Here is a 72,089-nt window from a genome sequence, read left to right on the forward strand (position 1 = left end):
GCGCACTGAATAATCACATTGAAACAGCTTAAGAAGAGTATTTTTAATGGCTGAGAAATGTTATTTGTTGTGGATGACAGCTGGAAAGTTGCACAATGTAATTTTAAAGGAAGTCTAATTTGTAGCAGGACTGGAGATACTTGATTTCAATCACAGTCCTCACTGTGTTTTTTTCCAGATAGACTGGATAGCTTTTTATAAATGGAAAGTAATCTACTGGCAAGAGTGTCAGAGTAAAGTGGAACAGTATTTCTGTTGGTTAAATGCACTCCAATAATTGTTTGAGGTAAATTATTTTAGAGGAAATAACTTCTCTTACAAACTTCAGCATCTGTTTTAAGCTTGGAAAGTGCCTCAGCAACCTCTGACTACCCCATGCATCTTTCTTCCCATTTTTCCTCCCAGTCTGAACTCTTTTTTTTCCATATGATTTGTCTATGAATATGTGAGATTTATTCTTCCCTACACTGTATGAATTTGCAAAGCTTTTGGTGATATCTGCTGGTAAAACAGAAGCCCTTGATGTAAGACTCCGTAAATGCAATAATTCCAGCCCTAATATCTCTGTTCTGTCCTCTAGTTTGCTAGGGAAGTCTTGCTCATGATCTGGATTCTGATTCTTGCCTGGATTATTTTATTATAATCTAGGGAGATTACTAGCACAAATAAGTTTAATGGAATTTTGCTGGTTTCACAGTGGGAATCCTCTAAATCCCTGAGTTCTTCAGTATACTGGTCTAAATACTACTCACTGTATTAAATATTGGTAGGACACATGCAGCACTTGTGTGCTGAGTCTTAATGAGGAGATACGTTATTGTCTGTCTTTTCATGCCTTGGATTGTCTAATCCGTTAAATGGTTGCCTTTCTTCACATTTCCATAGAAGTTAAGACTTCCAGTGACATTTTGAATTAAATAGTTACTGAACACATTCTTGGAAGAACTTGGTGTTGTAGGGGGAGCACAGCGTAAAGCCCAAGGTACATTAAAGCTCTGTCAGTCACAGTTTGTAGGGCTAGTACAGGTGGTGAGCATGAGCAGAGTGTATGTGTGAAAATCTAATAGGCCTAGATCAACAAAAGATTTCTACACCTAGTTGTCATGCATACATGCATAAATCAGCATTGAAACTCATGCTCATCTGTACCTAATACTGAATGCACCTGTGCTCATGCTTGTAACACTTCTGGTTTGCTCGGTGATCTTGGAAGTTCCTAGGTCTTGAGGCTGCTGAGTGGCTCAATGCTTCATTGCATATAAATCATAAATTCAACAATCTCAGGGTTCTGCATGCAGCAAGGCTTGATCTGGTATTTTAGGGATACCATTAATGCCTGGACCTCTATGCTGCACAGAAGAGCACCTACACTGGAGACTTAGTGTGCAGTAGGTTTTTGTTACAAATTTACCTCATGACTCTGCTTGGAGTCAGGTGGCGCACACAAGCATAGCGCTGGTGCTTCCTGACACTCTCACTGGTAGTGAAATCAAGACTGAAGTTGCACCCTGGGGTGCATCCAGAGCACCCCATTGACAGTGTGGATGCAAGGTCACCCAGCAGTTAGGGCTCTAGCCATACACAGTGTGCGCTTTTTTTTTAAGGGGGAAAAAAAAACCATCAGAAAACAAAACCACTACCCCTGACTTCTGGCTTAGACATCCAATTCCAGGAGAATTCAGAACCTTCAATGTAGAGCTGTGACAAGTGCTTCTCTGTAGCACAGCTTAAGGTACTTTATTTAAAATAAGCCCTTGTCTCCTATGTTTTCCTAGCCAGCAGCTAGGAACAGATATAGATATTTCTCCTGCATTTTACTGATAGCATGGATAAAGTCTACAAGTGCCTTAAAAGTAAGACCTCACAGCTTTCCAGCCATTTTATGAGCTTAGGCCCAAGAACTTAGCTCATTCAAGTCAGCCCCAACTTGTACACCCTCATGCATGCAATAATAATCATAGTGCTCTAAGGGTGTGTTGCAATGACATTATTGTTTGTCAGCAGGATACTACTGGCTGTTCTCATGGAAAATTTATATTGGCAACATTAAGTGGGATGTTTACTGGTTTCTTAGTGAACTGCAACAAACAATGCCACGGTACCTTGTACACTGTTTAATAGAGAACATAATGTTAGTAGAGAGTTGCGTCATATCTGAATGGAGTATCACCGTGAAACAAAACCCTCAGTGTATCTCTTGCCAGTTTCAGTCACTCATTGATGTTATAGGTGCGTGCATTTACATTAGCTAAGGTTCCAACAAAATAAAATTTTATAACTGAATCCTATTTTGAAATGTGTTATGCACATTGGTGTTAACTTTATCACCATCTTTCTGAAGGCAACAAAAAATTGTGTTTAGATATGTGACAGATGCCTCATTTAGCTGTTGAGGAGTGTGAGCTGTGACCCAGATTTAGTTGCTCAGACCTATCAAGAAGTGGGTGCTTCAGGCTGAGTCACTGGGCCTTAAAGAAGCTGTGTCATCCTTTACTTAAAGGAAATAGACTTTCCAAGGTAAGGGCCCACTCTTATTAAAATCAGTGTGAGACTCCAGCAGACTGGAATGTAAACTGGGTAGGGTCATAGAAAGAGCCGATGGTGTCTGAGAACACAGTTTCCAAAGGAAAAAGAGACACTTTTTCACATTCAAACTTGCAAATGTTGCTACGGAGAAGGTTTTGAATACCTTATTTTTGAGATAAGGTGATGAGAATGGCCTTGAAGAAAGATGAAAATGTGAATGGAAGGCAAGGGAGAGGGGGATGCAAAACTGTACACAGAGGGGCTATAAATCTAGTCCTGAGAAATCAAAATCAGTCTATATACAGGGACCCATGTGAAACTGGGGAGTGGGGTGGTGTCTATATAGTTCTTATAGCCTCGGTTGATTAGGTGTAGAAAAGGGGGGAGGTCGGTGTTAAGTCACTGGGATGCATAGTGGCACATACATGTATAAAGTCTGGCTGACAGATGCATTTACTCCATGAGAAACTAAGGAGGAATGGATGAAACTGAAAGTCATTCAGAAGTGAGGAAAACGCCAGGCAGATCTGTTTGAGTGAATCCCAAATCTCCATGAATCCCGTCTTTGAAGGTGGGTTGTAAATTTGGAAACCAGTAAAGAGGGAAAACAATGAGGTGGTTAAATTTAGGCTGCAAGGGCACTGTGCCTCCGTGCCAGGCAATTGTGAAATGGATGCTGAGTTCACCCCTGTGTTTAGGGCCAGAGGAGCTGTAACATGCTCCTTGCTGATCTGCAAAGAGCAAACTATTTCGTGCTCTGAGAGAGTCCGTCAGACAGAGATCAGTATCCCTACTGCAAGGAACAGATGCTGAAATTGAGGCAAACCTGGAATTGTCACGATATCCTATCAAAATCTATGAAATCTTGGGGTCAAGTTGAAAAAGACAGAGGACCACTCTAAGAATGAAAATAACTGCTAAAAGGTCTAAAACTGGGCAAACTGAAATCAAATACAGATATTGTAATAATAACAACAGCAAAGGGGAGAGTTATAGCACTGCATATACCTTGGAAAGGAAGATGACTATTAGAATACTGTGAACTGTAATACCAGTAAGTATCGGGAAGAAAGTCTGTTACCCAATTTTCTTTTTGTAAATTGGGGAGTAATCAGTTATAACTTATTGTCTTGGTGTTGTGGACTACCTAAGATTTATAAAGCATCAGGCACTGATTTGTTATTTTAAAATAGAGCTTTAGTATTGCCATTCATGGTTAATAACACTTTTGTATTTGTTGTGATTATGTGCTAGAATTTCTTTTTGACAAAAAAGTTCAAGAGATGCAATTATACCGAAGTCATTTAAAATAATATACAAGAGGAAGGAAATCCTAAAGAAGGGGTATAATATTTCATTAAAACAAATGTGAGACAAAGCCATTGACGTGTTCTGAGGGGCTAACAATAAAGATGGTTCTTAAATTTCGTGTCAATGGCAAAGACTGTGGAATCTTACTGGGGGGGGGTGTTTTTTTTTTTTTAACCTCAGGTGATCAAAACCCACTGTTTACCTGTTTAGATCCCTAACTTATAAATTTGCCTTAAAACATAATGAGATTTTAAATAAAACAATAAATGTTTATTGCCTTTTATTTCCCTTCTAGTTTTTCATCCTTTAGGTACAACTAGATGTTGAGGTAAATTTATTTAAAAAAAAAAAAAAAAAGCTAGAAAATAATCTCACTTAGGCTTATGGATTCGGGAACAAGAGAAGTGGCCACATGGCTTAAAACCTGTCATTATTTAACATAATCTTATGATCTGCTGAAATCAATCCCTTGCTTAAATTTTCTAAAGTCCCAATGTATTTTGGAGAGCTATGTTTCTTAGCTTTGATTTGTGATTTTGTGATTTTTTTGTGATAATTTGCATTGTATATATTTTCATAGAGAAAGTTTGTTTAATGCTTTCTCAGAATTGTGCTCCTTTAAGAGGTCTCTTAGTGGTCATTCAAAAAACTAAGCTAGCCAGAAACACTAGTCTCTTAAAAATAGTCTGTTTTAGTTAGAGATGAGACCTGGTTTTGAATATTGCTCTCTATCCGAAGCTCCAGTTGTGATATGAAGTGATTCTGCGAGCTGTTGTATCATCTCATTGCTCCATGGAGTTTGTAGTGAGGTAACTTCAGTGAAAGATTCTACTTATAGCCCCTTTTTCCAATGAAATCAAGAATTATTGTCTGTTACGAAGAGTCCCTTTCAAAGTTTGCTGAACTCCTTTTGGACAGGACAAGAGATGTTCCCTCAGGTCAAGACAAGTTGCCCAGTTGACTCATTCCTTTACTGTTTGTGTCCTTGTTAATTTTCATTCTGTTTGGAGAAATCTGCAGACTAGTTGGTGGCATAGTAGAAAGCATTGGTTGCACTAGTCAGCTAAAGCATCAAGTGAAAGAGACCCGATGTTGTCTGAGTCCAAAAGAAAATATCTGTAAAGCTTTAAGCAGTGTTTTAAAGGATAAAACTGTTAAATGTGCCAATTTATGAAAGTGAAGTGATTCTTGGGTACCATGCCTTAGTGTCTGCTGCTTGTTTGGTAGTGTTTAGGCTGTGCTGTCACTAATTATAAGGCAAACAAGCAGTGACGTGTAGCTGGGGAGATGTTTGAAGACATGCTGCTTATCACGGGTTATGTTCTGTCTCAAGGAATGCCAGATCAGCTTGGGGTTCATTTATTCGTTTGAAAATCTAATCTTCTGTAAGTTTTGCTTCTTCAAGGAGGATGCTTTGGGGTTAGTAAATATTTATCAGTGTCAACATCTTTTTAAAACTGCCTCTTTGTCTTTATTGTTTAAAGATAATATATTTACTTGGCTGGGAGAGAGGGATGTGGGGAACTGATTGTATTCTCTTATTTCTCCCAAGACTCGAGCAGAGTTTGTTTATAATGTATTTCTAGCACTCCCTGGTAGTAAGAGAACTTTTGGCCTCTTAAAAATTATATTTGAATGTGCAGTTGAATCTGGTGTAGCTACACTGCCCTCCCAAAGTTCGTCGGATAATCCTTCAGCATGCTGATGCACGTTATATAATATAGCCATTAAACATGGATTGTCTTTTGAAGGAGAGGCAAAGATTAATGATTCAAACTAAAATGATGAATGAGATACGTGTGATGAGGTGCAGTCTCACAACAGTGTAGGAAATAGGACCAGAGAAAGCAGAAATATTAAAATGAGATTAATAGAGCCACATGCTTAACTACAGAATAGGTACCTACAATTTTTTGTGGGGGGAGAGGGGAAGAAGTGCTTGTCTTGCACATATTAAATAGGCATATAATGACTTTTTAGAATAGTGTGTCTGGTAATCACATTCTTATTTATTCTACAGTAAGCCTGCCTGCAACTTTGACAAAACAAAGTCTTGCTGCGAAGAGAAGAGAATCTGCAAAAATTTTTCTGTAGAGCATTCCTGAGAATCCTTGGAAGTGATTGTAGGTAGAAATAGTTTTTCTTGGTAAAGCTTATCTATACAGAGGTAAATCAGTTGCCGGATGAGACGTGTGGAAGAAATTTTTCCCCAGTCAGGTTGGTAATGATTTGTTGGCTTTTGTTTTGCCTCCCTTTATAGAATATGTTCAGTCAGCTCCCTAGGATCATCTGGGCGTTTTGCTCAACAGATTTCTGTCCTTGTGGGTAGTGTAGATAAGGTGGTCCCACCTCTGTGGCTGCAGGAGCTGGACCCTGCCTGGGGGCTCTGCCCGGCAGCCCTGTTGCTTTAAGAGTAGTAGCAGCTGCCCCCTGCCCTGTCATGTCAGGGTGATACGATATTTCAGGATGAGGCGGAGCACCAGCTCCATCACAGAGGTAACGTCTTGGGTTTCAGACATCAGGTGAGAGGTGCTGGGAGACGCTTTGCTTTTGTGCTGTCTCCGCTGCCCGAGCAGCCGTGTGAAGAAGAGGCAGTCTGTCCCCGGACCGCTAGTTGGTGTGCTGGCTGAAACGTTGGCCGTGCGTTATGCGAAGTGACATCTCTTTGAGAAGTGGTTAGTATCTGACGCACACACAAACTTCTAGGAATTTAGACTCTTGTATTGGCCTTCATATGGAAGTTAACTTCCTCTGAAGGTCTGTGCTATTTTTCCCTCGCTGTGAGTGATGTGCTAGTACTAGTCCTCTTTATATCCTACCGCTGCAGAAGATGCTCTAAGTGTGATGTATACAGTTTTCTGATTCTGTGCTCACATGGAAGACTTTTTTTTTTAAAGAGTTACAGGAAAGTAAAACAGTTTTTATCTGTAAGTGATCTTTCTAGTAGGCCTGTTTTGAAGGGAAAAAGCATCATTTCTAAACTGGTTGAAAACTAGACTAATGTAGTACATATTCCTAGCATAGATAAAAAATTCAGCTGCTTTAATCCTTGGATAAATCAGGCTGTAGATAGGGGTTTTGTGCTTCTCTGTGCCATTGGAAGAGGTTACCATGATCAGAGCTACTTGTCACCGCCCTTCTACAGGCACTTGCTAAAAGAGCTGCTCACATGAATACGCTCTAAAATTCCCTTTAAATGAGTTAGTTTAAACAATTGAAACTGCTGGTCTGATTTAGCTCATTAGTTTCTTAATTGAATTAGGTGAATTGGGGAGCGTTTGCACATGCAGTTTCTGCCAGCAGATTAGTCCAAGAGTGTCCTCTCTACTGGAAAACACTGCCAAGCAGATGAATATTACTATGTCTTCCACTGAACTAGCAATATATGGAAGAGGATATCTGTCTGTAACCTCTATTTCACTCATGTTGGGAATTTTGACATTTAAAAAATATATTTCTTCTTTTTGTCAAAATGGAAGGCATGTGAATGAACAATTCCTTAAGCTGCTTTGAGCTCTGTTGCCTACAGTGGACCCAGTTCGGAGATGGTGCGTAACGGGCGTGTTATGACTGGAATGATTCTGAGCAAGTGCAGAAAGGTGACTTTAACTAAGTCTGTAGTTGATGTCGAGATAACCAGTAGGTACAAATAAAAAGAATTTAAGTTTTTCTACTCTTGTTTTACTTCTAAGGCAAGATTATCAAGCCAATAGGACATCAGGCCAAACAACTTCACCCTTCCCTATTAAATATGCAGTTTTCTGACTGCAGATTGAATATGTCTGATTGGAGAACAGTCTGTATACTACAGAGTGATTCAGTGACTAATTACTACTCGTTCCTTTCTTGCTAATTGTTCCATGCTCATTTTCTAAATGTATTCCTAGAATCAAAGTAATTGACTTCCAGTATATATCATTCAGTTTAGTTCCTTTTTCATTGTGGGTAGCAGGTACATCATGAGAAAAGCTGGATTAGATGGCTCACAGCCTAGCATCTCTCAGGCTTACTGTAGACTTAAAATGGCATTGAAGTGCATTCCATGCTCGTGTTTTAATGGCTGTTCACGTTTAAATGACACAGAGCCGAAGACTTTCTTTCAAAGGTGGGAGAATACTGTTCTTCCCTACTGCTCCCTGCGTCTGTGAGGCAGCAAGTCTGAACGACTTTGGAAATACTGTAGCTGTCTGCCCTGCTAAGTATCCTTCCCTCCCCCTCACCTGGGTGACCTGTACTTCTGTTAGCCCAAAGCAGTTTGCTTATTCTGACTGCTCCAGAGGAAAAACCTTCCCTGCCTTTCCACTCCCTGTTCCACCCACCTACATGCACACACAGAGCATTACTCAAATATGTACTGATATCTGAAGTAAAAAAGTTTTTCATGCTGCTGGACCACATTTAAAGGGAAAAATCTAAACAATATCTGGAATTAATCATGTTTTGCTATTGTCAATGCATTTTCTGCATGACTTAAACAGCAAAATCAAGGTTTGAATATTTCAGATGCTGAGCCTACTGTGCCAGGTTAGAGGCAATATAGACACCTGGTGATGCTATTTTGTCAAAAACAGTTTATTTGAAGCACTCTGTGTTAAAATTAATACATATTATATTGTCTATTACAATTTATCTATTATCTATTCTATTATTAGAATATTATCTATTACAATTTTGGAGACTTCAGAAAGTTTGTATTTGCATTTAAGTATGTATAGGATATTATAGTATCAGGGACATCTGTGAGGTTTTGCTACATGGGTACCAATTATTTGACCTGCTTGGGTCTCTTGTTTCTCTCTCTCCCGCGTGTGCACTCTTTCCCTCTCTTTTTTATTTTATTAATGAGTTTAGATTAGTCTTATTGATTCTAGAACTGAGCATCTGTATTGTTTAGGGCTTATCTCAACTGCAGTTTGAGTAGAGATTAATTTTCCCTTTGTTATTGAAGTGAAGCTTTCAGATAGTGGGTTTTTTCTTTTTTGTCAAAAGCAGTGAAGTTCAAATACTGAGCTGATTGTGGTCAGGAATTGTTTTGTATAACAATACTTAACACTTTCAAAACATATTCTAAATAATTTGGAAGTGCACGTGAAGATTATAAAACAGTTAATATAGGAAAATAGCAAATTAAATGTGCATCCAAGTAGTCTGAAAATAATTAAGGCCCTAGTTCAGCAATTTATTTTAGCAAATGGTTAATACTAAACATAGGACTAGTCCTGTTGACTTCTTAAATACTTGGGGTGGGTTTTTTTTTGTTTTGTTTTGTTTAGTTTGTTTTAATTTGGCTGTGAAAAGTATGCTTACTTTATAAAGTTATTGGAACACAACTTTTGAAGTCTTCAAACAAATCTGTTTTTTGGTGCCTATTTAATGTAAGTTAAAATAAAACATTAGGAGGAATAAAGAAATATCTGTTATTTAAAATAGTAGCTAATTGTGAGTTAACTGCCTCAGTTGCACATGGATTTTTTTTTTCTTACGTTGACTTCTTTTAAGGAAATATCAGATTGTGTTAGAAGCCTGGCAAAAGTATGCTGAAGACGAACAAAACTAACTGCAAATAGACCAATACCCACAATCTGCAGCCAGAAAGTGGCCCAAAAGTCTAGGTGGTTTATCTTTTTCTGAAACGCATGGAGTAGATATTGCTATAATACAAGGGACATGGAAATGACAATAACGCTGTGAAGACTGGACCTCAGTGTGGGCCTGTGCCTCAAAGGCCGTAGGCTCTGTCGGCTCAAATGCTTCCTCCTTGCACTACCTCCATGTCTGATGTATAGTGGTTGTATTATATATTTTTAGAGCCCAGTATATATAAAAGCTGCTGTGATAGTAAAGGTAAGCCTCCAAATATTTTTATTTAACTTGTTGGCACAGTGGTAAGTGGTGTAGGATAGAACTGTGTTGGGATGTTTGGAGACTGCATTGTTTACTAAATCCGTAGGTTTTTTCAGCTGAGGATTGAGACCTATTTTAGGGTTGTGAAAAGATCAGCAGTTCAGTTCCATTAAGGTGTGGGAGTGAGTAAGCACTTGGAGACAGTAATTACAGCCTGGTTTTCTCCTCCTGCTGCGGAGAAATGGTGGTGCTGATGCCAGAGGAGGGCTGCAGGGGATGGAAGGGTGGCAGGAAGACAAATGAGGCAAAAAGGGTTGCTTTTTTAAAAACGTTTGAGAAACATTGTCATAACTGGTTAGACAAAGTTTAATGTTAGCTTGCGTTAGAAGAAAAACAGCATGGAAGAGTTCAGTGATTGACTCAGGATTCAGTTGGGGGGAAAAAAAATCATCTTTAAATAAACTGGGTAGCGCTCAGGTTGCTCTGATACCGAACTACGTCACATACAAAGGAAGTTGTGAAAGCTGTGCAGAGTTCTGATTTGGGATGCGGCTGCCCTGAAAACTTGGTCACTGCCAGCAGTTTGTTTTGTGGCCAGAGCTGACTGGTCCAAATCATCGAGTTCATATAGTCTCATTCCAGAACTTTATATGAAGCCAGAAGGGTGCTTAACTTTTCTGTTTGAGAGTAATGCACTGGCCATCTGCACACTCTGCTCCTGCAGATTGAATACAGCTTTTGCCTAATGGTTTCCTCTCTGGAAGAACTCAATAAAATCTGCAGTAGATGAAACAGCCACTCACAGTTGCACAGTTTAGCACATACTGCGCTTATCTCACAAGCAATAGGATGTCTTGGTCTGTTGTAGGATTTGGCTCAATATGACTGCCATCCATTATTTTTAATACAGAGCTCCTGTTGCCTACAGTGGGATTTCTCCTTATAGGATGATGGCAGAACATGTATAATGCTCTGAAACATCCTTAAAAATACTTACATGCCAAGTGCATTGTTTTTTATTAAGTGCTCAGCTCTGAAAAGTATGGAGGGCACTGGACCTTCTCCAGAAAAGCACTCAGGTATGAACTTAATTTTAGCCACATAAATAGCCTCTGTTTATGCAGTATAGCTTGGCACAAATCTGAAAAATTAAGTACCTGCCCACAGAGTGATGAGGTTGAAACTACTGAAGGCTACTGAAGTCAATAGGAATGTATTAGTCTGCTTAATGGTAAACATATGGGTAAGTGCTGGCTTGGCCCACAGTGGTTGGCATCTTCAGAACAGATTCTCCTGTTACTCACTAAACCCTCTCCCCTTTCCTCCATGAGAACGGCTCACTATCATCTGTGTGGAGGTCTTTACACTGCTGTTGCTTTGAGAGCTGGAAAGACAGACTCAACTGCAGCAGCAGTGCTTTTCTAATAATCTGTTACAACTACTGTTTTTTTTCCCCCCTATTTTAGCACTTGACTTCAACCTTCTTAATGGAGAGATGCCTATAATACAAATATTTGCATATTTGATCTGGGCATATTCTGATGTCCAGTGAATAAAGATGGAGGCTGAGAAATCTGAGTTTTGTTATTGGCTTTGCTTCTGTTCTTTGATATATGAACTTAAGATGGTTCAACTCTTTAATGGATCAGTGTTACGTGGAGTAAAAAGAGGATTATGAAACATACCTTTGAGTCGTGTAGTCCTAATCACATATCTGTCCTTACTGGTAAGCTCTAATACCTTTGTTGGACAGTGATGTCAAACACAGCTGTTTTATGGGTGGGACTGGAATGGTTTTATAAGATTTTATGTATTTGAAGCAGAATGTTATAAAATACAGAGAAACACAAAGTCTCCATGCTTTTTGGCAGAAAATAGGGAAGGGAAGGGATTTTACCAGGAGTATGTGAACTCTGAAGATTCTGGATGACTTAGATTTTGTTAAGCATAAACACAAACTGCTCTAAGTGCCTCTGCATGCAGTCAGAAGAAAATCTCTGTAGCAACAGGTAGAGATGTGAAATCAGTATGGAAAGTGCTTTGAATACAGATCTTTTTTCCATAGATAATGATTCTAAATTAAATTTGGTATCTTAATCTATTATTTTGTGGTGGTGGTGGTCTGTGCTGTACAGACAAGTTCTGAGTTATGCTGTGTTACACAGAGCATAAAAGGAAATGCCAGTGTAAGAGGATTACAAATTAAGTAGAAAAGGTAGACCAAAGGATGGGGAAAAAGAAACTATCTACATCTTATAGGTGAAGTTAAAATTACATAGGCTTGTTTAGAATTACACAGAAGCCCAATGGTCCTACTAAGAACTGAACCAAGCCTGAGATCCAGCTGTCTTTTAGGATCTTACAGGTTGTGGAACCAGGTCATGATATATTTCCAGGTCCCTTCAGAAAGCTACACTGAAGTCTTCTGCTACAGGATGTAGTTTCTTTTTCATCTGAGGTGGTGGTGATATTAAAGCTCATTAGAATTCATCAACAGTTTAACCTGCTTCACCACTTAATCCCAGAGAGTGTCACCTCCAGGGTGCATGCTTTCTAAATCTGTTTCTCTCATGTTTTCCTGCTGTGACTTTCAGAGTTCCCCTCAGGGTTTATTGTCAGAAAGGCTAAATGATTCCTGCGGTGCATCAAATCAAATGTGCGACACTACTAAACTTTGTGTGAGTGCTCTTTCCAGAACCTCTCAGCACAATCTCTATGCGGGTGTTCCAGCTTCAGGAACGTGCAACTGAGAAGAGGCAAATGCCATCTCTGTTTTGTGACGTGCATAGCTCTGAGGGAAGGGGGAATCCTTTAAGGAGGGGATTGATTTGTAAGCTTTGGCATAACTGAAAAATGCAAAGGCCTTTTGCAAAGTCTCAGTGTTTGAGATGTTCTCAACTCTGCTGAATTCTGCCGTAGGAAGTGCCTGACTCAGGCCTTGTGGTGGAGCTGGCTGTCAACAGCCTCTCCAAGAAGAGGAGTTTATTCTTCCTGCATATTTCACTTTTTTTTTTTTAACTTCAAATCACAGGGTAAGAGGTCTAAATAGTTGCTGCAACACAAATGCTGACCCATATCACATGAATATTTGCGTGCAATTCCAACAGAAGCAGAATTAGACACAGGACTGAAATAGTCTGGAACTGGTCTGACACTTTTGACCTGTTTATATGGGCCCTCACAGGGTTGGTTTCTAGTGTGTGGCTACTAACACAAATAATAGCTAAACTAATTCTTGGAGAGATAAAATAATCTGGAAGTTGTAGCATATGTCTCAACAGGGATCAGTTTTCCATGGACATTGCTTATTAGTCCCACAGTTCATTATGTTCCATATACTCTCTCCCTTCGTTTACATCAGAAACAGATCACAGAAATAGTCAATGGATAATGAAAGAGATTCCCACAGCAGCTGCATTTTTTTCATGAACAGTTTATTAGTGTATACCTCTTTTTAAGTCAACCTGGCACCTGCCATGTTTTGACCAGAGTGCAACTGTAAGTCTGTGACATTACATGAACTTGCTTTTATGCTGGCTATCTTGTCTGTGCTGATCTTAAGGTAGAGCTGAGGTTAGCTGGATGTCCACTGACACATTTTACTTTAAAGCTGATTTTTATTAAGAAAATAATTATTTTTAAAAAAGTTTAAATCTAGTATTTCTGGAGTATCAAAAGGGCATCTTTTTGTGATTCTGTGATTCAGTGTTAATTAGAGGTCAGATTTGATTTGAGATACCCATTTGCCCTGTGCCAGAAGGTCCCATAATCTCAGTTATTGTCAGTAAAATGTGTTGCTACTTCATCAAGAAGTCTAGTAAGTGATTCTATACATTTTTAAGATTGGAATAATTAATGGATCTGTTTTATGCAGTAGGGTGACTGCCTGTTTGCATGCTCTTACTATGTAGTAAATGTAGGTAGTTTACCTCTTACTGATGGTAGGTAAACTAACTTGTAAGTGGATATTCTCATTTGGACTAGTTTAAATCTGACTTAAGCTTCCAGGATCTAGGAGTGTAACTGCCTCTAGAGTTTAAATGCTTTAACAATTTAACTGTTTTTTCCAAGACCACGTCTGTTGGGCCAAAGTTGGATCTCTAGGTATATTTCCTATTTCAGTCTGAATAACAACATTCTTTATAAGCAATTTCTAACTAGTGGGATAATTTCACTTTGTCATGTGTTATATTTTGTATTTCGGCACAGGAAATGCAAAATTGTGGACCTTATTGCTTTGCTTATGTAGAATATTAATTTTTTTGTGTAAAGGGGCAATATATGAACTGAAAAACAACTGAACAGGAGTTGTTTTCACAGCTGCAGGAAGCAGAAATGAGATCAATCTCTTGCTGCCCATTTTCTCTTCCAAGTGTCATCTTTTTTAATGGATTCAAGCAGTAAAATATATAATCTAACTGCATAATGAACAACCCACTTATGCTGCTGTATATAAATATCTCTGCAGTTTTTCTTACAATGGCTAAAGTTCCCAAGAGCAACAACATGCATTATAAGCAAGCACGTTTATTAAAAAGTGAACCATAGTACTGGTTAGTTCTTCAAGGTTTCTGTTGTGTACTTGCATCCCTCTGTAAAATCCTAAAGCTGTGGCAAAGCCCTGAGAGATGTTGCAAGTGTTCTGAGCACTCAGCACACTACTCAGATAAAGCAGTTGTATGCAGTATATATTCACCTTAAGTTTAATCAGTTAGACTTTACACTTTGGCCCTTGACGTACTTGTATCTCTGCTTTACTATATACAGAAACTATGTGAGCTTCCTTAAATTTTTCTACCCTCTTAATGGTTGAATGCATTCTCATATCTTCATGAGAGCACCAGTCCAGAAAAGCACTTAAACTGGTTTATAACTTCAAGCGATGGGATAGTCCAGTGAGGTTGCTCATGCACCTAATTTTGTGTATAATTAAGATGGATTGGGGCTCTAGATTGAGTTCCTTGAAAGTGTCCTATAAAGAGAACTATAACCTGTCTGAGCTAATGGCAAAATAATAAATAATATTGTTGTGGATGACGATAATTCAGCAGTGTAACCTCATAGAATAGCTGTGAGGCATCATGGAATGATGCGTCTTGTGTCTGGTGTGTTAGGAGCAGGAGACAAATGGTCGCAATCTCTCACTGAGGATGGGACAAAAATTAAAGAAAAACCTTCAGATTTTTCAATGTTTCCACTGTTTGGGAGTAGGAGAAACTGGGAGACGGGGGGGGGGGGGTCATTTGGGAGGCATTCAGCTTTGTTTTGTCTTTGCACAGTGACAGGAGTGAGAAGGCATAGATAGTGCTTCTACACACCACCTGAAATCTCAAATTACAAAATGACTTTTTTCTCCTATCTTGTAATAACAAAATCTAACAATGTATTTCATTCATAAAGGCAGAAGAGAATAGCCAAAGGGCAGTGAACTCAAGCTGGCTGTCAATAATTATTACTGTAAGTAAATAAATAAAGCAGTTCACTTTGGACAAGAATAACTACTGAATATTTACAACTGCTATCCAGAACTAGTTGGAGCTGTGGGTCTCTGCCTTTCTGAACCAGAAATAAGAACCATATCTGCTCTGAACAAAGTTATTAACAAATCTCTCATTCACCTCTATTGTATAGGATGCAAACATAAAATGACAAGTAGCCATGACTCTGTGTGGATATTGCAGACTGAGAGGCAAATGAAGAATGAGGTTGAATTGAAATAAAGCAGTTAAAGAGGTCTTAGTTGTCCTTCCCAAATACCTTTAGATTCTTTGTGCAAAAGACAACAAAAATAACATTGTACAGCTGAGGATTTTATCTGTTGAATATCTCTTCTTTCTCCCCTGGTTCTGCAAAGCACATAAAAATCCAGTGTTTGTCTATGAAGTGTTTAGTGTGTTGGTTCTGACTCACCTAATAAGGGTTTTCTCTTCATGCTTTACAAAGAGGAAATGAATTATCCTGGTGAGTGTGGTGAGTGTGGTGTGTGTGGTGTGTGTGGTGTGTGTGGTGTGTGTGGTGTGTGTGGTGTGTGTGGTGTGTGTGGTGTGTGTGGTGTGTGTGGTGTGTGTGGTGTGTGTGGTGTGTGTGGTGTGTGTGGTGTGTGTGGTGTGTGTGGTGTGTGTGGTGTGTGTGGTTGGGGTGTATTTTAGTGCTTTTAAAGAGGAATGTTTTTCTGTTTTTCCAGCATGTTGTATCCGCTCAGAGATAGAACTGTATTACCAAGGAGGTGAGGGAAAGGAATTTGTAAAGGGATCTGCTCTTGCCATTTTGGATTTGGTCAATTTATTGTTTCATTATGAAGCCTGAAAGAGACTGGCTGCCAGAGAAATCAGAGAAAAGGCTATGAATTCCAAAACAACTATGAGGGGAAAAAAGAATAGTCTTTGCATTTATAATTTGCCTAGGCTGCTTTCCCCCCCTCCCCCTCCATTAATTTTCAGCACCAACCAGTAACAGTCTTCCACTTAAGAAAAAAATATTAATAAAATCAATGATCTCCTCAATTAAGTTGTCAGATTACTTGGAATAAGTATCTCAGAGTAAAAGAGAAGATGCTAATTAATACAATAAATTGTTTTAGCTTCTGTCTCTTAAATAGATCACCACATTTTTACCATTATGACTAAGATTTCAATAATTGGAAAACTATTGTTTGGAACATGTAAAGTATGCTTAATGAGCTCACTGAGAGACTTAAATCTTCAGTTATGGGCTTAATATTATATTGTGCATTGTAGGGATGAATGGTTTTCAGAGGGAGTGCAGGAAGCTCAGCCTCTTTCTGCAGTGCCTCTTACTGGCTATTTTCAGTGGTTTTAACCTGGCATCTAATTTGCACGTGCAGATGCTATATTTGCATGTATCTGTACGTACAAATAAACCAAGGTCTGCAGTTTTAAGTATTGCTTGCACTGACGGAATCACAGAATGGTTGAGGCTGGAAGGGACCTCTGGAGATCTAGTCTGGCTCCCCTGCTCAGGCAGGGTCACCTAGAGCATGTTTCCCAGGATTGTGTACAGACAGCTTTTGAATATTTTCAGGGAAGGAGACTCTACAACCTATGTGGGCAACCTGTTCCAGTGCTCAGTCACTCTCACAGTGAAGTTTTTCCTATATTCAGATGGAACTTCCTGTGTTTCAGTTTGTGCCCGTTGCCTCTTGTCCTGTCGCTGGGCACCACTGAAAAGAGTCTGGTCCCATCCTCTTGACACCCTCCCTTCAGATACTTGAACACATTGATAAAATCCCCCCTCAGTTTTCTGCAGGCTGAAGAGTCCCATCTCTCAGCCTTTCCTTGTACAAGAGATACTACAGTCCCTTCATCATCTTAGTAGCCCTTCGCTGGACTCACTCCAGCAGTGCCACATCCCTCTTGTACTGGGGAGCCCAGAACTGGACGCAGTACTCCAGATGTGGCCTCACCAGGGCTGAGTAGAGGGGGAGGATCACCTCCCTCGACCTGCTGGCAACACTCTTCCTGATGCACCCCAGGATACCATTGGCCTTCTTGGCCACAAGGGCACATTGCTGGCTCATGCTTAACTTGGTGTCCACCAGCACTCCCAGGTCCTTCTCGGCAGAGCTGCTTTCCAGCAGGTCAACCCCCAACCTGTACTGGTGCCGGGGGTTATTCCTCCCGAGGTGCAGGACCCTGCACTTGCCTTTGTTGAATTTCATGAGGTTCCTCTCTGCCCACCTCTCCAGCCTGTCCAGGTCTCTCTGAATGGCAGCACAGCCCTCTGGTGTATCCGCCACTCCTCCCAGTTTTGTATCGTCACCAAACTTGCTGAGGGTGCACTCTGTCCCTTCATCCAGGTCATGGATGAAGAAGTTGAACAATACTGGACCCAGAAAGAAGTTTATGTGTACACATTTTTGTCTGTGCTGAACTAGAAACCACCTTTTTCTCCTTCCCTCCCTCCCCTGATTTTCTTGCCCAGTTTGACAAACTTTCCTCAGCCAGCCAAAATCTCTAATAGATACGGACATCCTGGATACTGCATGTAACAGATTTTTGCCTTTGGGGCATATAACATTAACCTTCCTCTGCCATTCAGATAGGTTAACACACAGCCCTGCTTTAATTGGGCCAGATGTTTCAAAGTAGCAACAGAGATTCTGCCTAAACAGCATGATTTAGATGACAAAGCAGTCCTAGCTTCTGCACTGCCAAGTCCATTAAGAAGATGCTACTCTACTATCATATCATGCTGTAGTCTCAGACGAGTAAAAGAATGACCACTGCTAGGAAAGATAAATGTTTGTGGGTTTTGGGCTTGGGGTTTTCCTTTGAGGAGAAAGGTCTGGGAGGTTGTTTGTAATAAGCCAGAAACATGCCCTGTTCTTCCAGATTTCGCGGGAAGAGCCTCACTTTCGATAATTGCCATACATCCAGTTTGGGCTTATATCAACTGAAGAACTGGTTTTTTTGGTGTTTTTTTTTTTTGGTCCTCCCCACCCCCCCTCCAAAAGAAAGGCTAAAGAAAGTAAACTGGTGCTATCACATATCCAACATCAAAATCTCTTTAACAGTATGGTGCTAAGATATTTTGGTCCAAATATTACTTGAAATATTTTATCTATTTCAGATCTTGTAAATCAGGAAAAGGTCATTTATGTTAGTCATGTGCAATTAAAGAACATTCTTAAATTCATGTACAACTTCTGTTGATTTTTAGCAGGGTAACGTTCATTCTTGAAATGTTCATGATAAATATACTTGTTTCTGAGTAAGATCTCTGCTTTGTTTAGACAGTATCTGTACTTTCTGGGCAGAATTTTGTTCAGTTCCTACTCATCCATATTTATCTAAGATGCTGGAAGAGGAGTAATGAACTTCATTATCCAGGCTTGATGAAAGAAATGTGTAAGTGAATATTTTCTAGAGTCTGAGGACAACATGATGATGAATTTCTCCTAATGTCTTGATGGAGGTTTGGTGGTCTGCCTTGTTTTTTGGAGGGGATTGTTTGTTTAGGGATACAAGTTTACCCAGAAGTTTGAAAAGGTGTGAATGTTTCTTTCTCTTTATTTTTGAAGTTCTCTAAAGAAACAATAAAGATACTTGCATGTTTATACAGTCATTGCATAACTACAGTATAAAAATAAGTTAAGCCCTCTGTGTGTGGTGGTGTGTTTTTAAACTAGCTGGGAAGGAACATCAGCCCAGGTTTAGGCACAGATGTAGATTTTCCATGTGCAAGGTGGATTTGCAGAATTGCTCTGGGGTAAGTGACGTGGAAGGTGCAGCACATAGCTACCCCATCAGAGCTGCTTTTAGATTTTATCATGAGATTTCTTCACATCCTTTTCCTTATGTTTTTGTGCTATGATAATATGAATTTAAAATGGAATTGACTAAGCCAAGCTAAAATGCTGTCTTAGCTTCAGTTGTCTTGGGGGAAAGAGAACAGAGCTTATCCTGGTGTATCTTCTGATGAAAGTTTCTACTTTTCTATAGGGATTACCAAATTGCTGCTTGGCAATGATATAGCAACTGCGTTATCTATTTTACCTACAGATGGTACTCTAAGGTAGGATTGCAGTAGAGTCTGACCTACAGCGACTTTGTTCTATTTATTCTCTGGTGGTGGAGAAAAAGAAATGCACCTGTGGAAGCACCAGTTGGAAATGGCAGCAAGAAAGATGTATACAATGCATGCTTTACATAAAATCAGAAAGTCACAATTTTATAATCTTATGGCATATTGCTACATCCTGTCTTTCTAAAGTAATTAGCTGAATGTGTTAATTACTGGAGGGAACCTGAGAATCACTTTAGACACTCCATCATGCTACAGCTATGTGTCAGTGATAAAACATAAACTTGTCATACATTCCAGTTTTGTGTTTGCCTGACTGATGGAATTGTGGGCATGATTCCATGGCACCTATTATGGGTAATTTCATCATATGCTTATTTTCACAGCTTCTCATTCAAAATTTGCAGCACAACAGCAGACTTTCAGTCATGCTGCGTTCACTGCAAGATGAACAACAAATATAACGTTAACTGACTAAGCACAGGTACGTGTTTGATTCATACCACTTATCTAGGTTGTATCACACATGTTGCATCACTGAAGTGCTAGTGGATGGTCATTCTGATTCCCCTGAATTTGCCACTTAATGGCTTCAGGCTTACATTTTCAGTTTTTCTAGATCGCACAGCTGGCTGATAAAACAGACAACCCTAAGGCTACATGACTGAAGAAAGAGGCAGAATAATTCTTGGGCATCACTAGTCAGGTATTTGAGAAAAGGCCAGCAGATGGAGAGTTTTGTGGACCTGCCACGAGCTAGAACCTCTCTTACAAATGCTATTAAACTGCTATGCTATAGCAGCAATAATTTCATTAATGATTTCAGTAGGGCATCACATGTTATAATCAGCTTATAACTATTGGCTGCCTGAAATGGAATATTAGAAACAAAAGTAAACTGTTTAGAAAGCTAAATCCTGGAAACAGCCTGCTTTCCTTTTGAAATTAAAAGGACTTCAGGGTGTTCAGTACATATTTACTGCCTTAACTTTTTGAATGATATCATCATGACAGTAAGGTGACACAGAGACAGACAGAATCTTAACTGGCCAAATATACTGTTATTTTATATATATTTTTAAAAGTTTGTATAAACTTTAGCTATTACTTTAATTTTTGGTAGTGTTTCATCCTGAATTTCCCCTGAGATAAATCATTGCTTTAAGTGGAAGATGAGAAAATCAGTCTCTATTTACTTCAGGATGGTGTTTTCATGCTGCTCCTCAGCCCAAAGCAAGGCATATTTTCTTTCCTGGGTACAAAACCTAATTCTTTTTTTAACATAGGTTTCAATAAGAGTAAGTGCAATATTCATTAGCAAAGACTTTTTTTAAGAGCCAATTAAAAACCAAAAGCAATGAATGCTTTGGTCTTCTAAATTATGCTAACAGTCCTCAGCATCTAACTTAAGGTGCAAAGGTAATCTGAAGCCTGTATGTGTTTGGAGCTTATCTGGTCTTTTCCTTTTTGTCTGTAATTCACGGATGCTAAGCACACCAGTCTTCCGTGGACGGACATCCTTCGTCACCAAAGATTGTGTCATTTTGAACAGTCCTTTTTGATACCCTCAATATTCCTCATGATAGACTGATATTGTCAGAAAAATAACATTTTCAGTTCTATTTTTGTCTACTAAATCCAGCTTTATGCATTCAGACCCTTAATTCAGTATGGAATTAGGACATCCAGGAGTGCTTGCTTAGCAATATAAATGCTCGGTTGGAAAGGCCCTTTACCTGCCTGTTGTTACTGACTACTGATATACTGAATTTTCAGTTGCGTGGTCTAAACTCGAGTCTGCTTTAGAAAGTTCCACAACAATCATTCAGCAATGTCTGTGATTTACAGCGTAAGAGTGTGGGGAAAAGTGTATTTTCAGCTACTCAGAAAATTTGGGCACTTTCTTGTGCTTACATAAGTCTAAAATCCTCTCTTTTAAAGCATCAAGCTCAGCATGAGACGTAAGTGTGAGTACTCTGTGCTTTGCCTTGTTTGAAACAGTTGGTTTTGAAATAGCAAAGCTATGTAAACTTGAAAATCTGTGGGGAGGCTGGCAATACGTTCATTTCTTTAACATTGGAGAGATGAACCAAGCATGGAGATGCTGTGAGCTTTTCTAAAGTGCTGGAATTATGATGAGGAGCAAAGTCTTTTTCTTTATGGGATTTATTGACCATTATAAGTTATACAAACTCCTCTTCAGCACTGTGTGCTTGCAGCAATCTGATCACTGATAGAAAATTTAATCTTTTAAGTAGATGATTATGATATGGCATGTCCCCAGGCACTAACTGAAGGATACACAGGTTCTGTATCACTTGTTCTGGAGCATCCTTCAGGATTCCTTACGGACATTGTTGTCAGTTCTTTAGTATATAGTGACTCTGTTTCCCATCACAGATTTTGCTATGTATGTTTAGAAGTTAGACTAACCCACTTAATTTTCCTCTTCCAAAGTTTTGCTAAAATACCAATTATTTGATTGGACAAGAATTCTTTAATATAAGTCAAAGTTTTTCCCACCTGTATATTAGGCCATTTTCCTAATAAGCCGTAAATTTAAGTAAGGAATAAGCTGCTGCGGGGTGAGGGATGAGATGATGATATAACAAGTAGTACAAGCAATGAATTTCTCAGCATGAGTTTGAGACCACTTTGCAAGTGTGTGTGCTGAATGCCTGTTGATGCTGTGTGTCTTTAGGCACGGAAATTCATGTTGTTTTTTTAATAGAAAACTGCTGTGAATTCAGTAAAGCAAGGCTTATAAAGAGAGGTAATATCTTTCATGGCTGTTCTGTAAGAGGTGAGCAAGTCCGTCAGAGTGTTATTAGGAATAACATGGAATGTTATTAGGAATGTTATTGGGAGAGAAGAACATAAAAATGGGTGTCTGGGTACTCTAAACTGTCTCTTGTCATGTACAACTGCCTGTATTCATAACATGCTGAGAATCTCTGAAAAATCAGCTGGGCTGATGTATGAGCTGTAGGATAAACCTAAAAGACCTGCATGCTGTTGTGGGCATGTAGATATTTCTTCTTTACTGGGCCACATTGTGTCATAAAATAATTCCAGTAAATTTGGCTTGATGCTTTTTGCATCCATCATTATGGAAGGAATTTCCTTCTAATTGCTAGGTCTCTAAAAGATCAAGTGATCATTAAGCAGTACCTACAAAAATTCATTTTTTATCTTATACAAACAGATTTTTGTTTCTGTTTATTTTGACTGAAATGTTGCTGGCCAGATCTCTCAGGCAGGGTGAACTTGCAGATTTTGAAGTTGTGATGAAGCACTGGCTGAGGATCCTTACATATGGTTTTATATATTATCATCAGTTTATCAGTGAAAGATAAGTTGGAGGAGAAGCCCCTCCTAGTTTCCATGAGAGCTGATTTGTTATTAAATTTTCTTTCTGATTCCCAAAATCTCTGAATACAGGGAAATCTGGGCTTTTACTATAGAGACAGTTTAAAAAAAAAAAATTGTCTTGGTTAAACATACCACCAAATACACTCTATTCTTTTTCAATCAATGGCCAGAAACAAATCTGTTAAAGGTAATGGAGATAGTCTTGCAGGCAACCTGCCCCAACATGCTATTTCCTTTGCTGTAATATCCTGAGATTGACTTCTGCTTTGAAATAAGTACATGTGATAGCATGAGCTAATTTCATCTGGAAACATAGGAAGAAATGCATGGAAAGCACTGCTGAGAAAGACTGGAATTTGTGACACAGTTCCGGAGATTCAGCCCTCATTGCTGCAATAAAAGAGCTAAGCATCCTCTCCCTGTCGTTACTACTTCCTGTGCTATGCTTTCAACGCGGTCCACAGAAATTAAATTGGGACATAACATCTCAAGTAACAGCATGAGTGCATTGTGAACAATTGCCTATCTAGGCAAATCTGACTGCAAGGGAAGATGGATGATGCCTGGTAAAATGGGAAACTCAGTAACTCAAAAACTAACACAGTCAGAATGACTAAAAAGCAGAAAACCCTAAGGCAAAGCAAAAACATAAAAGATGATCAACAAAGATGTTTAGAGTAGAAGTCATGAAAAGTATGGCTGTTCTTTCGATGATTCATCACCAGACTTTAATTCTGTAGATAATTTTTTTAATGCATACTGTACTTGGTGTGGATGGAAGCCAACGGGGAAGAAAATACCGTGTGAGAATAAGTCCAAAGCATACTTTCAAGGTAATCTGAAGCCTCATAGCAAAACCAACAAGTCCCACAGGTGTAGCATGCAGTGTAACTAGGTCAAAAGGTGAAACTTTTTTAGTGCGAAGTAAAGTGTAACTACTGTTAAACGTATTATGTTCCCTACTATTGATTTCAAATATGTTTACAGATTGCAGTATTGTATGGGACACGTCTCCTCTGTTTGCAATAAATAGAATTATCTTCTACAAATAATGATTATCTAATTTGCATTTTGCAATGGTTTGTGCAGCAATTGTGCTAAAATGGTGAAATGTTCTTTAATTTCCATGGAAATTACATTACTATCTTCACATACCACCATTCTTACACTGTAAACAAATCATGAGGAAATGCTATAAAGAAAATGACTACAATTTTTTATTTTTGGAGGCTATATTTAGGCCTCCAAAAATAAATATATTAGGCTGCCTTATAGCTGACAATATATTATCATTTGTATAGCATAAAAATTTTACTGCATGAGATTCAGTGGCTGTTAAGGAGAAATGACTTCCTTTTTCACATGATGATCTTATATATTCCACTTGAATGCAGTTTATTAAATGAAACAATGGTCTTACTGTATTACAGTTCAGCTCCAGAGATTTATGAAGTGTAACACTTTTTTTTAATAGAGTATTAAATATGTTTATTTCAGTGATATCTTAATATGTTTATTTCAGTGATATCTTAAAAAGGAAAAAATGGCTGTCCTTTATGCCCACGCTTCCTCTAAAAGTATACATTCAGGACAAAAAATATACCCAAGTAGGACATATCCAGTTTCGAGTTTGATTTGCTGCATCTGCATCTGAAGTCCTTGAAGAATTCTAAAGTAGATTCTTAATAGAACTGGTGTGATTGGCACTGGCATGAGTTTTGTTCTCTTTCCTACATTTATAAGGAGCAAAGATAAGCCTTTTCTGAACCTTTTAAAAGTTGAATCTTAGATACTGTAAAAAAGAACGGTGTTACCCCACTTAAAACTTCAGGAAAACAATGGCACTCCCAACACCAATTTATGCATAAATCGAGGGCTCTGCCTTTGTGTTTTCTCACACAATGTTATGTGTCATTATAGGCTTCTTAATATTAATAATTGCTAGGAGGGTTAGCACGCAGGCCCGGTGTGCCCACATCAGTATGCAACAAGTATCTGACAATAAACGCTCTTCCAGGAGTCTGAATTGCTGAAGAAGTGGAACAAAGCTGGAAACCTGAATATTGATTGAGGGATTTCTTGCTGCCTGTTGCTTGCAAGAAGTTGAAAGCCAGACTGATAAAAGCCTTTCGTAGTATAAAGCAGGGCTAGCTGAAACTTGAGCATTTGAGGCTTTTGATTCTAAAGCCTTGCATTCCCGCAGCACCTACTGTTTATGGCACAAAGTGCTGTCATTCCTGCCGGACCAAATGTGTGTGTGCAGTCCTGTGGCATTGTGCCTCCTGTGCTTCCTTCCCGCTTTATTCTTGAAAGTTTTGACTGTCCTGTTACCCCTTCCTTGAAGTTGTTTGCTGGGATAGTAGCCATTCAAATTTCATTCTTAACACGTCTCAAGTAGAATTCAAGTAACTTTCTATAAAAATTCTCCAAGAAAAAAAGACCAAAGGGTTTGTCTCAGTATTTGTCAATCCCAATTAAAAAACAGAGAAGACCTTATTTCACATCTGGTATTCTTTTTATGCTTATTTTTGAAGGCATTTCATTTCTCAGGATTTAAAAAATAGACTAAATCTCTAAATTTTCTACAATCTCTGTGCTATTTGTTTTACCAATACTTTAAAATTATTTTATCAGTTACTGAAATCATGTGTAATTCATGAGCATGCTTAGTGTGTAACTCAAATGTAGTTAACAGTTCTCATGTCTTTCTGGTCCTGTCACTCAGTTGTTTTACAGACAAAAAAATGGTGTCATATGTGAACAGGTGTTCCTGAAGAGCAAATGACTTAAGAGTTAAATGTATTAATTTCCTGTAGTCAGATTAGCTAAGGTATAATTGAATTTCAAGTATAAGTTGAGACATCATTAGGAAAGCTTCCTGAAAGGCTATTCATACAGGTAATGCAAAATTAATGCCTTTTATAATATGATCTTTCCCCCCGCCCCATGTTTCTGTTGTATATTTAGCTGTTCCTTGACTGTGGACATACACAGTACATGTTAAAAATTAACTTATTTTCCTGGCACAAGATCCCAAATGTCTAACAACTGTTAATTTGACTGAACTGGCCAAGCCATCCCCTGGTGTGTTTAAAAGGAGTTTTCCTTTTTCCTCTTAGAGGTATCTATGAATTTAATATATTCTTTTATGGAGAAGAAGTATGAATTTGATGTGAAAGGAGGCAATCACAAAGGTTGCAAATCTTTTGCAGAGGTTTGAATGAAGAGAAGTTAACGATGCAGGTTGGATTTCTTGGAAAAAAAGGGGCAGAATAGGTGACTTGTCTGCTCTCATCAAGAAACTGGAGAGAGGAGAGGGAGATGTAAGCCTTGCTATGCAGGAATATGACGTTTCCACTTCAGATTGTGTTGTGACACTCTGATTTATGTAGAAAAGTGCTGAGACCTCACAGTGTCTTATACTGATCTCGTAGCCTACTTCCAAACTTCCCCTGCCCCAAGGTTCACTAAATAAGACTATTGACTGATGAGCTTATGTATTGGCCCGTAGGACTCACTGATGATAGTCTCCTTAGATCCATTACCCTGACTTTTTGATGATACGTGCTTTGGGCTTTGCTGTGGTGTAGGGTGTATGTTTTCCCCTCCCATTGAGCTAGGTGAACAGCAGAAGGACCTCCGATTGCCCCGTACTCCCTTCCCCACTGATAAGCCACTATAACAGGTAAGTAAAGGGGACCAATAATGATCCAGGTCATCCTGAAGCATGGAGGCTGAATTCAGGATCGTACCGTACTGTGACTGGGGCGTTATGGTTTATATTCTGCTTCTAGGATGTTGTAACTGTATCTTTGAAATGGACTGGCTTATAAAACAGGGGTAAAACTTGTGTCTTCATCTACCATTTTGCTTGTGGCAAAGATGTTAGGGTCTTCCGTTTTAGTAGAAATGATGTAGATCAAAATGAATGCTTGGCACTGTATGTATTTTCATGGAAGTAGCAGACAATCCTGCATACGTTATGGATGCTGTGGGTTTCTTCCTATAGATTGTTATAATTCAGTACTTTGAATTTTAACGTACGCTTAGCAAAACATTTGCAAAATTGCACAAAAGCAATTTATCCCAAAGCCCAGGGTAAATAAGGTTATTAATAAAATGTTCATGAGACGGCTAAGATGTATGGTGTGACTTTAATGCAGGAAAGTAGCTACTACATGCTACTGTCAGTGAGAATAACATACAAAAGGGATATTTAATCAGCCCTGAAACTACTCAGATTAGCTGGTAGAGGTTCAGCGTTTATAGTTTTTCTGATTGGTGCTGAATGCTTGAAATAAATCCCCATTCTCTATTGTGGAGGTTTTCTTTTTTGTTTTTTTTTCCCCTCCACTGAACAATAGAGGGGACGTGTATTGTGTATCTCTTTCCTACGTGCTCCTTTTGCTTTCCTGAATATGCATATGTGTTTTGCTTTCTATTTCATCTTCTCCCACAAATGTTGTTCTTTATTAGAGAATAAAAATGAAGTACCTTCCTCTCTCATCTCTTATTTTGTTTAGTCATTAGGATCTTTTTTGTTGAAATACTATGGATGTATGTGAATGTAACACACACATTTTTGGATGGGTAAGAAGCATCTGTAAATATGCAATAACACTGCTGTTCACCTGTGCTCAAAACTTTTACCATGGTAATTAATTGAAAAATATTAAGAGGAGGACCTGGTAGGAGTTGTTCCATTTGCTTGAATGGACTTTCAATTAGGAACTGTTTACCCGTATAGTTAGCATTAAAATAGGCAAGAGTATTTCTCGTAAATGTAAGCCCATTACGCAAATGAGAAATATTATGAAGCAATGAATTTATAGTACCAAAAGACAAAGGATACTTATGGATGTGCACTGAGAAAAAAATATCAGGACTTACTAAACAATTGAAAACAGTTGTTTTCTCCCTAAGTGCAAGAATGCTGTTTTCTTATCTTTCTTTTTCTTTTTCTTTTTTTTTTCCATGATACTACAAGGAATATTAATGATACTGGAATTAAGACTAAATATGTTCCTAAATATTTTAAGCAGTGACAATTCTAGAAATAGATACAAAAGGTCCAGTTTTAACATTAAACTTTATCCATCCTGTTTGATCTTTGCTTTTTCATTTTTCCCCTGATATTTGTCCATGACTCTTCCTTTATCCTCTGATCCCCTTCATGCTTTCACCTTGGCCCCAGCCTTCCTATCGATTTGTTACACTTCTGTGTCTTTGCCTTCTATTTTGCTTCTTGCTCAAAGGACCTTAGTTTTAAACTAGAAAGGAGGGAGGAGAATGGGGAGAGGTTTCCTATCAGTTTTTAAAACTTACCTGTAGGAGATCTGAGAACTTCAAAGAAGCCTTTTTTTTACTGTTCTTTGCAGCTGATTTTCTTCTGATCTGACAGAATTGATCTCTCTTCCCTCCCTCTTTTTTCCTCTGTGTATGTCTATCAAATGGATGAAGAATCTGTTTTACTCCTTATATACTGTGACTCTGTTTTCCTAAAAACTCTTCGTTTTTGGTTTTGAGGAGTGCATCATCTTGATGCTGTGTATGGTTTAACTACAAACACCCAAGAGCAAGAACTTTTGTATATGAGACCCTCTACTTTGTGTCGTGGAAAGTTTCCCAAAGGACTGGTAGAAGGAATAAGAATTGTCTCTGTGCCCTCCTTTTCACTGTGAAATCCCAGTTTTTCCTCCCTCCAGCCTGTCTTTGTGGAGCAAAACTCTTTCCGTTCTGCAGGGCACTTTGCAGCCTGAGGGAGGCAGGTTCACACAGCGCCTGGACCATTAACAGAAAGATATGAGCTAAGGGCAGCGGAACAAATTTTGGGTTACCTTTCTTTTTCTTTCCTTTTCCTCCCTTACCTTGCTATCATGTTTGGATTTAGTTCAAGAGAAAGGGGAAGAGTGCTGGTTACAGTACATCTGTGTATGTAAATATATATATGTTTATGCATGTATGGGAAAATATGGAGATTAAACTTAGAGGGTAAAGCGGCCATCAATAAACTTAAATGTAGCCACTTGTAGGTTCCTAATCTTCAGGAATTTGGAAGTCACAAGTGATAGGGACATGCAGTACTGTAAGTCTCAATTTGACAAGAGACCATTTGTGGTTTAGTAAATAACTGAATAAGCAGGTAACTCTTGGTATTACTGCAGTATTTTTTAAACACAATACTGGAGAGAGAAAAAAAACAGATTTTTTTTACTTGCTGCTGCTTTTTCCCTTTAAAAATAAGTGCAAGCTAATTACCAGAAAGGGTTAACTTTTTCCATAGGTTATCCTTATAATTTGCCAGTGCTCAGCTCCCTGGCAGTGGCGCCGTCTCGGACAGCACCCGGCAGCTCAGGAGCCTGAGCTAGCATGTGCCAGCGCTGCACCTAGACCTGCAAGGTCAGCGCGGTGGAAAGGAGAGGACTGGACTCTTCCTGTACAGGAATGTTTTCGGAATGAATATTTTTTCCTTGGGAACACTTATCTTCACTAGATTTAAGGGTTATTATGGAGAGATTAATACAGACTTCTAAGTTCACAGCATTGGAAAATAAAATCTTGAACTCTGCTTAAGAAGGAAATTGATTTTTATTCATTTTCCTCTAATATGTTTGTGTAAATTGCTGTTTTGTTTCTTGGTAATTGTATAATTTGGATTTGATTTCATTACTTCAGAGGGGAAAAATAAACTGTAAAAACTCAAAAAACACACTAGAAGAGCAAAGGTTGAAGGAAAGGATAAATAAAATGTTTATAGGTATAGACCAGAAGAGAAGGAAATGGTAAAGATTGGCCTAAACAGAAAGAGAGCAAAAGGAGGTGTGATAAAGGTGCATGGGATAACTGTGTAGAAGAATTGATATAAAAGCTCTTCTAACATATTTTCACGTTTTGAAAAAAGACTTAGTCTAAATTTTTTTTTTTTCTTTCAAGGAAGCTGGGTGACATCACTTTAAAATGGATCTGTAAACTTGTCTTACCATTGAATCTTTTTAGCAGAGTGGGAGAATGAGAGGAGATTTCCTTCATATGTTTTCTTTTGTTTAAGTAGTTTCGGTACTTTTGAAAAAGAAATAAATGGATTTCTTCCTGTTAAGATTTTGCAGGCTTCCAGACACCCAGTTTGTTGAAAGGAAATATAATCTAAATTCAGATTCTGATGCAAAATACATGAATGTTAAAACCTTCAGCAGACAGTTTTGTATAATGATTGTTTGATTTTTGTGTCTACAAATTATGACTGTTCTCACAGAGTCAAAAACATTAACCAAGTTCCTTTTATTCCATGTTCATTAACAGATAAATCCTAGAATATTGGGGTGGCTGTCCATTCTACTTCCACTGGCATTAATTCAGACTCTCTAGGACTATTTTGATCATGTGGTTGCACTTACCTGCTGTTCCTGTCAAACTGGGCCAGGTGATTTAATTTTACAGTTAATGATATGTCATTCAGCCTTTGGCTTTATGGAGAATGGTATTGTACTGTTTCAGTATTAAGGATATTTCTTTGTAGATGGACCCAGGTGTTATGATCCTACCAGTGAATTTGTCATAAAAACCCAGGCTAGCCATTAATTACACTCCTCTCTGTATTTAAGTAACACGTGGATATTTTGTGTAATTTATTACTTAAAAAAAATAAAGTTTCATTTCCCTGGAGAACAAGCACCAAGATAATTGGAACTTAATATATTGGTGGTGTAAGTAGAGGAGCTGTTATCTGCAGAGATAAAGCTTCTATTTTCAAACTCCAAAATATTTTTATTCTTTCTACTTGCATTATAGCTTTATACTTTGCTGACATAACATGCTATCCAGCAGATGTGCCTAACTAGAGACATAAGACAGCTGGTATAGCTAGCTTTTTCCTGCTTTTTTTTTTTTAATAATGAAATAGTCTCCAATGGAAAATCGCTCCAAAATAATGTTATGAAGCATGTAGCTATTTTTCTGAAACATCCGGTAGCAAAAGTCTTAACTTTTTCATTCGCATTTGTTTTCAATTAGATTTAACAGATTTGTTGCATGCGCTGTGTGTATTGCTCTGTTTTTACTAAGTGAGGCTAGGAGGGAGCTGTTCTAAAACAGAAAAAATTACTAACTTACTATGTGATAAGCCAGCCCCAGAATTGCTTGCCATAGACTGCTGTGGGTGAGAAAAGTCTTCATAGGCTCTTGGAGAAAGTGCAGAAGTGTTTGGATTGAAATTCCTTAATGGCTACTAAAGCCGTGGAGACAACTTCAGGTCAGGCAGCCTCTGCGCAGCAAGCAGAGATTGGAGAATACTTGGAGAAAGTAGCACGTATGCTTGTAGCAGTCTTGCATGCCTCTTTCTTGTCTACTTTGGTGCTGTCAAAGACAGTGGACTGGACTAAATTAGAGGGATCTCTGTTTTGACCTGGTGTGGTCATTCCTGTGTTCAAAATAACTTGTTTTGTTCTATTGAAATAAATATTTCTGAAGTGAAACTTTTCAGGGTTTTTTTTGTTCGTTTGTTTTTTTGCTATAACTTTAGAAGGAAAACACACTGTAATAGATAGATAGGAGATCTAGTGTCTGGTCATGAAACAACTCATTTACAAGGGTTTGATTATCTTCCAGAGAGGTGGTATAACCTGGCTAGACCACAGAAAGTGTTGCAGATATTTTAAAGCATAAGCTATTCATAGATTCAGTAGTGCTTGAGCAGTGGCGTCTGGACAGACTGATGCTTACGCAAGAGTGAGCTCAGACTTTTTATATGACTCTCCCAGCTGGACCAAATTTCACCTGATTCCTCTTTTAGAGTAAAAAAATAAAATGCTACAAGACAGTAAGGCTATTCTTATTACAAAGTGTCTGAAATCTTTTTCTAAACACCATCTGTCTTGCACATATAAGACCTTTAATAGTATTAAAGTAAGGCTTACCTACCCCAGAAAGATTACTTCATTGCATGTTAGGAAATGGAAAACAAGAATTGCTATGTCTTGTTGTCTGTCTTGCCATACTGTGCTGACTACCAGGGCCAGTGTTTTAAAAAACTGATGGCACAAAATGCTGTGCTGCTGGTACTTTCAGTAGCTTAGTTCCTACTTAGGATCCAAATATTTGAGTGTCTGAATTTATTCCTGAATTTATTTCTAGACAAATAAGCCCTCTAATTTGAGAACATATATCTAGAATATAAGATTAAGTGTCATGATCTTATTGTTACTTCTGAAAATAAACATCCCAGTATCAGGAAATTTAAAGTTAATGATTAAATTCAAAGAACTTGTTTTATATGTAAAAAGGTAAATAGTAAACTGAATATGGAAGACTTTAAATCTTCACATTATTTTCCTGTACAATGAAGAACATATTATAGTCAGTCCTCTCATATTAATTTAGACACAGCTATTCCATGGAAGTATTAAGAAATTGCTTCTGTAAACCCTGTTTCACAGTCCTCCTGCCTCTTCTGTCTTTCTCAACATTATGCACTACATATCGTTTTCCTAATCAGAAATTGACTAGTAAAGCGGTATTAGTCCATTTATATGATTTGGGAATTATATCCATAGAAATTTTAATGTATTTCTCTCTACTTAGAAAATTGATCTTATTAGTTTCTGTAGACTCTTATGGCACAATGGTATTCCTATGGCCTATCTAACCCCACTGATTTTGGTCATTCAGCTGCATCTTTTACATCAAAGACTTCTCTTATTCTAGGTATTGTATTTTTGCTTTTTAAGCATCACACGCAAGTATGCTGACTTTTATTTTTAGCATTGTGCCTTTTTGCTCAACTCTCCTTAAGCTGATACCCTGTAACAATAATTTACCTAGGTAATGATCTTGGCCATTTCTTGCCCTAGTTCAGCTGTATTTTCTACCTTTTTATTTTACAGAACACATTAACATTGTTTTTGTTTCAGCATTTTCAATAGATTTGTCCACTCTGAGAGTTTCTCAGCTTTTCATTCTTCTTATAGCTAGTAAAAAAAAATATTTTCTTTACCTAATTTTTGAGGGGAGATTGTTTAAGGTAGACCCATCATCTTCCACAAAAGATAGTTTCCAGCATATAACAAAAGCAGCCATATTACACTATATATTCCTTTATGGTTTCACCCTGTTACAGATACAGAAAGAGACATGTTTAATAAAAACTGCCATAGTAACTTGCGTTATTTTCTTATTGGTTAAGAGCTTTAAGTTTAGCTTCCAATATCGAGAATTTTGCTCTTGTTCTCTCCTCTTCTAACGTTGTTATCAACGTAAGTGTTCCCCCAAATGCATTTGGTCTAGATGCCTTGTGAAATCAATCATAGCACAGGATAAGTGGGTTTGCAAGTGGTCCTCCTGGTACCTCTTTCTTTGGACATTGCTATTTTTCTCTTATTTCTGTATTTATGGGGTGCAGGGATATATGCTCCTCCTGGAATAGTTTTGTTTTTGTGTAAGGAATTATTTTTATACTGGAGATGAATAGTTTGATTCTGATGTCACCTTAATAATGTAAATAAGCTTGGACTTGGACTTTGCAGTAGAAAGGCTTCCTGATCTTGCAAACTTAACCACCTGTTCTTTAGTTTGTTGTGCATCATCACAAGTGGGTTTAGCAGTAAATTATTAGCCATCCCAGATGTGAACTTTCATGTTTTTGCTATTCATGGTGTCAGCTATGTCACCTTCACTTCAGGGCTGTGTATGGAAGCTCGTTCTCTTCTCTTTAGCTACACAATGCATTGGAATTTAGCATACCTATTAAGAGAAAATCCATGTGTTTGAGTTGAAAAGTGGTTCTTTTTACCTTATGATTTTTAAATTGAAGTCTTTGAACCAAGTGAGAGGAAGTGCAAGTTACCCAACTGCCTTCCATCTTTTATCCTGAATGTGGAAGAGCAACTCTGTTATGACTTGGTGATTCTTGTCTTGCTGCAGTGACTCAGCCAGTGACTATCTGCATGTTCATAGGATGACCACTGGAGTGCCTTCCCAGACAGGCCAGTGGTCAAGGAAACAAAAGCTGACTTTTTTTTTACTCTTTTGTATGTGTGTAGGGAAAGAATACAGTTTTGGTCATGGAGGCTTTGCCTTCTGAAGTGTATTTGGTTGTTTAGCCCATGAACTAGTTTTAAATGACGTGACAGGCTCTGAATTTGGAAGAAGAATCTGTGGAAGGGGAGAGTGAAAGCCACAACAACCATACTTTGAATGAAACAATGCAGGTTAGTAGAAATTGTAGCAGAAGTATTTTGAGTGATTAATTGGGTAGCAAGAAGAAGAACACATTTTTGCTAATCTTGGCTAATGCTGTAGAAGAGGTTGGGATTTGAGTATATAGTTTACGCTTTAGGGACAGGAAGGAGATAATTTACACCTGCAGATTGTATCAGCCTCATTTCTTGTGCAGACTTCCTTTTCTAGAGACAGTGGTCCTTTGCTTGAAGAGGAATGAGTGAGGGAAAACCTGCTGCTCTCTTCTCACATGCTTACACAGCTTAGGACTGCTCAGACTGTAGTTCTGCTCGACATCTCCTGGATGAATGGGTGGAAAGGACAAAGCTAGTCACCAGAGGAAGGAAGAGCAGAACCCCTAGACACAGGTCCTAACAGACTTTTCATAGATGTTCAAAACCCAAATCTATGTTTAAGTGCTTGTTATCTTGGCCTGCTGAAGGCTATTGGAGCCCTAGCCTGGGGTGTACATACAGTGTGTACATATCTGAATAAGTTAATTGATGGCTGATCTATTCTTGGGTCACCCACAGGCCCTTTTTGGTGGTGGTTGTTGTTGTTTTCCTCAAAAATCTCTCTGTCATGAGTGACATGAGCTGTCACTCATGTTTGCCCTTGGAGAACAAGACTTTTTCAGCCTTACCAATACTGATGCTTCTTGCACAGGTTGTCAAATTGATAACTTAAGCAGAGGAGGAAAAAAAGAAAAACCTATAGAATTTTAAACTATAATTATTAGCACATACCTGAAATATAGCTTCCTCTAGGGTGGCACAAAAGACAATGAGCATTAGCATTTTATTGATTGCTTAAAAATAACCCCCAAAACCTTTGGCTATGCTAAAGAGGAGGTTGTCACTAATGTTTAAAAAAACAATTTAGTGTAATGCAATGTAATCTCCAAATCCCTATTCTCCTCTGATGATTGACCATCCCTCATCCCATGGCTGGCTGAACAATTACCGATCTTTTTAACTCAGTCAGCAGGATGTTTTGCTGCTGTACCTGGGGCAATCTGACTTTGTAGCAGAACACATTACCATGCCTTTGTAAATCAATAAGTCTGCTGCACATCTTCCTGAATACAAAGGGCCTAGGCTTGTAATGCCATTACAGAAAGAACATCTGTGTGCATAAACATGGAGACCGCGTATGTCGTATGCACGTATGCGTAGTGGAAGTCACTGTTCACCCATTAGCATGCTCCAGGAGCGGCGTCCTGGCATATCATTCTTTAATCAAATGAGATTTTAAAGTTGCATCCAACTCGAACATTTTTGACTTTCCAATATATTTGCTTTTTAATTTGTCCTTCCCTCTGCCCCCGCCCCCCCTTCCTCCATTCCTCCCTCCTAGACAGTGAAAAGTAAAGAATGGTCAAGGTAGGTGACCTGCCAGGCATTATAAAGAATGATGATAGCAGCAGAAATATTGTCATTTTTTACCCTTACATTGTGGAGCAGGGTTTTTTGGTTTGGTTCCTTAAGCATCCCCCCCTACACCTCCCCTCCCCCCACCCCCAATTCTACAGGAATCTCTGCAATTCTGCAAATTCCAAGCTTTTAGCATGACTTAGCTGCTACAAATAGCTAAAGATTGTGGGTATAGGGAATCCCAGTTTGAATGACTGAGATTACTCTGAGCATTTGTTAAAGGTTTTGATCTGTTTCCAGCTGAGCTGTCTTTGGCTTGGAGGTGTGGTTGTCTTGCTGACTGGGTCATGCCTACTTTTTCCTCTCTGTCCTGACAAGCTGTCAGTTCTGTGCTGATGTCTCTATTCACTTCTGAAAGGTTTCCATTTTTAGAACTTGTTCAGCTTCTCCTTTTCTCTGTTGCAGCTCACTTTAAGCCAGCTAGGCTTTTTACTGCAAGGCATAACAGTTTAGCTTGATAAAATGTATACAACAGTATCTTCTCTGTATCTTACCCGGCATGGGTTACGCTAATAATAATATTTAGCGCTTCTGTACAGCTTTGAAAGCATTGCACACAGACCAACTAATTATTCAACCCAGGGAACTAAATGGGGTATGAATTGCTTCTGTCTTTTAAATAGAATGAAAGCTGAAGCAGCTCAGTCAAGCCCCAAGGTGAGCTGGAGTAAAAGCAGGTTGAAAATTTGCACCTTTTTTGTGGGGAGTGGGAGGGATGAACTTCTTCCAGAATATATTGCCTTACCAGAGATAATATATTATGATCCACATGATCTTGATGAATATATTTCTCCTTACAATAAGTATAAAAGTGGCCTTGTCATACCTGAGCATCCATGAAGCACGAATAACAGCATGAGTAGTCTCTCCATGCGAATCTGAGAGTACCTAATGCAAGAATTACTGGATACATTGGAAAGTTTCCCTTTGATATGAAGGAAGTTTAGGTTATGTTAATACAGGTTGATGGTATAAATAATAAAATGTGTGAATCATTGATCAGTTTTGCTTTTTAGTTTTCCTGTGTGGGAAAATTTTCAGCCTTATGCTTCAGTAGGGTACAGCAGCACTTCAGCATTAGAAAAAATACACTTCAGAAAAAATATAAATACATTTCAATCTTTGATTTTGCTGAAACACAGAGTGTTCCTTCACAGAGTGAAGGAAAGGATATTTGTATCTTCTGAGTCCATTTCCTCTGGCGGCTACTTTCAAGACAGTAGAAACATGTAATAAATACTGAACAAAATACATTAATTCAAAGTGAACATCTAAGGAAAAAGTGGAAAGTTTTATGTAGACTCTTGCCTGAAGGCAGCAAGCCTTGATGGTCCTTATAGTCAGATCAGTCTCACATTCTCAAATGTCACGGCAAATTATTTTACATTGTTGTTTTGTTGCAAAATAATGTTTTGGACATTTTCCTAAGTGTAGTGAAGTATAATCAGTTATAGTAAATCCACAAACTCTCTGGTTCATGAATTTACTATAACTGATTGTTTTTACCATTTGGGATTCTAATCCTGTTACTCAGTTATTTGTAATCCCTCTCAGTTTGTATCAGTGAACACTTTAAGTGTTTTCTCTGTACCATCGTTCAAGCCATTATTGCAAATATGCGTAAAACTGGATCTAGAATAGACTCCTCTGGAACTCTGCTTAAAATGCTTTTCCAGGCAGCAGTAAACTGTTGATTACTCCACTTATGTGAAGTTTTGTGCCCGTTGTCTTTTGTCTTCATCTAAACTAAATTTCCTAGTTTACTCTTGAGAATGTCCCAAGGGACAGCATCAAGTGCATTACTGAAGTCAAGACAGATTGTCTCTAATGCCTCCCCCTTATCTGCTAGGCCCATTATCTTGTCATGAAAGGAAATTGGATCATTTTGACGTGATTTGTTCTTGACAGATCCATATTGACTGCTTTTTATCACCTTTATTATTCTGTAGGAGTCTATTTGAAAGCACCTAAGTGGTTTGTTCTAGTATTTTTCTGAACATTGAAGGTAGGCTGACTGACCTATAACTTCCAGGTCCTTTTCCTCTTTGGAAATACTTGCAAAGTTTGTCCTTTGTTCTTTAGAACTTCTCTTTATCTCTTCAACAAATTCTGAAAAATAATAATTGATGCAATAGATTGCATTGGCTAGTTCCCTGTGTACCCTGGAGTGAATTGCATCAGGTCCTGTCAACTTGGATGCACCTAATTTATCCAAATATTTTTCACCAAATCTTTTTTTTTTTCTTTTAACCTTGTGGTCTAATCATCATCTATTCTCTAATGCACAACAACTTAAATGACTCATTTACTCCTCTAGAGGTTTACATGCATGTATTATGTACATCCCATTATGCACATACATCCCATTTTAGGCAGGTATTAACGTACATGCCATTTAAACTCTCAAGGTGAGCCTTACGAGGGACTTAAATGGTTTCCAAATCTTACAGTTACATTCAGGAACAAAGATACTGCATTGCTGGAGAAATTCTGGTTACTGAAATTCATCTTTAATCTAATAGTAGCTAACAATATGCTTCAAAGGGAAGTGCAAGTGGAAGGACAAAATCCCCTCCATCCCCAAAGCTCTTTTGTGAATAACTGAGAAGTAAATTTAATCCTGACCATATTTTAGACTTTCTTCTTCTTTTTTAATAAAACACCGAAACAGTTTTTATATCTCTGAATTTTTGCTCATCTCTTGTAAAAATGCATTCTTTGAATATTAGTAAAATGTTGACCATTTAGATTCAAGCTTTAACTTTTTTTTTTAAACTAAGCAGTATTTACAACCATTTTAAAATTTTGATCAAGTTTTTTTCTTTTGAAAAGTAAATAGCTGGGAGTTCTTGGTAATATGTGATTTTGGGGGAGGTTGTTTTCTATATGAAGAAGGGATTTTTATCTCAGTGTGGTTCTTTAGTTCAGATGCATTCTGTATTGCTCAATTTAGACAATCCATTTGTTACTATGGATTTTCAAGATTGCTCAATTTTCCAGACCTGTACCAGCATCTTCCCCCAACCCAAGCCAATTTTTTCATCATTTTTCATGCAGTATGCAATGCATCATTTCATTTAATGGTAGGGAAAGTGCGCAGTGTTACTAAAAGTCGTAGTAATAGTTTATGGAACAATCAAAATCCTCAAGGACAGTTTGTTTGCAGCCAATACTGACTCAGCAAAGTTCAAGGCATCTTTAAGAGTATATGTAATCATTGTCCATTTTGAGCACATTTTTGCTTGCAAAGGCAACCTAATTTGGGAAAGCATCTTTGTTTTTGTGGTGTTATCTGAAGTTTTCAAAACATTTATGTGGTCTGGGATTAGGAATGCATATATGAGTTTAAGTCCCCTGTTAATTAGAAAACTAATTTAAAAGTAGTGCGTGTGTGTGTGTAGGTGAAGGTGGTTCTTGCTCTGAACAGACTCTGGGGCACCTGCTAGGGGTAATTGTTTGAAAAATGGAAGGGTTTATTGCTGCCCAGAAAGGCCCATGAGAATAGAAATCAATGCATCCGCCTTTTCTGTCACTGTGTTTTTTCTGTGATTTAAGAGAAACCCCAACAGAGCAATGTTGTCGAAGTTGTGGACAGATTAACCATAACATCACTGCGTTTAGAGGAAATATTTTAGAAGGAAAATTCTCTCAGGCCTTTTAAAGGCCTCTTTGGGGGGCTAGCAGCTGTTTAGATCCAAATAACCATACGGACCATCGCACTTCGCTATCTTTAATGCCCGTTCTACCTTTTTTTCTGGACTACATACCCCTGACTGTGAATACCCACCTTACAATTTTTCCCATGTCCCTGGCATGCCCTAGACAGGTCTGGCATAGGCTTATTGCCTACCTGACCCCTGCGAGCTGCGGATCAAAGCCCTTGATCTGGTACAGCTCTTCCCATTCTCGACAGCGAGCTGCTATGTTGGGACGGAGCGTGCCCGAGAAGGCCGAGTTGGTCTGCTTTGCAGCATTTTCTGCAGCTTTGAAGCCTTGTTTTTGTTCACATGAAACTGGAAAAAAACTTTTCAATGTTTTGCTGTGAAAATGGTGGTTAGCTGAGGAAAGCTGTGGGTAGCAAACTGCCTGTGGATACGCGGGAGGCAGATGTAAGTCCTGACTCAGAAAGCTCTGGAAGAGGATGCTCGGCCTGCGATACAGCAGAGTGTTTCGTCCGTATCGCTCTAAATCATTCTAAATAAAGAACTCGAAGCTGGCTTTCACCCAGCCCAGGCTATATTTTATCTTTTGTAGTGGCTTTCTTCCTTTTTAGCCCAGCAGTCCATATGTTGAAATAGAAATTTTTTAGCTCCAGTGTAATTTCACTGTGGCAGAAATAGATTTGTCAGTACTTTCTCTTTATTTGCTGGCAGTCCCGTGTGCGGGGGGGATCCTAGCTGTAGAAGTACTGAACAACTGATGAGATACTGCAGTCTTTGTTAGCCTTAGTTTTAAATTTTTACTTGAAAGGTCTCAGAGTTTTATATGCTCAAGCTGTGAGGTAGGGACCTCTAAAATATCAAGAATCACAAGTGTTTAGGGATGTTTGTGCAAAGAGTGAGAGTATGAATATATGAATTGCTGTTGAAATGCTGGCACTGTAGACTAAAAGGCTTTTTTTTCCTTAAATACTGTTATTTTAAAATTGTCATTTCATATTCCATTTAAAAGGTAAGCAGTTTTCTCAGGAGAAAAAAAAAAAAGAGAGAGAAATCAGATCAATTCACCAATGTTCTTTATAGTGGTAGTACAGATCCAAAACACAGTGTAGTAATGCTGAATTTAGTAGGTCCTTCACCTTACTGTACATCTACCCAAAAGGCTCACTGTGCTGTATTACAGTCAGTATGAAAAATAATGTCCTGGATTCTTACTACATTGCCTGGGAAGGCAGTATGGTCAGTACTGGTTTAACTATATGAATCCATGAAACTCACTGAAAAATAAAGTCTGAGACTAGAAGTTTCATTGTTTCTATAGTATGTATGAAATTTTGTTTAAATCTGTAACTCAGAATATAAGTGAAGTGATGCACATGATTCTGTAATAAGCCTCTGGTCCTATTTGCTTCAGAAAATTGTACCCTTAGCTCTCAAATACAGCGTTACTTATTGCAACCAGTTGCAACTTGTTTAGTATATTCTCATTGGAGGTAGATTCCCTGCATCCACCCTTTACTCAAAGAAATGGGAAAGTTGTGTTTGAATAACCAGTTATCCCTATGTAGTCCATCAGAGAATTCAGTTTTCCTGACTGCTGTCATACTGTTCATTTCCAATTGTACTAGTAGTCAAAATTACAGGTTTACCTTGTCTCCTATGTGCAAAACACAAATTGTATATCAAATCCATTGGAATCAATCATAGGTAATGAGTAGCAGGGGAATGGAGTTGTAAGAGGATACTCAGGATACAGAAAACTCGGGGACATTTGTTGATCAGTAAAGAATTGCAAGTCTAAGAGTGAAGAGGCAATAGAATTACTTAAAACATACATTTTGTTTGGGTTTCCTTTTTTCTTTTTCTTTTTTGTTTTTTTTTAATTGTTGAGCCTTGAAAAGGATATTTTTTGTTTTTGTTGGTTCCTGTCTGACATTGCATACTCAGAAAAACTAGTCAGATTAGTTTCTGTTGGCAGGGACTCCATGTCAGTTCTGCTTTCACCTCTGTCTGCTGCCTGTGAGCTGAAATAAATTGAGACCAACAGCGTGTACCAGGTGCTTGTACATACACCAAGGCTGTCCGTCATATTTAGAAGCGCTTTTCTCCAAGAGCTTAGTGGGTGGCTGCTGTAAACATACAGTCTTAGAGTCTCCAGGGGGAAAACAGAACAGCACTGGTAAATCCAGCCATCAAGATTAACCCTTGCCCAAATACTGCTTTTATATTTCCTTTCTAAAACTGGACACTGGCCTTTACTGCAGTATGAGGCTTTGTGATATTAGACCAAACACTATTATTTCTTTGCCTTCTTTTTGCCATTGTATTTATGCTCCACCATTTTTCCTTCTGCTATCTTTCAGCTACTGCTAAAAAGAAATGGAGTGCAGATGCTTATTTTAGTCTACCCTTGCACCTTTACCGGATGACTTGACTCTCAGCTTAGTTTGTTATTAGATGTTGTAAAACTATTTCCAGTATTAACTTAAATGCTCAATTACTTTGTTTAGAAAGATGATCTTTTTATTTTTTCCATCCAAGAGAAGAGCTAAACTTAAAATTAGTGAAAAATTCCTTTTATGGCAAGGCAAAGGGGATGCTCACCATTCTCGGCTAATTAGGAGTTCATTCTGGGATATGTAACGTGAGTGACGGCTCAGCTTTGGATTCATTCTGTCACACTGATTATGTAGAGAGTTGTAGGATGAGATGTCAGGAGACAGGGCTGCTGTGCCTTTTTGTAAGGGTTAATGGGAGAAAAACTTGTATGATAAATTAGATATTATACCTAAAATAATTCGAAGTTGAGATACTGTGACTTTACAATATATTTTATAAACATAAATCTCTTGTATTCATATACTAGTATTTAATGCTTTAGAGTTTATATTTTATTAAATATACTACTATTTAATATGTGCAGTATAATGGAAATTACAGTAAGGGATAACAGCTGAAAGCTTCACCCACAAAACAAAGGTTCAAGGACCCGTGGCCCTGGAAAACTTGTCCCATTCTTTCCTGAAAATCTGAAGCTTTTTTCATCTGGGTGGAACACAGTGGGATGCTGGTTCTGGAAATCCACAGCTTTTCTGCCACTTGGAAAAACATAACCATCTACATAACCATCCTGGGATCCTTCGATATGTGCAGAACAAGAAATAAGGATTACTGCCCAAATTACATGACAGAAGTACTAGCGTAATCAAAAGTGATTCAACGGTATATTTCCAAGTAAAGGGAGAAGCTCAGGTGCCTGAAATTGTTTCAGGCTGAACACGTTCCTCTCTGTTTCCATCACCTCCATCTGCTCACGTGCTTGTTCTTAGCAAGCTCCTTAGGCAAGAAGTTTTCTGTGTCTGCCAAGCAACAACCTCATAAACACAGATTAAATGTCACTAACCTCTTTGTCTTTAGCTGTGACTTGCATACACTGTACAACTTAAAGCTCTTTAATAAGCTACTGATGCTCTTTTCAATACTGTCATATTATCAAAAGTGAATCGGGAGCCCTAGGGCAAGATTCTTCAGATACCAATTCCGAAGAGAGACAAGGGTCTAGGGGGTTTGAAAATCTTGCTGTATCTTTAGGTGAAAAAGTCCTTGTGAAACATTAATGCAAGTCTATTTTTAAAAATGAATGTACAGCTCCTAAATCACTTGATGCTTTTCTGAAGTACGGTTTTGTTTTTAATATTTGAAGCTTACTCTTTGTTTTAAAATTCAGCACAGATATCTGCTACTTAGCTCATTTTACTGTTTAAATGTATTATTTTTTAGAAAACAAAGATTTTAACAGAATGGTACTTGAAATGTGTTTTAAAATATAAGTTTAATTATAAATATGACTGTTAGTGAAGTCAGCTATTGAAAATAGGGAAGCATTGCTGAAACATTGTTGGAAGAATGCTGTAAACTGAAGGACTTCCCAGGAGATCAATGGGACAAGTTTGTGTTGGGTGACAGAAGCCCAAAGGCAGAAGCTGATATATTATAAAAGACAGTGTTTATGGCTCGTTAGATGAAGTCATGATTAAACCCAGTGTTCAAACATATGATTCTGATGGAGGGGGGAGGGGAAGGTGAATAATTAATCAGGTTATATAGGAGAGAGCAGACTTAATTAAAAGAAAACTCATTTTAAAGTAGACCGTGTAAAAGTTTGGCAGTGGAAGTGCTGGGTTCCTCCTATTCTGTTTCCACAGCAGTTTGACATGCGGAAACCGTGGGGTGCATCAGTCATTTTGGCATGGTTCACCACAGTAATGGTAAAGATCCAGATGCGCAGAAGAGTCGGTTTCTGTTATTTTTATAGATTTTGTACCTTTGTTGGGCTAGGTACTCTTTATTGTTGTGTGCTGGTGTGATGCTTGCTTCAGGACTTACTGTCCACACAGCAGTCGCTGAAGGGGCACAGGGGGCCGGGGGTGCAGCTGAACAGTGGCTGAGCGAGCTGTAAGTGTCCGGCTGTAGCTCTCGTATGGGTCATCTGGGCAGCTGGCGCCTGCTGCCCCGTTCGTCTCGTTCCCACGCTGACGGATGCAGGCGTTGCTCGAGTGCGCCGGTCAGGAATTCAAAGTTGATGGGTCCTTCGAGCTTTGAACCTTTGCCCGGGATGTTTAGTATCTGTTCTGGAGAAGTGAGGGTAAATGCATTGTTCAATATAGGAAAGTCTGGGGAAAAACTTGCTTTCCAGTTGCAGCAGTATATATTAAGCATTTATTAACAATGCAGCCTTATTCTTTTTTGTGACTGTCATGTTTGTGCTTGTTGCCGAGGTTATTTTTGAACATTAATTGGCAGTTAAAGTAACCTTGTCCGATGCTCTTTTGCTACTCCTTTTCCCTTGGTTGCCTTTCTCTTCTCATTCTCTACACTTCTAATAAATATTTTAAATTCAGTTGTTGCTTTTTATTGCACTTTGGTCACAGAAGATGGAGAACTTGGCTTAAGCTGCACTCCAGAAGGTAAATGAGCAGAAAAAATGGGAGCAGAGGATTCCTGGGTCAATGGCCATGGGAGTAATGTCACAGCTACGATGTTCTAAATCTCTGCTGTAACTTTGTAACTTCAGTCAAGCTACAATTGTGAATTTTGATTTCTTTGGTAATGTATACTTTTACACTGAAAAAGATATGCAGCAGAGCTATCAGAGAAAGGAAGGAGTTGTGGTGTGTAGTGCAAAGGAGAACATAAGTAGGGTTCCTTTTCAATATACTTTCTTTTGGGTCTGTTTAATATTTTTAAGTCACTTTGGACCTGTTGGTGGTTGGTGTATCATTAGATCATTAAGAATTGAGGCTCACAGATGTATTTGGTATTTTAGAAAAGGACAGAAATCTGTGCACGGAGTAGGGTGCGGGGGAGAAGATTCAGTTTTCCATAGCATGCTATACAGTACATTCGAAAGCATTTTATCATGGGCCTTTAATGGTGTCCTATTAGCCTTTTTAACATAAAATATGGCAAATTCAGTAGCACAAGAATTTTATTTAGGAATGCATAGAAATGCACAGACATAGTCCTACAAAAGTTGTCAACTCTGTTCAACTGCTAAACAGTTATCACAAAGTTTGATTTGTTTTGCAGCAGGTGTTGTGCAGGTTTGCAGGGATGTTAACCAGAACGCCAGGCGCAGAGTGTTCCTTTTGCAACAGCGCTGCTGCCCTGCTTGCAACGTAGAGCAAGGTCAATATAACCTGAATCCATGTCTTCCTCAACTTCTTCTTAATCTTCCTAAATACATATCTCTTTATTCTTCGACACAATCACTCTTTTCAATAATACAAACACAGTCATTTGACTAGTATCTTAACGTAGTGATTTTTTCATCCCACCCCTATGCTCACATTCCTGTTTCCTCAGGTGCATTTTTTTAGCTTAGAATTGCCAAGCACCCTTGCATTCTCGAGACTAATGGTCAACCTATATCTTTTTGTATCTAGTTGTATTTTTGCATGTTTTTTGATTAAGTAATATATTTGTACCTGTATAAATAAAATGGTTTTAAGCTGAAATTTTATTTTATAAATTATCTCATACAGTTCCCATAAAAATGTAGTCCTTATGCCTCATAATATTCAGAAGTTCATGAAAATACTTGGATGCACTTCCAGTAACTCTCAAAGAATACTTACGAGTTATTTGAAAAGCACAGGCTGTTGAAAAGAAAATGATGTAATAAATCACTAAACAGTAGATCATGATGTATTTAATAAGTTGATAGTGTTATGACTATCATCTCATTTATTACACCTGTAACACCAACCGTGCAGCAAACATTTCTATCCCGGGCAGAGACTGTGCCTGTACCTGGTCCCCATGGAAGGGAAGGCCAGTCCCTCCCATTAAGAGAAGTCCAGAAGAGGTAACTGAACTAATTCATGAAGTATTCAAGAAATGGTAACAAACTACATATCTGTGCAAAGTAATATAAAGCAGAAGGAAAACACAATTGCAGTTTTAGGAGGAATGTGAGGATTCAATCAGTTTACAGGGGCATAGAAAAAATTTTTTTTCTGACTTCATTTGCTTTTGCTTTTTTGTACACTCCGCTGCAGCCATTTTTTTAACATGGCGTGGATACTCTCATATTTTTGATGCTGTTGTCATGTGCTGGTCTCTTCCCTGGATAATTGTGGTGTGTTTATTTTAATCAGATTGGTTTGGCCAGGCTGGTGGTGGAACGGCTGTGGTAATGAATGAGCATTCAAGCTCCCTTAAGAATTACTAATATTAAAAATATGAATTTATTTGCTGGGAGTTCCATTTTATCATGAAATTTCATAGGCCTGTAGGCCACTGGCTAAAACCATGTGTCAACTGAGAGGTGCAGCTGTGAACACAAGTCCAGGTGAGTTTAACCCAATTTTTTTGTTTTCTCTTGTCTTTCTTACTAGGCAGCATGGCAAGATGACCGTTCTGCAGCCTCTCAAGGGGCTGGGAGACTCCTGTTGCCTCTTTAGTTGATTCATATTCCAACCCCTTGCTGTTATCTGCATTCTTCTACCCTACTAGCACACCATTCTGCAATCAGAGTAGTGTTTAATCTCTTCTGATATGGATGTGCTGTTCAATTTAGACTTCCAATTTTCCAGAAGTATTTTTGTGAGTCAGCTCTTATCATACTGTTATGTGAATATGAACGAATAGAGCAAAATGAGCCCCCTAGCAAAGCCAGAGGTGTAACGGTGGAGGTAGGACTCTAAGGTCCTTGTGTTAAAATGTGAGTTGTGTCTTGGGGATCATCTGATATCTGTCATTTTCAAGCAAGGTAAAATACTGTATTTCCAGCATGATCTGTTGCGAGTCAGTTGCTAGTGCTGCTGGTGGTGGATTGTGCAGACAGAATTTTCTTTCATGCTTTGATTGGAAGAGGAACCAAGGCACTCCTTGTGTGTGAGGCAAAAACCTTGATATTACCTTGAATGGCTGCAGAACATTGCAAAAAGGAATTTTGTGCTGTGAAATAGGGGGGAGCCCTCTGAATAGCATCGTTATCAAGAACATCTCAACTGCGTGCAATTCAAATGAGATCACTGGTACAGTATAATGGGAAGCTCAGTATAGTACAATTATGTGAAAATAAACTCAATACACTATGACACGAATGATGACTCGGTGCCATAGCCGTAACTGGGAAATGATTAGACTGTTTGCAGTTGTGAACAAAGGCTGTGCCTATGGAGATAAATAGTTTAAATGTAAGAGAAGAAAATATCAAGATACCATAACAACAATTTTATTGCACAGGAAACATTTTTAAAAAATAATTGCTGCACTTCAGCATGATTAATGAAGCCACAACTTTCTGTAGAATAACAAATGAAGCTGGAATAATAGGAATTTATTTGATGTATCAGTTTGAGACATGGAACATTATCATAAGTCTAGTTACATTAATTACACTTTTAAATATCCTTCATATAGACATCTTCTGCTTAAATCCTCTTAACCTAGCACAAAATAAATTTTGACCTATAGACCCGTTGAAAAATTCTGTGATAAGATACTTGATTGCTTTAAAAGAAAGAAATTTGACATTGTTTTCTCTTCTCCCATTTCAGACTTTTTTGATTAAATGCAAGTTGGAAAATAATTTTCAAAATGCACTTAGTTTCCTAGGCTTTCTGTTTAGTGACATCTCAACACTAAGGAATAGTGGTGAACATCTGTAAGAATAACCAGCCCTGCAAGAGGCTTGGAATGACATGTAGCATACTTGTCAAGAGCATTTGTTAGGGTGAGTTTGTGATTAGTCTAGGACAGATGCAGAGTCTTCCTTCCTTCTGTGCAATGTTCTTCTGATCTTTGTTAAATTGCTGATGTTAAAGTCTGGTGTTTTGTAAATTATTAGTTCAGACTTGGAGTTCATTCTCATTGACAAAGCAACATAACTTTCTTTGATACAGAGTTTTATACAGATTCCTTTAATATAGAATTTTTAATACTTAATTTTGGTTAGGTTCAATTCCAGTTCTGAGTTGGAGAAAGGGGGTCATTAATCCAGATGCCCTGAAGCTCAGAGATGGTGCCTTGTTCTGCGTTCTGCACTTGGGGGTAGGATGTGTAGGTGTTAGCTGCATCGGTAGAGGGTGCTCATCTGGCTGGACGCCAAGCAGGCTTTAGACAGACACTGGACAAATGATTTCTGCTTGGCTTGCAATCACAGTCCCACCATTTTTCTCTGCATTTTCCTTTTCGTCTTTGCAACTTCTCAGATTTTAATATTACCACTGTCACTTGCTGACTATAGCAACACAGTTTCGAGGCAGGTGTACAAAAGGTAATAGTGGAAGTGATGCTGCTGCAAACAGTGTTTTAGAACATTGTTGGACTTTTAGATTTTTCTCTTTCAAAGTGTATATACAGTGTTATTATTATTTCAGTTTCCTGTCTCTTCTGAGGGCTGCAATAATTTGGTAATATAATTAAAGAAGAAAGAGATTCTACAGGCAGCTTGAAATGTTACTAAACACTTTTAACCCCTGATGAAAGAGAAAGTAGAGGTGACATACTATCAAAAGCAGAAGTTCACAGAGCAGGATTATGTCTTCCAGGTGGAAAAATGGATTGAAGTATTCAAGTTTAAAGGCAATCTGTTAGCCTTTGTGCTTAATTCCCAAAGTACCAGGCCAAGAATGGCAGGCTGATTTGGTCATCAATGGCTTGACAAGATCTTCTGTATTCTGCCCCTTTTGAAGAGGATGGTTTTGTAAAGCAATGAAAGGTGGTTTCAAGGCAACCTCACATCCCAATCCTTAAAAGTTCCTATTCACCTTGGACACCTAAATTACTTTGAGTTTCATAGCATTAGCTTCTTAGCCAGATCTGTATAAAATGGGGACAGGGATCTTTTGTTTTATTTCTCAGATAGCTGTAAGATTGCAAGCTCTTTCTGTTTATATTTTGTCATCACTCAGTGATGTTTCTTTTTCCTTTTTCCCACGAACTTGAGAGAAGGATTAGCCCTACTGCCTTTGCATGTCTTGCAGCAGAAATGGAGGTGATGTGAGTAGCTGTGTTGGGAGGGGGCCGGGACAGGCAGTGTCATATTTGGCATCCTCTTATGTTTAAAAGCCACAGCTCACAGCTTGATTTTTTTTTTTTTTTTTTTTTAGCATTCCAGTCCCAACAGGGCCTGGTAAAGACAGACGGTAAATATCCCATCATTGGCCTCTGGTAGTTGTAGTAATAAAAGACATTTTGTTTTTAAAACATACTCCTATCTTGAAAGTTTATAAATACAGTATTCAGGTATCATACAAGCAAATATGTTGCTCACTTGTAACTCTGTGGGAAGATGTTTCAGGGGAAGTGTGTCATTTGGGCTGGTGACAATGTCCTTCCATATTGAAAACACTGAATTATAGTTTACAGTGTGCTTATGATTTTTTTCTCTCTAGTGTCTTCAGGAGAAAAAAATACGTATCTTCAGGCAGGCATTATCTAAATCTATAAATATGGTATACAACCAACAACACCTTAGCCTTGGTTTCTTGATAGAAATTCTCATTTTTCACCTTAGTTTAAAATGCTCACTGATGCCTTGATTTAACGCCCATGGGAATGGCTTCAATAAGACAAAAACGCTAGCTTCAGTTAGAAGAATGTTGTTAGCAGACTGCAGTAATTTCCCGTTTGTAGCCCTCTTTGTGCCGTGTGTTCTTAGAGTTCTTAGAGTTTTTTTCTAACATTAACCAATGAGAAATAATAAGCAACGGCCTCCTGGCTGTACATAACTATATGAAGACTCCTCATTCCTTTACAGGACAAGTCAAACAGTTATAATTCTTAAATTACACCAGTAAAGGTGTAATTGAGCTTACTTCAAAAAAGATCATTTTCATTGCTCATATATATTTCTGTAGCCTGCCAGATGTATCACTTACCCCTGAAATATTGTTTTCAAACTAATTTTTTTTCCAAATGGCAAATAGGAGCCAAAAACTTTTGGAAGGACCTTAGACTGATGACAGTCAGCATGTCTCAGAGGCATAAAAGCACTGCTGATTATACTTTGGAATATTTCACTTAAGCAGCCCAAAGTTTAGGTTTGAAGTCTTCTCTGACTTGCATGTTTTCACAGAAGATTTGATTTCTTTATTTTTTTGCTTTGGTGAGTGTTGTGTCAGGCAGACTGTGAAGTTAACTCTTTTCTAGCAGAGCCTTCATTTCTCAACTACTAGAAAAACATCAGACTATTACATGTGGTCTTTTAGATATTGTTTATTCACATGCTCAGAAATGGTTAACCTAGCTAGTGATGATGGTTTTTTTGTGTAGCACTCCCATAAATCCTATTCTGTTCTACTCTCTGTTCTACAGTTCTCTGATCCCTTAATAAGGCAATGGTAGTTATGTTATCCAAAATTCTTAAGTACATATAATATCACCTTTCTTCATTTTTTTAATCCAAGCATTAATCTAAAGTATGCTGAAAATATTTAGCAAGTTGAATAAAAGCCTTGCAGTTATTAAGCTCTAATCATCTCTTAAGCAACAAGACATGAATTGTAAAATAATAATTTAGAGCTAGCATGTATAAGAATGATGCCGAAAGCCAAGTTGCGTTGACAGTACCGTGTCTAAATTATTACATCTTCATTCAAACTCTGGAACAACTTCTGTGCTTGTAATATGAATATTTTTTAAAAAAAGCATTTTATCAATGTAATTAGAGCATTTTTTTAACATAATACACAGAAAAATGTGTTTTAGTACTTCTGCTTGCACTAAAAAGTGTGCATTTCTGTTTCTGAAGATTAAAGTACATAACACTTGAGAAATTTCCTTATTGGAAAGCATCTGATCACATTGTTCTTTTCCATTTAGACAAGGCTTGTGCAGCTACTTCTAATAACTGAGAAGGATATGGCAGAAAAAGATTAAAAATTTGAACAGAGATTGGAAGTGTTTGAAAGTACCATCGATTTTAAATTTTAGTGGTTTCTCATCAGTAGTCATGGGTAGTTAGGTCTGAGGACAATAAAACAAGAAAGTACATGGTTCATGTCAGGCAGATATCTAAGCAAATCTTGGATTTCTATAGCACAACTATATTTTCAAACTGGTATTCTAGAAAATACTATATGTGAGCAGAGTTACTGTGTGCAGGAGACAATGCAGGAAAGTTTTCTTCTGCCTCCCTGTTCCCCATCTGTACTTATTTGCCTGGTAACCAAGTGTTTAACTTTCCAGCATACATCATATCAGTCTTCTGTATCTCTGCTTATTCCTATTAGAAACATGTCTATTCATTAAGTGTGTTTAATCTAAGGATAATGTTTCAAGTGGGTATATTTGAAATTGTGTAATTTATGTGGTTTAATTATATAGACTTATAAATGCACTTAAATTTAATCTATAATTTCATAGTTTCATATAGTTCTAACTTTTATAAATTATATTTTAACTTATAGAATCTGAATGTATTTGGATAAGCAGCTGTTTCTGTTTAATAAGTAACTTGCATGTATGAATTCAATCTTTGAATAATGTGACTGTCCAGCCAGTAGTTTAGTTACTTTATTTTTTTTGTTTTTTTTTTCTAATGTACCCTGCACTCTTAACTGTGTGTGTAAGCTAAAGTGGCACCATTTGTAGTTGATCAAATTTCTTTTGAATGTAAACATTTTCATATTTTCTGGCATTATACCTAAATATTAAGTTCAGAATTCACTAACTGTCATTATCCAAATTGTAGCCAGAATAGATCTGATCTTCCTGATTCAGAGCCCAACAGAAATAAGGAAAAGGAGAATGTTCTCCTGTGGCTTTTGTCCTGAACCAATGCCCTGGCACATAGTTATGGAAAACTGTCCCACACTGGACAGAGTATCTTTCATCGGGCATGAAACTGCAGTCTTATTTATGGTAACTAACTGATCAATACCATTTTTGAAAGTCTAGAAAATGTATTGAAATTTTCTGGTTGTTATCCAGGTAATTTCACTTGCTTACTGTGTTTCCTCTATGAAGTGTTGTCATCTACCTCATCTTGGAAGCTAGAAGCAGCAAGCAAAAAATAAAGCAATACAGCAGTAATTATCTGCTGTTGTCCATACAGAATTCACAGAGGTTGCTGGATTCTCGTGGTGGCTGAACAACCTTGTATGATCCACACTAAATCTGCCCTTTACTGCCCCTTGGCACACAGAAATTCTCCATCATAACGTCCTGTAATCATGTTTCGACAGTACAATATCAGCTTTCCTGACTATCTGCATAGAATAATCTGTGTTCCACCTATCATTTTGTTGCCTTTTTTTGATTTTTTTCATCTCATTTTGTCCTTTTGGCCTTAGAGAGACACGTGAATTTTCAAAATAAATAAATAAAAGCTCAATTCTCAATTTATAGGTAGGTACTAGCAATAATTGCATCTGTTGAGTGCCACCAGTAGGCACTTGTTATTTTCCATTTGTTTGTTACCTGAAAGCATTTTGATATTTCTGGTACTAGATTCACCTACTAAGTACAAAAGAATAGTTTTGAGTGCAGAAATCATCATTAGCACCATGGTCTTAAGCTGCATTTCCTAAACCTTTGCAGTCTGGGACCCACTTTAGGAATACCATTACCAAACCTTAGTCTCTGTCAGAGACTGTCCTTATTCACAAGTGTATTTTCTGCGTACTTTGTCCTCTTGCCTTTTACTTTCCCCAGCTATTCTGTTTTGGCAGTTCACGTGAAGCTCTACTGCAGGTGCTTAAATATCCAGGAAGTATTCGGAGTAGTTTAAAAGGGCCAGTGGTGACTGGAAAAAGGCTCACTGATTACATTTCTAACACGTTTTTTGGTGCCACCAATTGTAAAATTGTGCTTATTTCACCTTTCATATTTACTTTGTGCTAAAACCATATATGGCAAGTAGAAGCTGGGAGAAAGACACCATAAGCTTCCCATTACCTGTTTCCTTCCCAAAGAGCTGGATAGGGCAGAGGAAATTGAAGAGCCTGCAAAAGAGGAAAGGAGAGAAGTAGTGCACTTGGGTGTTAGGAGAAGAAATGGAAGTGTGTAGGAGACAAGGCTGGAATTTGAGAAGCATGAGCCCTTTTCCCAGGTTTGCCATTGTCCTGCTTGGTGACGTTGTGCGAGTCCTTTTCACTTCACTGTACCTCAGTTTACTTAAGTGTAAAATCACACTGACTGTTAAAATGCTTTGAAGTCTGATGAAAAATGCTACGTGTTATGATTAGTCTTGTATCTCCAAGGATAGCAGAGCAGTTCTTCTTGCTTTGTACTGCTTTATGTTCAGGACATGATGCATTTAAGCCCTGGGGCTTGGCTTGTGGGGCTGCATCTTTGCTAGAAAGGAAATAATAGTCCATATTTGCAGCCCATCATTATGGGGTGCAGTCAGATTTTTAAGCAGATTTCTCTTTTAGAATGTCCCAGAAACAAATCCCTGGACACTTAACGAGTGCTCCTTTCTTTATATGAAAATGGCATGATTTAAACCTTGAAAGCGTGTCGTTAAGCGTTAAGCACTAAAAGTGATCAAAAGTGTCACTTTTTTCCTTTTGATCAAGAAAAAAATAATATCATTGGAAACTCCTGTTACAGATTGTATATAAGCAAAACCTACCAACTAATTTATCTGTCAGGTCTCTTAAAATGATTTTTGCATTTAGCAAAACTTAGCAACTTTTAAATAATAAAGCTGTCTTTTGGTCAATGAAGTGTATTACAGTGATATAAGCAAGTCAGAAAGAAAAATTGTATAAAATGAAACAAGAAGTCAGTAACTGATAAAAAGAATACAATCATGCTATGTATACCTATATATTTCTACCTTGAGATCTTTGGTTCTACAGAATAATCTTCCTGGCCAAAAACATACTTGTTCTTTATTTGCCAAGAGGAAATTTAGGAGACTGACTGCTTATAATTCTTTTGTCTTTTTATAATAATCACCTCATATAGAAATGAACATACTATGGACTGAGTTAATTATGATTCATCTTACATACCTTAATACAATCCTCAGGCTCTGATCAATGTGTAAGCTTCATTTGTCAATCAAATTTATACTTTAAGAATGCCTTTGCCATAATTTACATTATACAGATTCTAGACTATAAAGCCATAATGCATGTGAAGGAAAGTAAATGTGAATTAAAGTTATTGAAATTCTTTCCAAACTTGAGGGAATTGCAGAGAGTTGTTCATGATCATTAAACGTATTGTACAGGCGGGTTCTCAGACGAGTCTGCTGGTGTCCAGGTTCTCCTTTAGCAGCCTCACTATTTTCAGTGATCAGAAGTGGCTGTTCTGTAAGAGGAAATTATATGGTAAGTTTTCTCTGAGATGAAAGCTTTTAGTGGGACAGTTAAAATTAATTAATGTTTCTTAAAATCATATGTTATAAGTAACTGTTCTAATTGTTACTGGGATTTGGAATCTAAGTGGGAGCCATCTCTGCAGGAGCTGGAGTTGTGGAAGGGCTCGATGGCAGTTTACTGAGGTGCAATTTATAGTGTGGAGATCTTAACTCCGTATTTGCTCCTTTTGGATAAGGTTGGCATTGCTAAATTAGGTGACTCGCTTCTCATTGCAAATCTCTCAGTCAATCAAGTTGAAAATTTCAGCTGCATCAGTTACAGAGGACCTACAGTTTGATCTGCAGTCACGTAGAAATACAACAGTGTGACTGTAGCTGGTAACTGTTCAAATACCATCACCATAGCAGATGAAGAGAAATGTTAACTTCCAGAAATACGTTAGTGGCTGGTGGTGTAGCTTCGAGTGTTTGGGGGCTATAAGTTCCATTATGAGCCATAACTTTGGATTTTACTTTTTTTCCTTCATATTCAAGTTTGTAAGAACTCAAGTGTTCTAGCTTTCAGCAAATGCTTTAAATCTCATTTTTCTCCTGTCATCTGCCATAAGGTAGAAGATTGTGAGCTTTATTATTGATTTTTTTTTGGTATTGTTAAGAAAACTTTTTTACTTGTTGTCTGGCTTCTGTATTTGGGACAGTTGATCTTTTCTTTGGAACTACGAATATGTAAGGGAATAAATGAGCACCTGATTAAAAGCGCTTCAGTGGATCTCACTAGAGCTGTTCTGGGAGTAACTGTCTCCTTTGCAGGGTTGAGAAAATAGAAAGTTCCCATTCACCTCAGTCTCAGCCTTACCACCTGTGTCAATGACTGAAGCAGAACCTATAGATTTTGCTTAGAAATGACTGAGGCTGTTGCATCTGTTCTGTTGCATTGGTTCCTCTATGAGATCAAGGGCATATCCCCCCCCCCCCGACAATTCAGACATGTTCATTATTAAAAAGTTCCTTAAATCACACTGTATTTCTTTCATTCCAGTTATGTTTCCCTCTGTTTCTTTCTGGATTATGTTAGAAAACACTCTTCTACTGGTGTAACTTCTCTTTCTGGCTCTAAAGTATTCCTTTTGATTCACTGGTCTAGGTGCTATTAGACTTACCTAGCAGCTTTGAATTGCTTCTTCCCCTGTTATGCATCCTGAGATAGATTCTGTTCCCACTGTGGTGAATGAAAATTCAATCACCCCCCTCCCCACTATGATTTAAGAAATATTGAATCTCCTGTGTACTTGGTTTTGTTGCAGGGTTCAAAACAGATATTTCAAACCAGTCCAAGGAAGCTAAGATTCCTCCTTCTGTTTGAAATAATAGCTGTTGACTCATTCCTACTTCAGGGAGAGCCAATAGCCTGAAAAATAAACATATATGAAAGATCAGTGAATGTTCTTCTTTAGCTGATACAATAGCTATTAGGTGTCATCCTCCAGTTGATCTGTGTTAAAATGGTGGTATATCTCGTGGAGATCTTTCAAACAACTAGAAGGAAGACAAACTACAGAATCCAGAAAATGTCAAGGAGAAAAGGTCTCTAGCAGGTTTGTGACCTTACAACATTTGATGACATTGGAAAATAAATATCTTGGTGCCAACCGTGGCATGAGATCTTTTACATCCAGTAAAATAAGAGATAATAGGTCTTAACTGAGAAAGTCTTCCTCTTGCATTCATATTTATGAGCAATAACTTCAGTGATGACAGAGCAAGCATGTGGATATAAATAAGTAACTTCTCCACAGTCAATGAAATTACATAGTTGTAAATTTGATCTGAGATGAGAAGTGAATTCCTTGACATCTGCATGTATCTACAAACATTTAGAAGATTATAATTCAGCTGAACTTATAAATATCAGCTGTAGGAGAGGCTCTAGCCTAAGTGATATGGGTACTTAGACCTCAGGTGCTATGGTTAATAGGCAATATTGATAGCCCAATTTTGAGTAGTCAGAAGAAAGAAGATCCTTGCCACATTGAAGTTGGAGCAAAATTCATTGGTTTCAGTAAAACTATGGTTTCACTTTAAAAATTTGAGTTGCCAGTGAAGACGAAAAAAGTACAAAGCATTCTACTTTCAGTGTAGAAGGAGGAGGGAGAGAAAAAGGTGTTAAGGAAGTCTTACTAATCCTTAGAAATTACATATTTAATAAAGTGGTAAGGGTTTTTGTACTATTAAGGAACCCCCACCAAAAAAGAAAAAGAGATGATGAAAGAGAGTGTAGATGAAAGAGGCTAGAACAGGAGTCCTTGAAGTAGGAGATTTGTATTTTGGTCAAGAATACTTTAGAAACTAATCTGTGGTATATGACTTTGATCAAAAGTTTTTCTTTTGTGACATGTTAGCTTCTTATATAAATTTTCTTCCTTTATAAAAGAGCTGAATGCTCTTAGATGTAAGGTGCTAAGAGATAAATACTACCAATCTAGGTTATTAATTTTAAGTAAAAGTAAGATTAAAACAGGAACAAAAAATCTTCTTAACTGAAACTGCTTAGAAAAATCACATAAACTGACTGTAAAATTATGAAGATCTAAATTAGAAATATGGTAATTGTGTAGTCCCAATGCAAGTCTTCAAAAATGGAAAACAATCTCCTTTCATTTAATCAATGTACTGTACAAGGTGTCTCTCTGAGATGGCTTTTTCACAATGAAGTAATGAAACAGAACTCCAATATATGAACTATAAATGTGTTTGTATTTGGAGATATTTGTATTTCACATCTTTCCAAAGATTCCATTTATGTTCCTATTTCTTCCTATCTCACTAATACTGCTATCTTCTTTTAAAATAGTTCTTTCCTAAAATAGTCACAGTACATAATCCATGTTCAATTGCCTACCCTAGGCTTGCTCTCAAGAAGGAAAGGAGCGAAGTTGGTTCTGATGTTGGTTACACTGGCATTAGTGTGATCCTCTCTGGACTACCTGCTGGCTGCAGAGTTCCTAGAGCACAGAGCTTTCTGACTGTGTGCCCAAAAGCCACTTGACACTGGAAGAAAATCGTGGACTATGTTGATTGACAGAATGTGGTTTAGGCTGGTGCAGCAGGAGCTTTTTGCTGTGGATGTCGTCACAGCAAAAGTGTAAGAGAGTAGGCCATAAAGGTCGTCTTTGCAGGAGGCAGCAGCCAGCAGGAGGGAGGCTTCCTATTATGTAAATAACCAAAGTATCTGGTTTTAAGAGGATTATGCAGTGTCAGGATGAGGTAGATCTAAGATGAAATTGTCATCTTGTAAGAAGAAAAGTAGTGTTGCTTTAATGAATTTTCACTTTGTACCCCCTATAGATTTGACTTTTGAAGATGCATGTCTTAGCTGTGCAGGTCTTTAGATATCTACCTGCTTTAAAAATGCACAAAATACAAGTAAAATGGCATGATATTTCTCTTTAGGGATACAACAGCCTGTGTGTTTGAGACTGTTAGAACTGTAGGATTTAGTCTGGGCCTCATCACTCCAATGTTTAAAAACACCCTGCGTTTGCACATGCCAAATTAAAATGGAGTTCAAAGGATTTGTATCAGCGCAAACTTGTGTGGAATGTATAGGAGGTAATACTAGCTTGAGCTAAAAAGAAAAAAGAAATTGGAACTAAAAGAGGTGATGTAAAACAAAATAAAAGCTTCAAAAAGAGCACTTCAGATATTGCTATCTAATTAGCCCATCTTTTTTATTCCTCTTGCTTTCTTCCTTTGTTTTTGATACTGTGGATGTAGGTAGCTTAATGTACAGATAAGCATCCAGCACTTTATTTTCTGCTTTGTTTTATCCATGGCAATCAGACAGATAATCCCAAAGGGATCTTTTTTATTATGGATTATTCCCAATGAATGCCCTAGCTGTAAGCACTCTATGACAGTAAGGTTACTGTAAAATGGCTTTTTTTGCCCTTTGAAGTAGAGCTATAACACCGAGAATAACTTTTATGAGGCCTTGTGGGAATCTTGTTCTTTATGAAACTCAGTGATTATGTTCAGAGGCTGGAATAAATGTTCCTGTGAACTTTTTGAAAATAAAAGGAGAAAGGAAAAGGAATGAGAGCATCTGCAGCTGTAAGGGTCAGGTACTCTGTCACATCCAGTTTACTGGATTCCCTGCCCCAGTTCTCACCCTAAACTGAGGTTGGAGAAGCCTAGGGTCTGCTCTAAAGACTAGAGTTAACTGATACTCGGTACCAGCAGGGAAGTATCAAGTAGTTGCATGTTCTGGCCATTTTCTCTCTCCTGTTGTGGGTGATGAAGGCAGAGCAACAAGGATCTAAAAAGAGGATTCTTTCTCAGGTATTTAAAAGGTTGTTGGGTTTTTTTTTCCTTTTTAAGCACAGAGAGAGTAGAATGAATGTCCAAATCCAGCCCTAATTGATCTCGGTGTGTGAGATAATACTGAAAAGCTGAACAACAGGAAAGGGCTGGGCAATTAGCCTCTTATTTTAAACTATAACTTTCTTTAGACTTCACATCTATTAAGTATGCTTTCCTCTTGCCTAGACCTTTATGCCTAGGCACAGAAGCAGAGAGCCTGAGCCACTGTGTGTCTTCTGGGTCAGTTATGAAGCAGCTTCAGGAAGGATGGGAGTCCTAAATATGTGGGATGTATGGAGGACTCCAAGTCCTCAGTTGTTGCCCTGGCAGCAGTCCTGAACTGCAGTTATATCTAGTCCCTCCCTCCATGTATTATACAACCTTTCCCTCAAATCGACTGCCTCCTTTGGTGCCTAGAGAGCATTTTCAGCTACTTCCACAGCTGAATGCTTGTTTTCAGTGGCATGCACTGAAATTCTGTTTTCCTCCTCATCTACACATATGAGCTCCAAATAAAGCCTTTTCATAGCAATGGAGAGTTTTAGTATATACTGGTGGATGGAACAAATTTAATCTGGGTCCTTAATACCTTGCTATCCCAGTGATTCACCAAAAGGAGAATCCAAGTAAAATATGTCAGAAAGGAAAGCAATGGGTTACATCTGAGCAAAGCATGGAGAGCCCTTGAGATCAGTGTGGCAGAAGGGAGAGATGTGCAGAGAAGTTGCAGCGATTTTATTGTCATGCAGGTTTTCAGCTATTCTCTATCATCATGACCTAAATGAAATCTTATCCACTTAGCACCTCTCCATACTATGTGAACATATGAAAGCCCTGAAGAAGTGAAGGACAATACAGAACTTAAAAGAAACTAGTTTTTGAGATGTTAGGGCACTGGTTTCAAATTTTCCTAGCATTCACAAAGATTAATTGACAAGAGATACAAAGGCAGCAGAAACAGTAAGAGACCTTGAAAAGCAATCTTCAGAAAATTAAATACAGAAATGTTTAGTTACAGGTCTATAAGACTTTGTCTCCTGATTATACCACACATGGAAAAAGAAAATCGTATAAACTTTTTGTCGTGCACCCTTTTTTTTCTGATGGCACTGGTGAAAAATAAAATATTTGCTGAGCTGAGGAACATTACTGAATTCAACACTAAAGGACAATGCTGATGAGTTACAGAGCTGCAAAGGTACGATGGTCAAACACCCAGTGGAGTGTTTCAGAATCCACAGTTGTGCATGGGTTTTGGTAGAAGCATACTTTGCAGTAGAGAAAAACCAGTGTGTTAGTAGAGACCTCCCAGGGAAGGCAGAAGAAATTCCTCATAGTGAAAAAGCTACTAAAATCATCAGTAGGTGATGAAAGATATTGTGTTGTCTAGATTCAACTTGAATGTTGCCCGAGTGTATAGGGTTTGCATTTTCATGGGAGGCCTTTAAAAAGGAGGGGAAAATTAAGGAATCTTTTAGCTGACTTTTTAAGAGAAGGAATTACTCTTTTGAATGTGACACAAATAGTAGGTAGTGTCTGTCTGTCAAGGTCACTGATGGTAGTTAGGGCTGGAACAGACCATCGTTCACTCATTTAGAGGCTGAGAGGCAGCAATGATGTCTCTAAAACAAAAGTCCCTGTGCAGGGAGGGCCTGCTTATTGGTGTCGGTGCAGGAACTGCAACATAGTTTTGTGGTTTAATGTGAAGGGACCAGACCAAGTGATGAAAGAGCAGGGTGGGGGGATGGGAAGGAAATCTGTTAGTTGGTTCTAGATGCTGGAAGTCATCTCTTTAGACCTTGAAACCTAAGAATTTCTCTCCTTGGTCATCTTTAGCCTTTATTCTCTGATCACTGGAAAGAGAATTCATGTGCATTTCTATGCTTCTTCCTGAGACTGTGTTGTCAGAACAGCAGCTTTTCCCTGACCCTCATGGCCTGGTAAAAATGTACTGCTAATGTTCCTGATACTGGAAGCTTCCTTTTCCAAATCCCATTGCTGTGCTAAGGTCAGACAGAGGAGGATTGCTGCTTCAGTGAGGCACAAACTTCATTTGAAGTTTCTAGCTGCTTTCCATAGCAAAGAACAACGTTTGTTTTCTGAACTCTTGCAAGTTCTGTTTTTCACCATCCAGAAATTCTGTCTTACGAACAGACACTTCTCCCTCATCTTATTTTTACAAGCCAGTTAACAAGGAAGTTAATAGCTAGAGTGTAGAGTTAGGAAAAAACTTTCTGTGAAGTGTTCACGCTGGTGGAAGTTGTTGCACTGATCACTTCCAAGACTGATACCCTCTACATCTAGCAGCAAGGCAGATTTCGTGGCCACAGTCTCAGTCAAGTCCCATTGAAGTTGATGGATTTTAGTGCCACATTGGAAGTTAACCATGTGCTTAAAAGTCTTAGGATCAATGTGTTTCAAACCATCAATTCTGAGAGAGTGAGGGCCTTAAATCAGACTTAATTTCTTTGTCAGCTTGTTCACTGGTTGTAGAACTAAGGATAGAGATTCCACTAGTTAGTTCAAGCATGTACTGCTGAGCAGCTGGCATTTGTGCTGTGCATTAGCAATACACAAGCAGCTCCCTATCTGCAAGCTGCTGTATCACAAACTTTTGGAAGGAAAAATATGCTTTACATTGTGTTCATTGACACATAAGTATGAGAGAACTTTGGCTCTGAAGCTTTGCACAGGAGACTCGCAGAGGTCTAATCCTGTAGATTTCATTACTGCTGTGATAAGGCAAAACCATTCTACACATCAACTGCTAATAAATGGTGCTACAGGCCCTTAGGTGGTGCATTATTGGTCACCCTCTGTGTCTTTGTATTTGCGAGTTGATGAGGCCCTAATTCATCTAGTTCTCAAGACAGGGAGCCGCTGGTGCAGAAAGCAACTAATGTCTGCTGCTTGCTTGACATCTCTGTTGTCAGAGGAGAAGAAAAAAACAAACAGTGAAGGAAGACCATAAACTATAGGTATTTTTGTGCTAGAAACAAAGTTTGGGATGTTCTGAAATATGTGGCATATTCTTGCATTGTGTCTAGCAAAAGTGGGAGATTGCTTTCTTAGTATGACCTGCACTTTTCAAGAACAAATAAATATTGTGCATCTACTTCCGTAGTGATAGTTCAGGATATGAGACAGATTCAGGCTCATGCTGTTCTGATGGTATGCTTGTAAGACAGGTAGATGCATTGCTGTGCCTTTGTGCAGAACCTTTAAAGAGAATCTTCCAATATTTTTGTTTGTTAAACATTGTTTTAGTTTTATACCTCTTTCTATATGTTTTATGTAGGTTAATCCTTTTATGCAAATTCTCGTATTTATGTCATAGAAAAGCACCCATATAGCTCTCTGCACTGTCCTTCGCTATTGCTGTGTTACTCTAAGAGCATGTGATCTGGGAACTGCAAGTGAGCACAGTATTCAAGGTGTATGTATATATATATCAAGGCTTGATATTGCTCTGAAAAATAACAGCATTTCACTCTTCCACACTTTATAAACCTTTCCTGAAAGCTCTGCATTGGTATTCTCTCTGCTTTCTTCAACCTCTTTGGTGAAACAAACATGTACAGAACAGCTATCTCCGCATAAGTTAACATCTGTTAAAATTATATTCTCTACTTCCATTGGATAGGAAATGCACATCTATAAGAGATATTAAAATCATATCAAGAGGAGTTTCTGGCATTAATGGGAATGTTGTTGGTCTTTGTTGACCTCAATTTGAGTATCCAGATTTGGAAATCACTTCCCAGTGAAGCAATGTAATTATTACTATTCTTTGGGTTTTTATTGAAACATAGTTAACTGCAATAATACCATCAGAAGGCTATAATATGCGCCTCATTAGAAATTCCATTTGTCTGTGCTACAGAGATCATGGCAGTTTGCGTTAAAAAATGTGTCTTAATAATCTCTTCATCACAACAAGGAGTCTCTTTCATATACTGTCACTTGTTTAAGACGGCCTTTTTAAAACCGGGCTTTTAGATACTCTGTGATATAAAATTGTTCCTCATTTTCATTAAGTGCAAACATAATGTTCTCTTTTGGTAAACTATTACTACGAGTGAAACAATTTTTTTAATCGTTTGGTGCATTTGATTTACCAAAGGTTGTGTGCTTAGAATTACTTTACATTTTAATTAGAGCTGCAGCAATCTGTTAGCTAGAGCTGAACTCTGATGCACACAAGTCTCTAGGCCTGTTTGGGAAAGCTCATGAATTCTCTGCCATTCGCCTAATGAGCTGTCGAAAAGGTTCCATCAATAGTGTCGAAAAATTTGTTTAAGGACCCTCCAGAAGTGTTCAAGAAGCTGGAATGAGCAAGGACTAATACAAAATGAATGCCATTGGGCTAAATATTTCTGGAAAGGGCTTTTGCTACTGTTATAAGGAGAATTAAAGGTCATGCTTTAATGTTTGCTTTTGAGGGGTGTTTTTGAAATGTGGACTGTAAAACAGCTATTAATAGCTTCAACATATTCTCTGGGAAAGGACAATATTAAGGTATATCTGAATATCTTCTTCTCTGTCACAATACAAGGGTGGATAGGGCCTTTTCTTCACTAACAGCAGCACATGGATTTGACGAATACATGTAAAACAACTTCAGCATGAAGGAGGACTGTGGTAGATGAGTCTTTTAATGGACTGGCAAGTTGGTGAAGACCAGGTACCCTCAGCATTTCCAGCGTCTCACACAAGCTTTGCACAAGAAGCGTTCTCTTTTTCACAGTTCTTTCTCTGAAGAAGGTGATCTCTCCACTTCTCTTTGGCCTGCTCAGATTGCCGTGTTTCTGGGAATTCAGAGAGACACAATCAGTCCTCAGTACTATTGACAGCATAAGGCTTATGGATCCCCTTGGAGCCTATAGGGTATATGAACGTCGGTGTTCAGGACATTCTCAGGAGGTTGTGGTGGAGTGCACTACTGCTAGACATAGCTATGAAGGTCATTTATAATTGATGCCTGTTGACTAGCTAATTCCTTGACTTATGAAAATAGGCATCCGTTCTCTAACCATATGTCAGTAGTCCCACTGCTGTCATTGATAGAAATATTCCAAGTTTTTAAGAAGAAATATATGCATAAATATTGAAAAGGGGAAAAGTACACAAGAATATTTACTTCAGATGACACAGCAAATAAAATATCAGCTCCTTACCAGCCAAGATACAGATCCCAAAGAGATTGCAGGAAGCCTCAAATCCCCCTAAAGCTACCAGGTTCTAACATAATTCTGATTTTTCTTCTTTATTACTGTGAGTTGACTCTTCGTCTTTGACCTACTGAACAGGCAATTTAGATGTTCTTGATTTGAGAAATAGAAGGTGGTTTGTTTAACTACTTGATTTAAGTCTGTCTTTCCTAGCTAGCAATACACACAGATTAACTTTCAGAGACAAGGGACAGTAACCAAAGTTTGCTTCTTATGTGCAATGTACATCACTGGTAAAAATAATTTTAAAATAACATACCAGAGTTATAGGTACTTCTGAAACCAATACATTATACTTAAGGTTAGAAGCAGAGACTAGATGTTGCAGCACCTTTAATATTAGGTGTATCATCAGCATCATTTCCCTAGATGTCACACATACATTTTCCTTCTGGCTATTAAGTTATTTTCAATAATAAAAAATGTGATGTTTTGAGGTTGACTCAAATTGTTTTTGTCAAATCAAAAAAGAAATAATGTTTCTGCTGAAAAATATGGTCTAGGCTCCCTTTCTGTAAGGAAGTAATGTAGAGACTGGTAAAACTCTTCAAAAACTTGGCAACTCCTGGGTAAATCTGTATCAAAATTCTAACAGGTGATTTAGAAATATTAAATATGCTTTGGATGGGAAGTAGGTGTGACGGGAACAACTTGTTACTAAGACTGTACGTGGTGGTAAGGCTGGAGGTTGCTGTTTAGATATTGAATACTTGCAATGTTACCATACACCTGAAATCAGATTAGGTATGTGACTAAATCTCTAACTTGTGGAAGTCAAGACCTTAAAAATCAAAGCTTCTTTGTGTGTGTTGCACTGTAAACATCTCGTGGAAGATGTTTTATGGAGGACTCACAGAAAAGAGGAGATTTTCATAAGCACAGATGTTTCTTGGGTGTCTGCATTCTATTTGTGTCAATAAAAGAGCTCCCAGTAGTACATCTGTGAACAGTTTCAAATGCCAAAGTGTATAACATGCATTGGAAGAAGGTTCTTTAAACCTTTGTGCCATTTACATTAGTGTCTTGTTGGTACAGTGATGCATCTGCATTATGAGCTATATGAATATGGAGAAGTTATTTATGTAGTTCCTAAATATAAACAATTTTAATAACTCTTAATGAGATTTCATTCACAATACAGAAGAGATTTGTTTTTCTTCACTCTTTTTAAATGCAATGCACAGATTTTCCATTGGATTTAGTTAGTACAACTTCTGTGTTGATTGCATTGTTTGGGTTGGGCAGAAGAAATGAATATTTCATTAGATATGTCATCTGCATATAAGATTATCTTCCCCCAAATCTATAATGAATAACTGCCTTTTTTAATTTAAAAATGTGGGACTTTCAGTGGATGCTATTTATGCTGTAGAATGTGATGAAAATCTAAGGTCAGCTAGTGATTATGGCTATCTGTCTGTGACATGACCACAGCCATACAGCATTTACATACATCATTCCTATAGTAGTGATCAACTGACATAATCTATACTGCAGACTAACAGTACTGTGGGTGCAGAGGCATCTAAGCTGGCGAAGGTATTGTCTGCGCATATCTTGCATGCACATATGCACAGAAAAGAAGATTTTTCTTACCCAATTTTTATTGTTAAGAAGGATAAAATTCACCACAAAAAAATTCATCATGCATTGATGGAAATTATATGTCTTAGATCAAAGTTTTGCATATCACTGTCTGCTTCTGCTGTCTGAGGAGGAGGGTGAGCAGATTGCTCACAGGCAGTTTTTTGAAATGTCAAGAATATCATCTGAATATGAAGGGTAAACAGCCTTTCTTGGCTGTTAGCAGATGGATAGACTGGCCTGTGACCTGGCTGATCTTTGTGAAGAGGTGATTAGCACCCCAGGGAGTAACCCTAAAGCTGTTCTTAAAGCAGTTGTCACCATGTATTTAATATTTGGAACAAGCAAGGGTATACATGCTCATGTCACTCAAGCTGGGTAGTAACCTTTCTGCTTTTAACAAGCCGTCGTTCACCGCGGGCTGGTGTATTTCAAATTGAGCTTTACTTGACTATGATACTGGTCGTAATATGTGCAGATTGTTGGAAATGCACTAAAATATAAACATTTTTTTCACTTTAAAAACTACTTGAATATTAACATTCTTTGCTCTAAGAAGTATGATGGCAGCCACTTGCTGGTAATTACATGCATACATGCAGCCACAAAAATTGCCTTTTTAATACATATGGAAACCTAGACTGGAAAGGTAAGATATATTGGCCTCCTACAGATTTCTCTGGGTAATGCTTTATCTTGTAAGAGAGGCTTCTATTTTGCCTTGTTGCCTTTTCCAGGAAGATATAAAGATTTTTTTCTTTGATCTAAGTGACAGTGCTTCATCGATGTGATGAATGACTTTAATTTCAATGAGTGTATGTGTCTGGACCTGACACAGACCACCAGAATACGTAACTGTATTATCTTTGCAAAGATCATCTATACCATTGCACCCCGCCTTTCAGGAAAACCCACGTAAGACTGCTTCTTGATTCTCCATCTGTAATACACGCACACATATATGTATACAAAATTGTAGAATGGGAATATTCAGCTCTGATTAAAAAAAAAAAAAAAAATTTCCAGTAAAAGGTATAGAACCTGAGTTTCTGTTGTTGTGTGGTATGGGTACCTGCAAGAGCCGCTGCAAAGCAAACGTGTATCATCTTGATTTGTAGTGATTTTGAGTGTAGTTTTTTACTCATAAGTGTGATATCCAGCATGTGGGACAATTGAGTGTCAGTCTCAGACTCCTGTATCCCTTGCATAGGCTGCTGTGCTCCTTTTAGACTGTTTATAACATTTCTAAAGTGTTCATCAATTTTACTAATTAACATTCATCAGCCCTCATGTCATGCCACTGATTAATCTTTCTCCATTTTTATGTTTTATACAGGAAAAGAGCCTCACCGCTGACTTTAAGGGCCTGACCATCCTCTCAGATATGCAGAACAATCTGAAGTACCTCACATGGATTATCTGGTACAGTTTCACTAATGTACAGCATGTACAGCACCCCAATTCTTTGTGTCCCCACATCATACCTTCTTATTTGGCTTCACAAAGCACTGGGAAGTCTCAGAGGGTTTTAAAGGAGATTTAAAGGTAGAGAAGGGAGCATGATTAAGGGAATCATGAGAGCTGTTAACTATAAAAACAATTTCAGGGAGACCCTGGAATATTTCACGTAAAAGCTGGTATTAAGGAAAAGACGAATTCTGTTTTTGTTCAATCTCTCATCCTTTCCCCCAATTTCTTTTTCCTCCAAAGTGTTGCTTGTTGAAATATTATCCATGAAAAATAATTTGATTATTAGTTGCGGGGAGTTGTTTTTTTTGTTAATGTAAGGACTAAAAATTATCACTGCAGACTATGGGGGAAGGTTATATAAAACTGGAAACTGACCGTCAGTATAGGACTGCCTGTGCTGGATCAAACCAAACATCAGCCTAGTTGTGTCCTGTCCTTTGAGAGTGGCCTGAAGTAGATGCCTGAGAAGATGTATAAGAGTAAGGAAGGCGTGTGCAATAATTTGCTCAAGTTCCCTCCCAACTTTTTCATTAATAGCACAGTAATTTAGTTATCAGTAGGTGACTTGTCATTTATTTTCAATGAGACCAGGATTTTTCTTAGAAAATAATTTGGATTTTGCAGCCTAGAAGGAACTAATGCTGTTATTCTTAAATCAATGTTTTGAATGTTAAGTGGAAACCAAAAATAATTTCCTTCAAAATACATTGTTTTTAACAGCTTTCTCCATTAAAAAAAAAAAAAAAAGTTAACTTCTATGATTTATTCAGAATGCCTTCTTTTTATAGTGCTCCTGTCAAATAATCTGAGAACAGGAAGCATACCATACTATTTTTGGTCCCAAATCATTCCTCTCAAGTGATTAATAATGTCAACCATTTCCTGGACAATCCAGGAGCTGTAAATTGTTTTATGAAATCTGCTAATGAATACCTACAAACAGCAGGTCTGTAGAGGAGAAGAGGAGAAATGATTAACTTCACTAGATAAGCTATTCAATGTGAATAATTAAAGCAATTTGGTAGCTCCTTAAAGCTAAGGTAGAAGTCAGCATTAACAAAGAATTTTGGAACCTTAGTGGCTTCTGACCTGTGACATGGCAGGTCTTATATACAGACAGTCAGCTGAAGGTTAAGAGTACATGGCTGAATCCCATAACTGTAACTATCGGATTACAGGGCTGACTTCCTAGTTGAGGAGAGGAAAGGGTAGTGCATATGTCTGCACGTCAAGGTGAGAGAAACTTGGAGCTGTCTTTGGAGGGGGGGGAAGAAAACCATGAGTAAAGCATGCTATCTGATTCACAGAGGCCTAACGTAGTATGCCATCAGAAATATCCGGGCTACCTATGAAATAGGTAGGTGGATATGTGGCAGGCAGGAAGCAGAGCACTGTGCTGTCACCTGTTCTGAGGTCTGGCCTGATGACAGTGAATGAGCTGGCCAAAACAACAAGGCTGCTTGAACGGACAGACCAGAGGGTTGGGGTTTTTTGTTTTTTTTTGTTTTATTTTATTTATTTATTTTGTGGACTAGGTGGAATCATTTGATTTTTAGATGCAAAAATGCTGCTGTTTTCAGTCTATGCTGAATAATGCAGGGGGACACATTTAATGCACAACAAACCTGACTCTGCTTCAATCAGGGATTCTACTTTTTACAAAAGGTTGGCTAGGTTTTATCTTATTTTAATGCTAATTATCAACAGATGAATTGTTCTTTAACCTGCAGTGAAAAAAAAAGATGTTTCCCTCCTGACACAGACTTCCAGCTGTAGAATGGCTTTTATTGATGAAGTCATGAAGTAAATCAAAGACTAAGATGGCTGAACATCTCATTTTCTCCTTTAGTTCCCATTACATTGCTCTTTGAGATCTGTCCTCCTTGTTACATGTAACAGTCATGCTGCCCATATTCCTTTCTGGAAGCCCCCAAAACACACAGTTGCATCCACCTCAAGCAGATCGTCTGAAATAAAAAAAATAGATGCTTGATAATCAACTAAAAGTAGCCTTTTGTGGTTAAATATCATGTCACTAACAACCTGTTTTGCTTGTGATATAGAGGGGAACCTATTATGGTCAAATAAATGCAGGCTCATAATCTACTGTAATATTCCAGTACCTGGCTCTAGAAGAGTACATAATACAGCTGGTAATACTGAGGGGACAGTTATGTTCGCCATAATGCACATTGGTTGTCATTGCTTTACTATAAGCATAAAGGAAAAAGGATTTATCTGTTTTATATTTAAAAGGGGAGGGGAGTTCTACCTGGCAGATGGTAGTTTATCACTTAGATGTGTCAGACATTTGTGCTGTATTATCTATCGTACAGTATAAGGGTGGTATGCTTAAAAAAGAGAAAATACCAACCTAGGATTATTTAGGTGCCAGCTCTTGATGCACTGAATTCCAGTGGGAGAGTCCATCCCTTTAATAGGATAAGGCTTTAAGGAGGTGATGTTTTGTTTTCATTGACTATTGTAACGTATTCATCTGAGAGAGTGTTCAGATAACCTTCATGGATGGATAATCACAGCTCATAGCTATTCCTAGAGAACCCAATGGCTTAGTGCAAATGGGTAAGGACTGATAAAGTGATCTGCTCTTTAAACAGCTTTCTCTTAAATTCTGGTGACTTTCAACTATAACTACTCATCTCAAAATTAAACAGTGTAACCTATGCTTTGTTATATTTTTGCTACGTTTACAGTTTTCAAAGCACAGCAAATTAAGGTAGTGAATATCTTGTGTCAGTACCTAAGGATGGCATCTTTTAGAATACTGCTGAAAGCTTTCTTCAGAAAAGAATGAACTTGTTTCCAACATAGAGCTGATCATCTCAAACAGATACTAACTGAATCTTCATATGTCTCTGTGTAATGTGTTCAGTATGTTTTCATATGTTTCATAGACATTGGTTATTCCGAAGACCTTTTCTTTTATTATGATGTCCTCTATTTTTTCTTGAATTTCTTTTGACATCGGGATTATTTCTTACATTATTTTGCACATTTTTTTACCTTTTTTTATGCAAGATCTCATATATCATCTTCTCCAGATTCCTCAGGCTAATGGGAGTCTGATAGAAACTTTCTGTTAAAAGAATTTTTTGAACCAAATGTGTTATCTCAAGGTTTAATAAACCCTTGGGGAATTTTTCTTCCATCAGTTTGTCTAATCGCTCTTTAAACCTAGGTAAACTGTTAATATCTTCACCACTTGTGAGGCAATTAATTCCAATATTTACACCATGGATACGACTAAGTTCCACCACTTCTTTATTTTGTATCTGCCATCTGAGCATGTCATTTAACATTTCTTACTCACATTATGTTACTCATGAAGACATCTATCATATACCTCTACAGAAATTTCTTTTTCGAGCTAGAGAGTCCTAGTCTGATCTAATTGCCCTTGCTGCCCTTTTCTTAGTATTTTCTAGTTCTGGTATGTCATTTTGAAAAGAAAGAGTAGAACTGAACATAGTATCAGAAATGCTGTGGATTAGTACAGAATCATCATAAGGATTCTGTTTGGTTTTCTATTCCTTTCCAGAAATAGTGTATTCATTGGCTTTTTGAGCACTGCCAAGTGTTTTCGGAGATACAACTATTTCCTCTTTCCCTGAGCTTATCACTGCCTATGTGCAGTTAGGACTCTCTCTCCCATAGGTGCATGTCGTCTAACATTTATTGACACTCAGGTTCACCTCTCATTTTGTCACCTGATTGCTCAGTACTTTAGGGTCCTTTTGCAGTTCATCTCAGTCAGCCCTCATTTTTAATACCCTGAATGCTTTCGTACCATCAGTGAATGCTGTCATGCCTTTATCTTTTTCTACATCTTTCAAGTTTGGTTCTGTTAGTCAACGCTTTCTCCTTTTTAAGTACAGCTTTGTTTAAACAATTATAATTTTTAAACCTTATGAAATAAACATCAGCACTGATAGAGTTCCTGAAACAAAATCATAATCAGGACAATTGTCTGTTGAGGGGAAAAAACCCTCTCTCGTTCAAGTATAGAAAGATTATATAATGTTGGACAACCTTTTCTGAGGGTCATATCAAGTATTTAGGCTCATATTCTCAAGGTTCCCAACTCTTACTCAGTTCATTAGTTGCATAATGAAGAAGAGTGAAGCATTTATAAATAAAAGTCTAGCTCTTGCCAATTCTTTACTGCTGCGTATGGAGAGTAGTTATTGATCAGTAACAAATGGAAGCACTGCAGCCTGAATGCTTAAAGATATTTAGCTATTTACCTCCCATAAGGCTTTGCTGATTAGGCATTCTGGTTTCTTCTTTGTGTATGTTGCTGTGCAGCTAACGAGTAACTTCAAAGTTTCTTGATTCTTGTTGATACTGCACACAAGTGTTGCTAAATAGCTCCCACATAAGTAATGCTTACTTACCAAATAGAATGTTTGAGCTGCCATCACTGAGGAATTTTATTTCATTCTTCACTGACAAGTCTAGCAAATTTTATTTTGCACTTTTGACAGTACATAATGTGTAGGCAACGTGTATTGTGTTTATAAGGGATGCACTGCATCATATGAAATATTGCCTGTCATTAGAGCCTCCATCAGTCACCTCTGACTGGCATAAATCAAACTGAACAAATTCCCATTTTTAGAATACGAGTTGTTCCAGCAAGTGCACTAGCATGTAAAAACAATCCATTGAAAAAATAGAAGTGCACCCAGCTTTTGAAACTGCACCCATAAAACTGGCAATAAATGTCAATATAGCAAAGTGTATGACCTGTGTTCTTGCAGAAACCCGTAATGTGACTTATGGTGAAAAAGATATTACCATTAATAAATCTGAATAGTGGGGCTGAAGAGGCTGCAATGACAGAATTCTGTTTTATGATTTTTTTTTTAAAGAGCTTAGAGCTAATTTGACAACCGATGTTAAGTTAATATGTCTTATGTAATAGTACTTGGTGCACAAGTCCGATTCTTCTCTTTTTGATAGTGTGATGATTTTTCAGGAATAAGGTAAACAGCTTTCCGATTTCTAGGCTTTTCAGATGACACTATAGATTTTAGCTGCACTTCAAAATATCAGGCTGTATGTAATATTTTTTTGAAAATACTATTTCAATAGCATCTGCAACTAAGAAAGGATAAATGTTTATTATGCAATTCAGAATAATACATTGTGTTTTCAGAGAACTATGAATGTTGAATCTTGTATGTCATGTTATCTGGGCAACAAGCCCTGTCAGAATGAATGGGATTTGAATGTCCATAATTACAAAATTCACCTATCTAGATTTTACTTAAGCATGAGGTGGGAGATTTTGCCTTTCATGGATAACCACTAATGTTTTTTTTCAGAGCAGATGAAAATTTCACACTATTTTCACCAGCACATGTGGACATCCTTGATCATAACAAGTCAAACTATTTCAGAATGAACAGTTGTAAATTTTACTTAGCTGTATTTTGTACAGAGCTGATTAATAACTTGAATCCTCATAAATATTCCTTAGTCATGACCAACTTGATATCATGAATGTAATTCCATGCACATTACTGGTATTTTTGCATGTTTGCAAAAGAAGGCATCTCAATGCAATATTAGATCAAACAGCAAATTACTACTGAATAATTTTCAGCTAAGACAAAATAATTTATTTCTCTCAAAACTTGGAGCTTACTGATAATTATTTATATGAAATGCAGAACATCATGAACCACTTTAGTAAGTTGATACACAAGTGGTTTTGTACCCAAATGCCTAGGGGGAT

This window comes from Apteryx mantelli, chromosome 13, assembly GCF_036417845.1.
Source record: "Apteryx mantelli isolate bAptMan1 chromosome 13, bAptMan1.hap1, whole genome shotgun sequence".
NCBI lineage: Eukaryota > Metazoa > Chordata > Aves > Apterygiformes > Apterygidae > Apteryx > Apteryx mantelli.